This window comes from Oryzias latipes, chromosome 8, assembly GCF_002234675.1.
Source record: "Oryzias latipes chromosome 8, ASM223467v1".
NCBI classification, from domain to species: domain Eukaryota; kingdom Metazoa; phylum Chordata; class Actinopteri; order Beloniformes; family Adrianichthyidae; genus Oryzias; species Oryzias latipes.
In genome coordinates this window covers 12,464,717-12,536,805 of record NC_019866.2, presented here as the reverse complement: position 1 = coordinate 12,536,805, position 72,089 = coordinate 12,464,717, and the positions used below count along the sequence as shown (strand labels likewise).

The window sequence follows — 72,089 nt, the reverse complement described above, 5'->3', positions numbered from 1 at the left end:
GAGAATCCTAAAGACAGACTAAAGACGACTTATGCTGTGTTACTGGACTAACTGTTAACACGTCAGCACAAAAACAGATATTCTGGCTCTCTAAAAGTTTATTGAAAAGTTTCTATATACTGTACATGAAGGTAAAGGTAGATATTGACGATAACTATAGCCATGTTGGCCTGATTTCAAATTTACACCATGTAGATTGTCATTTAAAACTCTATACTGCAATAATTAACTTGTTTAAACGAAAAAGATTAAGCTTCATTGTTCCATGAGAGAACTGGCAACTTGAAATAACCATTGAAGCCCAAAGAAATGCAGAGATAAATATCAACTATAAAAATATTTTCCATAAATACAGTCCCCTTATATTCCACAAACCACAAGTAAAATGCATATTTGAGTTGTTTTTGCTGTGGGTGATTCTGTGCCCACTTCAGATATATCTTTTAAATCTCCAACTTGAATTGCAGATGATTTTATTTTATTAGTGTTTTAGACCAGGTGGTACTTTGGTTTTATCTAGATTTGTTTCATATATGTTTAAAAGCATAAGCCTTTAATGCCACAACATTGTTATAGTTTGGGTTTCTTTCTATTGGTTTTTGCTTTCTGTCTTGTTTCAGTCATGTTTGAATTCTGTTTCCTGTTTTGTCATGCTCTTGAGTTTTACTTCCTTGGTCGCAATCTCTCCTGATCATGTTCACCTATGTCTTGTCTGTCCTGTCTGTATTTAAGTCTTGTCTCTGCCTTCCTCTTGTGCTGTTCCATAAACGTCTCTTCCCTGGCTGTCATGTCCATGTCTGTCTTCTGCCATGTTTTCAAGTTTTGCCCACAGTGAGTTTTGTTTTGCTACCCTGCTCTGCAGCGCCTTTGTTAAATAAACCCCTTGCCCTGGAACCTTGTGCCTCCGTCTCTGCATTTTGGGTCCTTCACATTCACCAGCCCTCCCTACCTGACAAACATATTTATTATCATTATTTTGTGAAAATGTTTTCATTTCAACTTGTTTTCACTGATTCTTGTCTGGGATGTGATATTCCTCGTGTATACATGACTCCCCACCATCTTACCTTTTCATTATCATCATCTAATTTGCTGATGTCAACACAGTCAGGCAGATCTTGGGGTGTGGAATGAGTCAGGAGACCAGAACATTTGCTAAAGGAACTCGCTCTGAACACCATGAACCCCCAGCTGGATTGACCTTTGTAAGTCCGCCTCCCAAACAAATCCCTCTATAAACTCTCACTGATTCAAAATTCAGCCACCTGGGTCTTTACCGGAACTCCTCTTCACCACCACCAGATCTTGCCTATTCTGCAGCAGCTTCACTGGCTCCTGGTACATAACAGACTCAGGTTCAAAATCTTTCTGTATACCTTTAAAGCCATCTACATCCTCGCCCCTCGCTACCTCGAGATTGCCACACCCTCTCGCCACCTTTAAGTCTTTACCATCTCTCCACATGGCAGCTCCCTCACCCCTCCTCAGCACCACGGGGGCCAGGGCTTTCAGCTGCTATTTATTTTCATAGGAATAAAAAAGCTTAAAAAACAATTTTCTTGCTTACCGTGTGGAAAACACGTGTCCTCACGTTTGTTGTCATGACAGCCTGATGGCTTCACTGTGGCAGACAAAAATACTGCACAGTCATTAAAAAACAGCTAGAAAGATCGCTGGATGCCCTTTGCCTCTGGATGATCTGGCAGTATCACTTTACGTTAACTGAGCCCAAGTTATAATGAGAGACCCTTCCAAGCCTACCCACCACCTTTTCAAACTGCTGCCTTGTGTCAGACTTATACGCTAAACAATTTCTTTCCCACAATTCCTGCCATGCAGCTTTTTGTATTTGTGCAAAAACTCTGATTTGATTTTATGGACATTTGATGTATTTTTTTTCAATCATCAATCCTGATTGATTATTCAGTTTATGTTCTGATTAAGTTACTAAAAAGGTTCTGTAACTGTTGCAGCAGGAAGGCATTTGCATGATAAGAAAAAGTCGTATCAAGATTTACTTTGTGTTTTTTTTTCTTTGTTGACAATAAGACACCAGAGAAAGAGATATTCATAAATCAAATGCATCCTTTATTCAAAAATGTTGGGGGGAAAAAACACGTTTCATTTCTTTTCTCCACCTCATTTAACAATTCAAACAAATAGCCCATTATTGTCAAGTGACAAAGTTCTTGCAGGCCTCTGAATACAACACAGCTTGGGTGGTGACAGAATTAGTGCAGCTAAGTGTTTCACACTCTGAGGATCAGAAGCTGGCTGTGATTGAATATTAGCTTGTGTAATGTAAAATGAAATCAATTACATTTATGCTTCCACGCTTCACCAGAAGAGATCAGAGAGGCAGAGAAAGATGAGTGAATGTGATGGAAAGAGACATGTACTGTAAAAGCCCCGTGGACTGCCTGCTCCAGTTCACAACCGCATAATTCACTGTCACATTTGCCTGCTGGTCATTTTATCTTCTCTCAATAAAAACGCATTCTACATTCTTGCATTGCTTTGAGTCTCTTTTGTTTCACATCATCCACTTGTTTCAGATTTTAAAGGTTACACGGTCATGGTTCATTTCATGGTTGAAATAATTCATCTGATTGGTCAGTTTGACAGATTTGAAGCTAATATCACATATTCACCAATTTAAAGTTTATAATCTATAACTCAATTTTTTTTATTGAGAGTGACATGCATAACTGGATCATTGACATCCAAAAATATTCCAACTATTCCACTTTTTAGCTCCATCCATATTATGAGAATGATTCTTTACATTTCACTTATTTTGGCTAAAGCTTTGTTCATTTTTACACAGCATTATGTTCAGGATTCCCAAGATACCGGAGCCAGCTGTCAGCAGCTAAAAGGCAGAGTAAATCTTTGCACAGATCACCCGCTTAGTGCAAGACCACTCGACCATAGACGCTCACAGCCACTCCGTTTAGAACAGCCAATCACCCCATTATGCATGCTTTTAAACTGAAGGGACACGAAATGTACAGCTGCTCTGGCAGAGAATGCACACTCCACTTAGAAGCATGATCTTCACTGTGAGCTGACAGAGGTAACCACTATAATAATACTCTGCAGCCGTGGTGCAGAATCCATGCAAGTCATTATTAGGGTCATTATTAGGATCCTATCGAGTGCAAACGGCCAAAAAAAATTTTTCCGGCAGTGAGTCAAGAAAAAGTGAAAAGGGATGATCTTCCTGAAGGACAACATCTTGAGTCAAATTGGAATTTTGCAGGAAAATGTCCTTTTTTTTACTTCAGTAATCTGCAAAATGTTCCATTAAGTGTAAGATAAAAAGTCTGATTAAACTCTGTTGTCACATAATCCAGCATTTAGGATTTGTTCACAATTTCGGCATTTTGTTTACTGTTTGTTGTACTATGTGTACTATTTGTTTACTAAATAATAATCATAAGAAATATGCACTATTTTAGTTTGCTTATTTCTTGTTCATAGTTATTTAATGCTATTATTTAATAACTCAATTGTTACGGACCAATAGATTTAATAAAAGAAAATGCAGGATTTTGTAAATGTTTGCATAAACTGTGCCAAAAAGATAATCTTTTGGTTATTTCTTTGCTAAAATGTGCCCTATTAATTCATTTACTTTTTAAAAATGTGTTATTTTAAGGAAGTTTTGAACAATTTTCAATATAAAATTCCATTGGGATTAACATGTCAATTCTTAGCTGCACAGCTACAGCTAAAAGGATCAGGGAGACTGGGAATCAGTTCTGGAATAAAAAAAGCTGATAAAGAGACTTGGAGTTGGAATGAAGAAGTTCGGGAGTGTTTTAAGAGGAAAAGGTAAGCTAAGAAAAAGTGGGACACTGAGATGACACAAGAGAGCAGAGGGAGATGCAACACAAGGTGAAGATGAATTTAGTAAAGGCCAAACAAAGGGCACATGGAGAGTATAGGATGACAGGCTGGACACAAAGAAGGGAGAGGTAGATCAGTGCAGGTTAGCAAGGAAGAGTGACAAAGATGGGAAGGATGTGCAGCGTGCGTGATAAAGGACAGGAATGGAAATGTTTTGACAGGTTCCTCGAGTGGGATGGACAGATGGAAGGAGGACTTATGTTAAGTTCTTATGGTCAACAGAGCAACAGAGTGTGGGAAAGAGGGGAAGAAGTGTCAATAAAGTGTCAGCAGGATGAAAGGAAAGGTGTGGAAGACTGTTGTGAGAGCAGTTGTTGGTTTAGAGACTCAGAAAAAGATGGAAAGAAGAGCTGAAGTTCTCTTTGGGAGTGACGAGGATGGATAAGATCAAGAATAAATCCATCAGACAAACAGATCATGATAGATGTTTTGGAGATAAATGCAGAAAAGCCAGATTTAGATGGCCTACAAGGAAAGAGGTCTAGAGTAGGACCAAAGAGGAGGTTCATGGATGTAGTGAAGGAGGACATGAGGGTGGTTGGTGTGAGCAGGGAGGACGCAGAGAATGGGATTAAATAGAGGCAATCAACCGAAAGACAAATAAGAAAAAGAACGGCGATTTATAACTTTTATAATATATAGATAAAAATACAAATAGATACATCTCAAGCTTTAAGAGTCCAGTCGCCCTGAAGAGCAGAACCATCTCTTTATGTGAGGGAGGGGTAACGTATAAATACATCACATGGAGTGTTATTGTTTCTAGAGGAATCAGACTGACTGAAGCTTCAACAGGAAGGTGCTGAGATCGCCAAATACAGCCTTTCCACGGGAGCTCTTGTTCTCTGCTTTTCCTGCAGTTTCAAAACCGCTAACCTGGTCCTAATTAAATTTGTTTTTTGAACTTTTGTTAGACGGTGACTACAAGTAATAATGAAAATTTACATGCATGTAACTTCTGAAGAATAAAATCATTGGAGGTACCACTGTTCCATAATTAAGGAAGTAGAAATCCCTAGTCACAGAGTTTCAACAGAAACACTAAAGAATAAGGTTCAAATGATCTTGCTGCATAAAAGCATCATTTTAAAAATGTATTTGGAAATCAAATAGTTACCCAAATTCTAAATTAGCTATTTTATTACTTAAGACCTTAAAAAATGTAGGGCAAAATCCAGAGATAGACACATGTGACAAATGTGAGAAACAAATGTGCAAAGGATATTGACAGAGGTTACAAATTTGGGTCAGTTGCTGCTTGGAGTGAAAGCCAAAAAAAAAAAAATCAAAATCAGCTGAAAGATGGAGGTTGTGGATAAATCAGGAAGATATTTAGGGTCACTTAAAGGAGGCTTCACCTTTAATGCTTTACATCTGTCCACTTGAGGGGAAAGGGGTGAGTAGTTCATAATGTGTAGAGTTCCTCATCATGTGTGCCTGATCCTGCATCTACTCATTTAAATAAGTTACTTCACTATGAAACCTCTCTGTGTTTGAAAATGCTCCTGGTTTTTTTAGGAACCAGCAGCAGAACAGTTTCAGTATCTTAAAAACTAAGTTAGAACAATTTTTGATGTGTGTGCTGGAGCCTGAAAGACTAAAAATCAATGAAAGCTGCTTTTTTTGTTTTATCTAACAATAAACCAACTAAAACAATATTTTAAGCAATATCTATAAAAGGTCAATGTATTTAACTAAATGGGTGGAATCTTTCCTGCTTTAGTCACATCATTTTGCACTCCTCTTCCTTTTACCCTGGTGAGTTAACTCTCTGCACTCTCGGGATGGAGAAGCAGCAAGTGTTGATTGTCTGACAGATCTGATTTGTCAAGCCATTACCCTGGATATGTGCTACAGTGGCTCTGCCAAGCACCTCTAGTCAATGAAATAAATGTGCATTTGCCCCCTGTCTCTGCTGACTTTTGTCTCACCGTTCATTGCACTCCTTGTACATGTGCAGCGTAAATTACTCACAGTTGCATTGGCATCGGGGAAGATTCAGTTCAAACTGTTGGATGGGGGATTGAAGTCATGGAGGTTGCAGAAAGGAGGCATCTGTGAAAAACATTTCAACTGTGTTAAAAATGTTAGCTTGTTTAATGTGGTGGGGGGGGAAAGAAGCATGCGCATGTGGGGAAACATGGACGAGGAAGCAGAAAATCTGGTTTAAGTTGAGTCAAAGAAAGAGCTCAAAAGAGGATGAAAGTGGTTCCTCTACGGCACAGGTGTCAAAACTCCAGGCCTCAAGGGCTGGTGTCCTGCATGTTTTCTAACCAACCTGCTATTGAAGCTCCTTATTGGCTAAACACACCTGATCCAGGTAATCAACAGCAGATGAGGCAGGATTTCTGAAAAACCAGCAGGAGGTCGGCCCTCGAGGCCTGGAGTTTGACACCCCTGCACGGGCTCACAAAACAGTCCATGACCTATGTTGTGCGTGTCACCTGGTGCCTCATTCAGACTATCCCATTTTTCACCTGCATACAGCCTATATTCACCCATGTGACTGTAGGGATACAGGTATAGAACCAACAAAAACAACTGTAGACACAGAGAACTGCGAACCCCACAAAATATTAGAATAAAAGTGGGTTTTCAGATCTAAACACTCAGAACACTCCAGTGTGGGGGCTGTTATGACATGTTCGGGCAGAATGGTTTATAGTTTTTGTCCAGCTACAAAAGGCCTCTGCCTTGTCAGGAGCCACTAGCTGTAGCTGCCCCTTAGAGCTCAGAGTGTACAGACAGTGAGGTCTGTAATATTCTATGGGGCCAGTCCATTAAAAGCCTCAAAAACAAGTAATAAAACTTTCAATTAAATCCTAAAATTAGACTGAAGCAACTGCAATGATACATAAGGGTTATGTGGACATGCTCAGGTTTTGACATAGGGCTTAATGAGAATTGTTGAAATAAATATAAGATGTATGAAAACCAAGGGCTTTAACACAGGGACAAAAAAAACTTGCTTTGAATGTTGACTTTAAACACAGCTTTCATGGATGTATATAAGGACACACAGTCAAAACACAAGCGATTGTATGTTTAGAGTTTTACGAGACCCAATGAAAACCCTAAATATCCACAGTCGTGTGGGTGGAAATACAGCTGTTTGTGTGCATCTGCAGGACCGGCTGTCACAAGTCTGTGTTGACTTGTTTGAGGTCAAGCTATGGAATCCAGACAAGTGGGTGTGTGCGGTCAGCTGTGGGAAAACGTGGATTTCCCCACACTGGAACAACTGGGCTCGACAGAAACCGCAGTGACCAGTCATTCTTGGAAGCTGTCCACTATAAAATGAGAGGAAAATGTTCTTTCAGTGAACGTAGCTTCAATTCCTGTTCAGCTTGGATAGGCACAATAATTAAAACCTCGTTAAAATTGAGTACATCTTATTTTTTGATCATTTCTGTTTTCCACTGCCAATGTGCACATTGAGAAAACACTTTTTGGATTTGTTTGCATCGTGAGTGTAACTCCATGTACAGTGTATTTTTTTCCTCATATCCCCCAAACACAATCTTGCTAAGTTTGTGAAGTTGTTGGTGTCCTTTGTCTCCATATGGAGAGTGAAACCAGCATCCTGACAGATGGCGATCAGCTCCCCCACGATCATATTCATAATGACACTATAACAGGATATAAATCATCACACGCATGAAGCAATGCGTCTCAAGCTCTGTGTCCCGCTAGTTGTACTTTGGAGTTATTGACTGCTGTAAAATTGAACTTTAGTTATCAAGTTTACCCAATAATTAAAAACAATTTAAAAATTGGTGCTTTATTTTGAAAAGTAGTTAAATGTAATTTATGTCTTCCTGTGTCCATTGTTTCTTTGTTTAATAGATTTTTGGGGATGAAAACTTTTCATGTTTAGCTAAATAGATCTATCTTTAACAATTGTTAACCTCTTAGCCCTAAGAAGTCACTTTTCTCACCAGTGGATTTGTCGATCACTTTGGTTGTTTATGATGATGTAGAAATGACACCAACCTGCCATTAACATAGCTTGCATTCTATATTTAGGTAAAAGTTCAAAAAGGATATTAACTTTGAAATTTTACATTTTAAACAAAATTAACCAGAGTTATGATACTTAATTGTGATAATACCCCTTTGTAATAAATCCATGGAACACATAACTTAAGGTTCGCCTGGTTTTTCTATAGTTTTTTCACACCTTTTAAACATTTTATTCCCTTTATTTTTGGATTTAAATATTTTAATTTCATCTATACACATTTCATCCTAAAACAATCACAGTTTTATCACAATTTCTGTGAATTTTGCAACAACAAAAAAGAAAAAAGATCAAATATACCTCCTAGAACTAAGTTTTTTGTCCAGTTTTAAGTTTATCGTGGAATTATTGTGTAATATATTGAAAAAGATCAATGAAAAAAGGACTCTGGGGTTGACCCTAAAAAGATGGTTGCTACAAAAATTGTTTTAAAGGTAAATTATTAGAGCAAATTGTAAAGTAGTGAGGAAAAATTGATATAAAAAGATAGAAAACAAAAATCTACTGAGGTTTGACTTTGCCTTATAAACCTTTTTTGTATTCGGCCTGAGTCTTTAAGAACTTTGAGTTTTCTTAAGTGTAAATAAACCTTGAAAAAAATGTAAAAAACTATAGAATTTCTTTTTTTGCAGTAAAAAAACAAACTGTATTGTTAAGTTTGATGGCTGAGCCATCACTCTTTCCATGTGACAATAAAACGGGGAAATTCCAACACAGCATCTCAATGATTGCTGGCATTTCGATCCTCCGTTAAAGTCTCCCTGGTTGGCTTTCACAGCTGGCCCCAGACCTGCAGAACACGCAGGCCTAAATGTCATAGCGCCTTCTTCTCTGCAGAGGTGAGACAGCGGGGCACCCTAAGTGCTGATGTACCCACTCAACATCAACATTAAATGCTTTTAGTGGAGCAAATGGGAGGTGAAATTACATGAATAGAAGTATTTAAAATGTGAAACTTTGACAGTGACATGGTGTATAAAAGCATTTTACCTAAACATGATGACATCAAGGGTCGGACAGCCTTTCTTGCTCTCACCTTTACAGAAAAAGACAGTGAATTGCTCTTCCCTGTGTTCTTGTTTTGCATAACAGGTGTTTTCTGTGCAGCCGATTGACTAAGGAAGAAGCCGGTTGACAGATAGTGGCATCTACTCTTTTTATTCATCTGACAGTCAGGAGTTTGAACAGTTAAAAAAAACTTTTAAGAGAAAAAGCACTTTATGGTCACAAAAACAAGAGCCAACATTCATACTGATTTTTGGCAATGGTGCCCTCCTCCTTTTTTTTCCTTCTTTTGCACTGAAGTTGTGAAAATATAATTTTATAATAGCCTAATTTTCTCTGCTGCATACTTCCATTGATTCTGTGTTCTCAAAGTAGGTTTGCAGAAATGCTCAGTGAGAGAAAAAATGCTTCCTCACTGGAGTGGACTGAACGTCGTTTTTAAGCTGACATGCTGCAATGAACATAAAATCAATGAAGAGTTGGAAATTCGATGAGGTGTAAAATGTTAATAAGTTCCCATCTAGAGGTATTCTTCATGTGGCTGTTTGCTGACTAATACGCGGAAACTCCAAGGCTCAGGCTGCTGTAATACAAACCCGAACATGGTGCCATTGATCTGCTGATGATGATTTCTCATAGTGAGCTGTGGGTTAGCTCCGTTAGTCACACAAACTTAGTGCAGCAGCAGAATCCTTAAAACACAGAGCTACACTCACTTTTTCACTATTTAATACACCCTCAGTCCTTTAACACTGGAGATGTTGCAGGTCGTACCCAATTAACACGCTCTTTGACATACCATAACTCTTTGACCAGTTATGGGATCAATGTGAATCGGCTGATTTTGATGCAGAGAGAAGTGCATTTTCATGTGTGCACCGTTAGCCACACTGGACATTATGCACTGATATGCAACACTTTACGACATGCACCAATATATATGCACCAATATGCAACACTTAACTGTGTGCACTGATATGCAACACTTTGCGAAATTTACTAATATGTAATACTTTACGGTGTGCATGGATATGAAACATTTAATGTTATGCACAGATATGCAGCACAACAACGCAAAGCTTCTTTTTCCCATGACAGAATCATCTTATTTTCCTTGATTGCATAAACACTTCACAGATGGAAAATGTTGCATTTTAGGCAAAAGGCATCTTTTTTCCGCTTTAGAACCTACTGAAATAACGTTAACTGAACAAACAGTTGGAGAATATCAACACTGGAGCTAAAGCTCAGATGTTGAAAGGTGACATATAAAAATTTTAAAAACTTTTTTTTTTTAAGAAATAGATTATTTTTATATGCATCATATTTTTCTATAAATGTAAAATGACGCGTTTCATATCTCTGGGATTTAAAACTATTAGTATGAACAGGAAAATCACTGTGTCCATAACAATATTGTTAAGATTCTCACACATTTTTGCAATCGCAAATGCAATTACAAAGTCAAAAAATTTCAAAAAATTTCAAAAAAATTACATTTCTCTCTCAAGGAAGGCTTAAAAAACACGTTGTTAGGATAACAACAGATTGTATTGAGCCGAACAGAAAAGTTGAACTTGACAGATTGTTGTAGGACTACAAAAAGTTCAATTTAAAGTTTTTTTTTTTTTTTTGTTTAACTTGTTCTGTCCAACAGCTGACAACAGGTTAGAGCTGAAGGCTTTTTGTGTTGGACAGGTTTTACTATCACAAAAAGAGGTTATATAGCTTCAAGAAACTAGAGTGTAGATTTGTATAAACCCCTTTTTGTCGTATTATTTTTTATTTATTTGTTACATTTAGTGTGTGTGGGGAGGGAGAGGGGAAGAATGTGAGGGGAGGGTGGAAGAGAGTAAAAGGAAGAAAGGTGAAAAGGTGGGGGATACAAGCACTGATTTGAATAAGTTATTATTTTAAGCTGTAACAATTATACCAGATCTGCTGGAAAGACGAATGTTACATAAAAGGTGAAAATCTGACACTAAGATGAGCGAGAAAAAAAAACTGTCCATCAATACACTGTAGGTAAGGAGGAGGGATGAAGCAGACAGGGAGCAGTGTGGCAGTGTGCACGTGCACGTGGGGGTGGAGATACATGCATGCTGCCGACATGAACCGTGTGTTCATAAAGGGAGCCAGATCCTACCCAGCCAGACCAGCCAGACCAGGAGAGGGGAGGAGAGCCCCCCAGGCCAGAAGCCCCCCCAGCATCCGTACCCAGGGAGCCCGGGAGGGGAGGAGGAGGGGACCGCCCACCCCACCAGCCAGGCACAGAGAGGGCCCCCCTACAGGGGCCCCCCCAATGCCCAGAGGCACAAGCGAACCCAGTGTCCGGCCCCCAGGCCACAAGACAGGAGCGCTTAGCCGTACCAGGCGGCAGCCATGGGGGCCACCGGGCGCCGGACACCGAGACAAAGGCCAGGGACGAAGCCAGGGCCCCCGGAACCCATGAGCCGGCCACCACCCGACCGGCGCCCCGTCTCCGCAAGCCAGCCCAGGCACGCGACCTTAGCAACCCAGGGATCGCCACGCACCCACAGCCACCCCCCATAACCCTAAAACCCTACGCACTACAACCCCCCCCCCCCCCCCCCCCCCCCGCCGCCATAATATCTGAGCCCCCCTCCCCAACCAGCCCCCAGGTCCGTCCTACCCATGCACTCACACAAACATTCTCACAATCATCTGGTTACCCTCCCTACCCCCGCCGCCACGCAGTAACCCCCCCCCCAGCCGGCCCCCCCCCCAGCGCCGTATGCCCGACCTTTCCCGCAGCCGACAGGATACCGGGAAGGGTCGGGCATTTTAAAGGCAATTTAAAGTTTTTTAAATGGCATGACAATCAAAACAATTGCAAAGAAATAGCCCTTATGGGGAAGGCTTTTACTGTCAGAAGACCAAAAAGAATGGATTATCAGCCAGAAAGGCCCACATCCCCAACAACAAATTTTTATCTTTAAATTCTAAACACTTGATCCCCAAATCCCAGTGTGCTGTCTTTGTTTGAAGATGTAGCGACAATTTACAAAGAAAGAATTTCCATGTTGTCATCTTTTGAGTCAAAATGAAGGATAACTTTATGGTTTGTTAGCTTTTCAATCAATATTCCTGTTTGATTTTGTGTTGATGCCTTTGTCATGTCCCCCACTGCAGCTGCTGTTTCAATGGTGACAACAGAAAATTAAATTAATAAATCCATCCATGTGGTTTTGGATTGTGATGTAAGAGTAATTATTTTTCCTTTTTTCGATCATCCAAACACCACATGAATGCAGCATTTCTCTAAGTTTGCGTTTTATACTATCAAATGGTGCAAATGGCTCTAAAATGAGAACACAAGCCACAGTTTTAAAATAAAAACTCAAAAATGTTCTGTTTTAAAATACAGATATTAATTTTAAGTAAAAAATTAAAACATCTTTTTGTCCAGATTCCATGCTATTTCCTTCTCCTATAAAGTGGATTACCAAAACACTCCACACATCAGCTCCTGGTCCGGCCTTTCTATCAAATTTTAGAACCCTTTGTGGCCCTACGAGTCGAAAGGTTTGCCCTGGTAAAGACTGTATTTAAGGCTTAAAGTATAGAATTTCGTCTAGCTTAAACAGGACAAAATAGAAGTTTTAGCTATTAGTTCTAAAGACAAGAGGAAGCTGAAAATATTTTAATGTGCTAAACGGCCGTTCTTGAACGGGCATTTAGCCCATAGTGCTAAATACACCATACTGTCACTACTTGATACTGGCACATGTTTGGCTTGGAGCGAAACGTCAAAGTGGTGGAACTCTTGCTCCAGGCTTTTCTTTATCAGATCTATTCCAACATATGAAAAACTTGGTGTCATCTAATTCCGGCTGATCATAAACCACTATTATGAATTTCTCTTCCATGATCAATGTGCAACCGGTTGGCACTTCAGTGTATTTGATTTGATTTGAAATGGTTTATTTCAAGCAATCAAATAAGAATAATACACAAAAACAATACAATCATCAGTTATACATTCATACAATGACGAATCAAAATTAGACATATTAATAAATATTGCTTGAAAGTGAGTGGAAGGAAGCGAAATTATGTAATCCCACCCCTGTTCTACCGTAACCATTTTATTTCATTATTTATCATCATCATAACTTTTATCAGACAGAATTAAGAATCCTGAAGTATCAATAAAGCACATGAAAAAGATGAATTTCTTAAATTATGGAAAAAATAACTATTTTAGAAATCATGGCAAATGCAGATTGTTGTTGTTTCTCTTTCAGCTTTTCACAACAGGGGTCACCACAGCGAACGAGTCGCATGGTAAACTTGGCAATGTTTTACGCCGGATGCCCTTCCTGACACAACCCTCTCAGAGCAACTGGGCTTGGGACCGGCACAGAAGGGAACAGGGACCAGCCCGGAGTTGAACCCTGGTTTCACGGACGGAAGGCGCTGCAAACCAGCACGAGCTAAACCGGCTCCCAACATGGCAAATGCAGATAATTTATCCAAAATATATGCAGATTATTTTACTTATAAAAGTCATTTATATGATTAAAAAAATAATACTATATCAGTAAAATAGACATAACACTCTTTCAAAAATATTCATAGCAATAATTGCTCAAGTATCAAAAGTAAAAAAATGTACAAAATTATGTTACAAGAGGAAAAATCATGAATCAATTTTTGGAGCAAGTGAAGTAATATCATTAGAAGGGACGCCATCCAAACATCAGTACCAATACCAAATCTTTGATAAGTCAAAGTTTGAGCTGGTGTGACTTTCCACGCGCTATGAAGGGCTATGCGTTTTGTACGTAGAGTCAAAAATGTCTGCAAAATGTACATAGCTACACGTGAACATGGGTTCTGAAAGTGGAAGCCCAAAATGCATATTTACATGCATTTGCATTGACTTTTCATTGAAGGTGGTCACTTGAATGCACTTTGCCGATGGTGCGAATGTAGCTTGTAGTTCAGGCTGGATTTTCTTCAAAACAAACAAGGATTTTATCATTTTAAAATCACTGCCAGATTTTCCCTCCGTTGCTAGCACAGAGGAGCTAACGCTTTTACAGTGTATCCAGCAGAATACATTATTGTAATGTCGTGCTCCCTGGTCTTCCCATAAAAACCATCTAAATCCTTCAGTTGCTCCAGAACACACGTGCTGATGAGGAGAAGAGGGCGGGAACACAGTGAACCTACTCTCAAATGGATCCAGTTAATCATTTTTTATTCAAATTTAAGTTTTAAGGTTCTTTAAATCATATAGTCGTTTATCTTTAATGGTCTTGGGCCTTCTTATTTATGTGGTCTGATTTTACACTTTGAGCTCTCATGGACCCTCAGGTCCTCTGCTACAGGTGATTTTGTTAATCTAGCAAGTTATGGCGAGGCCTCATTCCTCATCTATGGAACAGTCTGCCACATAACCTCCAGGCTGCAGAGACTCTCTAGCTTGTAAAAGGAGGTTCAGGACTTACCTTTTTAGCCAGACATTGACCAGAATTACAAGTGAAATAAAACAGATGAACAAAATATAAGGGCTGCTTTTACATTGAAAGGGTTGTGTGGCTAATTACATAAATAGAGCTTTGATTTAAAAAAAAATATATATATATATATATATAAAATATTCATCATTCATTCATATATTTAAAATATACATCTTAAACAGCCTACAATAAGAATGTGTTACACAGTAAAACAACTTGAAGTATTTTTGCATCATGTTTTAGTAAAAACTGATATTCAACCAAAGAATGATTGTGTCAAAATTGATGTCATCCCTAAATCAGTTTAAAGACACACAGACACACAGAATACAGAATACAGAATACATTCACCCCCCAATGTAACACAACTGATACAAAACTTCTGTTGCCTTCTGTTTTTGTGTGTAAGCTCCTTTCTTTAACTACAAAAGAAATTTTCAAATGTCTTTTACCTACCATTGTTCATTTTGATCAAATTTAACTTTAACTTTATAGAAAAACAGATTTTCAGCAAAAGTGTGAACTTAAAAAATCTTTGAACTTTTCTATCAAATTGATGTGTGGAGTTTGACTCAAATGTACGAGTTTGGAAAAAAAGACCGAATAGACAGAAAGAGACAAGCGTTGGCCAAACAGTATTTTCAGCAATTTTTGCTCCACTCCTAACCCACACTGCAGACATGTTTCATGTCAGTTTTTTTTTTTTTTTTTTTTTAGTATCAGCCTATCAGCTAAAGTCAGCTTCACTAAAACCATTTTTTGTTCTTATACTGACTTTCCCCTTCAGTTTCATCAGTTGGCCTGTCAGTCAATAATGCAGGACAATATTTTTTTGAGTTCACAGCCTGCTGGTGCTATAAAAACCGCCTCTGCCTCAGTTTTTGCCGTGAAATTGGAATGCCCGACAGGCATTAACCTGGCTGGATCTGCACATATTAATACGCTCATTATCTCCACCGTGGATGCACGTGCTTGGTGGCACCCATGGTGACGTTCAAGGGCACACATTTCGAAGGCACAACATCCAACTTTCGCATCAGGAAGACGCTGTACATGTATTAACTCCCATGACACACAAAGCACGCCTGACCCAATCCACTTCTGAACACCCACACTAATTTTTACCGCTTTTGGTTAATTCCCTCTTGTGAAGGTGTTGGACAGCGTCATTAATCATGTGCAGCTCTGCACACAAAGCCTGCTGAACACCCCCAGGAAGTAACTTGTTTGTGCTGAAAGTGAGCTCTCTGTCATGCACAGCTTGTTTAAGAATTAAGGAAATTAGCCGGAAGTGAGGACGTACCTGCACTGCCTGTTTCACCTTGTTCTCTGCCGGCCATGCACGGCTAATAGGCTTGATTTAAAAAAAAGACCAGCGATCAAAGAAATGTCTGGTTTCATCTCAAGACAAAAATCTCTTTGGAAATTGGACAGACTGAAATCATGACAGTATATTTCTTCCAAAATAGCACACATTTATAAATTTGATTTTCTTTTTCCAAAGTTAATAATTGTTTTTCATTGCTTTTGAAAATGATCTAACCATGTTGTTTATGTATAAGGGCTTTTATTTTTAGTCTGTGCTAATATGTTACACTTTATTAGTTTCTGACGGTCATTTTAGCTGCAACCTTGACCTTAGCATTAAAGATTAACTTCTGACCCGTAGCTTGTCTGATTATTAGACAAAAAAGAATTTAATTCATTCACGCATTAACTAAAGGGGTCCGGATTAGTATATTCTAGAAGCAGATATTAAGTTCTTGGCCTTTTATTTAGCTTTAATGAATAACATTATAAAAAAAGGAAAAAATGTCATTTATAGCACCAAAAAGATGTGAATTTAAGAGGGCTGTGCCTGTGTGAAGATAATGTTACAAAATGGAATGCCCATTTAAAGATTTTCTGTTCCTGGGTGGACAAAAAGCTGCTTTCTCATAGTTTGGCTAATGTCTCATCTATCAGATTTGCACTCAGTGGACGGAAACATTAGCACAGCTCACTCAGCTTTTTCCCATGGGAGGGCGTATGCGACACAGGTCACCAAAGTTAGCCCACAGTGGTGGCAAATGAAGGAATTTAGGGCTAAAATTGTGTAAAATGACATCAGGAATAGGGTCGAGTTAAGGGTATTTCATTTTTCCAGCAGGTTTTCCATTTTAAAAAGCTTTTCTGTGTATCGGTGATGGTTCATCTTTAAATAATGATGTAAACTGTTTAAAACAAATAAGACAATGATAGTGTGAGCTGTTGTCAGAAATTCATTCTACTGTAACTTCCTTTTAATCAATGACATTACCAGGAGCCAAGCTGATTTTGGGAGGTTCCTCTGCTCTCCTGTCAAGAAACATGGGTTAATTGGTAACTTTAAATTCCCCTGAAGCTGAAAGAGTTTTTATCCCCTCAAGTTAGACAAACAGGGGGAAAAAGTGCCTTCCTCTTATTCTAAAGTTTAAACAACCTGTAGACATCAATTTATTGAAAATAAGGTAAAAAAATTTGGGGGGAAAAAGATTGAAAGAAAAAAGAGCTCTACAACGATCATGTGTCTGCAGCCTGTACTTCACATAAGTTATGGATGCACAAATAACATTAAAATGAAAACAGCAATTATATTATTAGTGTAAAAATAATATTTAGTTACAACAGAAACATTAGTGGCTTATTATTGGTATGACTGAGAACAATCACACATTTCAGGATTGGACAATGTTGAACTGAAACCATGGATTTAAATATAGCAAGAGACTAAGGACTTAGCGGCAGTTGAAGTGACTGTGATTACCACAAACTGAGGGAATGTGTGATCATGACAATGGGAATAGCAAGTAACACAGTAATATGTCACTTCTAAAAACACTAAAAAGCTTTAAGTGCAGCAGAATGAGCTTCATGCAAGAGCGCCATAAATAAAAATCCTGCTAACGTCTTTTATATTATTTTACATATTTAAAACAATCTCAGACAATACTGAATCATTTCAAATTAAAAACTACTTTGTTGTCATTTTTGAGGCAAAATAAATATAAGACAAAATCCGTCTCTGCTTGTCTTAATTCGATGATTAATCTAATTTTTCCTGTTGCCAACATTGATTAGACACACAAATATAACACTTTAATACAGTTATGTCTTCTGACAGCAACCATGAATTACGGTGGAAAAACTGGAAAATATTAATGATGAGACGGGCTGGAACATCCGGAAAATTCAAAAAAGTACCCAAGAAGCACTAGTTCTGAGACACCAAGCATTTCCGGCAGAGCTCAAGGAAACGGCACGCTACGCTAACATCCAGATTTTGAGGACGTCTGCACATGTGGACAACCATGCAAACACAGATCCTACTGTTGGCTTCCCAGAGCTACCCCACCACCACCACCTCTTCTGACTACATCCACTTGTTTACTCTGTGATCTCATGTTGGCTTGGAGACCGCAGTGACCTGAGAGCAGGCCGGGGCAACTTTTTGCAGCAATTTCTGCTTAGCAGCCACTGTCCTTGGATATGGATCAAAGCGGCACGGTCTCAAAACACATCCGCTGCATGATGAGGACCCAAAAATACTGACTGTCTGAAGGCGGTTGAAGAGGCACACCAAATGTGGTTTTGTCAACTTTATTGATTCAAATGTTCTGGGAGTTTTTTTTCCCCCCCCAGGAATAAACTAATTTAGTAGTTTGGTACACATAGTGAGAAATCAACACATCACACATCGTATGCGATAGCACAACGTTTTGTTTACACTTTCAAAGAAGAGGGTGAAAGATCGATGAACTTTTAATTCGGCTGATACTGCGGAGCCACCCGTAACATCCACAAATAACTATTGACGACGGTACAAGGTGACCCAGCTGTTACCAGGAATGATCAATTCATTAGCATTTTTACAAATTCAAGCACATTTCTGACAAAACTTGACACCAAGCAGAAATGTTGATGCATGACTGACATAGTTTTATCTATCCTTGGGGTTAAAGCAGTTATGCAGTTGATAATTAGGTTATTTAACCAACATCTGAGCTTTCTGGGATAAATAAGTTTCGCACCTGACAGCCTCGTTGTTAGTGACATAGCTCGCCCTGGCCATCAATATGTAATTATACTAATGCAATTAAACATGACTCTGCCTCCCCTCTTCCCATCAATAGTGATCATTTCCTATAATCACAGGAAATGTGTCATCAAGGTCCAGTGGGGGCACCTGTCGAGTAATTAAACCTCCTTGTTGTCAAAGTCACCAAGAAAAAGCAGCTGATTGCTCCCACTGCTTAACCTCATCCTTCCTTGGAAGAATTTTGTGCCAATTATGGGCTTTCAGGATGCAAAGTCATGCCCAAACACAGCTAAAGAAATGCCATGCACATGCAGTGAGTGAAGCCTGTGCTTTGTGTGTATTTTTCCTTATATGTCTGCAGCAAAGCAAATACCCTGCAATGATCTCTGTGTCAACAAACGAGTGGGAGTGCAGCCATGGAAGGATGTGGCCGTGAGGGACATGATTGTAGGGTTAGAGTTAAACTCTTGTGTAATGAGCAACCAGAACCAGGAGGAGGAGGAGGAAGCAAGAGAAAGTAAGCAGCTACCCTGAAGTGAGATCACACGTCAGTCAGTAGGGGGATGCCACATCATCACATGAGCTGTTTCCTGCTTGGTGGGATGACCCTCAGAATGTCATCCCAACCCAGGAAAGTAGCTAAAACCATTTTTGATTATCTCAGCCCAGTTAGAGCCAGAACACAGAGTCCCTAAGTCTGGAAGATACAGAAAATCACATGATAGTACATACAGAATAGTGTTTGTTGGCACATAAAGTTGTACTTTGTGGTTCAGGATGGCAATTGAATACATTCTGCAGAACAAATTGGCAACATTTCACTGCCTAAATTTGTTTTTTACAATTCTCAACTGAACAGTTTTGGAGGTTAAAGTTCAAAGTTAGCTTTGTTGGAATGGTGTCAAAGCAGGATCTATCCCCATTCTTAAAAATAAGGAGGAGTGAGCGGTTTTTATCCAGCTGCCATTGTAGTCTACATGTCTGGATGGTGGTATTTTTAAAGTCTTTCTTGCAATGTTAGAAATGCACCAAGAATAAACCTTTGAGATTGCCCACGATAGCAATCAGTTCATCTTAATATGGAAAAACGTATTTTCCTTCTTTGAAACATCACAAAAATATGTCAGTAAATGTATAATTTAAAACTGCATTAATAATTTAAGACGTCAATAATATTTAACCTCCTGTGGGGGCCGGTTTAGCTTGTGCTGGTTCTATTCCAGGCTGCTCCCTATTCCCTTCTCTGCTGCTGTGCCGGTCCCAAGCCCGGTTGGACTGAGAGGGTTGCGTCAGGAAGGGCATCCGGCGTAAAACATTGCCAAGTTAACCATGCGACTCATCTTCGAGGAAGGGTTGTTTCGCTGTGGCGACCCCTGATGGGAGAAGCCGAAAGTGAAAGAAGAATAATATTTAACCTCCTAAAACCTAAGCTAACATTTCTCCTAGTAGTGATAGGGCTTAGTAGCTAAACCCAAATGTGATGTATTAAGAGGTTGATTAAAATTAACACCAAATACCATTAATATGTACAGAGAACTATGCTTTTAAAAAAAAAGTAAGATTTGTATCCAATTTTGTTGTTTAACTCAAATTATCCTTTTGTTCTGGCAAAGTCTAACCTTTAGACGGCATTAGAATTGTTCCAACCTCTTGTTCTGATTGATCTAATGCGTTTTAACCAACAATTTTCAATCTTTCTTAAAAATAACACGTACAGTTATAGAAATACTTGATCTTTTTTGTTTGGTCGGGGACGGGTTTACATTAAGAATTCCTAGTAGAGCAGTGATGGCACTGCTCTGTAACCTCAGCTAGGAATTCTTAATTCTTAAACAGCAGCCTCAGATGTTAAAGTCCAAACACCTTAGCCGAAGACCCAACTTTCTTTAGACTTCCTGTACAGGTCAGTCACACAACGATAAACTTTAGTGCCTTGAAGGTTCCACCTCATCATCTTTTTGGAGTAGATAAGAGCTATGCTCTCTTATCAAAACAACGGGATGTCCTGCAGAAAACAAGTCAAAAACTCAATTTGACGCCTGAATTCTGCATGACGGCTAAAGACATTCTCCAAAAACCAGTGTTACGGCAAGTGAATATTTACTTGTGTGTGTTATATTTGTTTGGTTGAGCAGAGCTCAGGCTGCAGCTCTGCTGCTGGAGATATGGCCTAAGATCTCGCTTCCAGGCATGACATTGTGACATCCACAGAGCTGGTATAACAGCAAATTGCCACTGCAACTTAGCTCATAATAACTCAGTGGAAATATAGGACACTGCTCTGCAAAGACGCCGCGCTGCACCCGTATCCTTTCAGCGCTTGGATATTGTTGTTATTGCTTTTGACAAGGTGTTAATTTGACCTTTCAAACCACTGAGTTCGATTTTCAGCTGTTGTTATTTTCATGTTAACGATATGCATTGTGAGGGAGAAGCAGAGCTCAGCAACAATCAACGGTCTTCTCCCGTTTCCTTGAGTGCAAATACATTTAAAGACATTTTTTATAAGAAAGGCACAAACAACCAGCAAGCTACTGACAGTAACATATTCATCGCGCCCTGTTCATCATTCCATTGTTAGTGGCTTTAAACTGAAGGCAAGGCTGTCTGCTCTGCCTAAATCCACCAAATCTTTGTCAAAGGAGACCATTCCCACAGAAAAGCACATCCAAGTTATCCAAAATATTACTTTATATATTTTTGAGGAAGAATTTGCATCATCTTTTTTAATTTTGTAATCTCATTTAAGTCGAAATTTATTTTATAATTTCCTCCCATCAGATAAAATCGAGTTCTTGACAAGAAATCATGGAGCAAAAACTATAGTCATGCGCAAATAAAGTTTAACCATCCAAAAATCATACACACCATTAAAAAACAACATAAAAAATACAATTAAAAACATAAATTATTGCATAGGTATTATGAAAATAATCTCTGAAAGAAAAAAATGCCCAGAAAACAAATTTAAAAAGAAAAAAGTAATAATATTTTAAGTAAAGCAAAACTTACCATTGAATTAACTACTGTATTTTCCACACTATAAGACGTACTTAAAAGCCTTCAGTTGTTTTTTAAAATTACAGTTGTTTTTTTAAATAATAATACAGACCTTGTGGATCAATTCTCGTTAGGCTTACTGATGTTATATTAATAATAATAATAATAATGAATTGGATTTATCTGCGCTTTTCAAGTCACTCAAAGCGCTTACAGTGTGTCCATTATTCATTCACTCCTCGTTCATACTTGGTGACAGTAAGCTACTGTTGTAACCACAGCTGCCCTGGGGCAGACTGACAGAGGCATGGCTGCCAGTTCGCGCCTACGACCCCTCTGACCATCACCGGGACATTCATACACATTCACACACCAGTGGAGCCACACTGGAGGCAAGGAGGGTTAAGTGTCTTGCCCAAAGACACAACGACAGTTGGCTGGGGGGAGCAGGGATCGAACCGCCGACCCTTTGATCATTGGACGACGCGCTCAACCGCCTGAGCCACTGCCGTTATAATGATCTTAGGATTTTGAGAGGTACATAGTGTCAAAATGTCAGGTTTTATGTGTTCCAAACACATTTCGGTGTTACTGTAAATACGCTATAGGGCTAACGGGTAGCTGTGCCAGACTGTGGCCATGTCCGAATTCCCACCCTAACCCTTAACTACTAAAAAACTTGATAGTGCAGGACTATGTAGTGACCTGAATTTTAAAAGCAATTCTGACACCATACTCACTACTTTTTTTTTTTAAAAGGCGAATGTCACGTCATTGATTTCACAAAGTTAAAATCGGATTGATATGAGCGTTTTGCGACAATAATTTACGAGTCTATTGTCTTGTAAAGATAAAAACGTTGATGGTTTATTAAAAATACATTTGAATAAATTTTTTTGGCAAAGATTGTTCCAATGCATTGTGGTCTATACACGCCGATCTAGTGAGCATTGATGCACATTGAGAAATTTCTAAGGAACTCGCTTTTGGAATTGTTGATTCGGACAACACAACAAAATGGCAAATGAACTACTTAGTGCACAAAAAGTAGTGTTAGTGTTTGTTTTTTGTTTGTTTTCATTTTAACGTTCATTCAACCAGGATGTTTATCATTCTTTCTTTTCTTTCGGTGCCAAACTGTGTTTGACGAGATTGGGATTTAGCGTTCACATTAAAGTTTCTTGTAGTGGAATCAGTCTGTTTTACACGTTTTCCTAACAAGGTTGGGATTCACAGATATTGGTAATACACTAATGAGGATAACACGGCTAACACTTCTAACATGGAGCCATGTAGCTTGTTAGAAACAAGTTCTAGAGTTACTTTGACTTATAAATGACAAAAGTTCAAAAATAGATCTTTCATTACTCTTTTAATCATTAGAAGCCTTATAATCCAGTATGGCAAATACATTACTTAATGAGAAAGCAAAACTGTTTTCCCATTAAGTAATGTATAATTAGTGAGATAAAGCTTATAAATAGTATTAACTAATGACAACTATTACTGTGATATGAGCCCCCCATCCCATCTTTGATCAACATTTTGTCATTTTTTTAGAGATCATGTCTTTTTGCAGTCACTTTCTGCCCCTGTGGTCTTTGTCACTTTTTCCCATCGGCAAATTCTGGAGTTACTCACTGTGGAAAACTGTCCTCAGCAGTCATTTTGCGTCTGTTTCAGTTGACTTCAATAAAAATAGTTGTCAGTCTTTTTTCTGTAAGTAATAAATCCAAAGCAACAGCCGAGGGACACTTTGCAGTCTTGTAAAATGTCAACATGAACTGAAACTGAAAATATGGGGAAAATGCTTCCATTATGCTTTTTTTCCTGTAGTACTTTGGCTCAAAGACTTTGACTCAAAGTGTGATCCTATTTCTAAGCGGATTGATGCAAAAATGTGTGAAGATAAGGAAAAAAGGTGTGTTATCACGCTGTACATATGCTTTTGGAGTGTATTGTGGGGAGTGTGCTGCCCTAATTTCTTCATTCCGACTGAATTTGTTGAAAAAGAGAAGTGGTAAAAATCCTATTTCATGTTTTTGAAGATGTATCTTTTGTATGTTCTTCACAGGAGGGGTGGTAAACATGAGTGTGATTTGCAAAGTTGGCTTTTTGTCATTTCATATCAACTGGAGTTACCTTTTTGCCACTTGGGCACTCCAAAGGACTTCATTGTTGTTCTGTGAAAGCAGAGGAACAAAGAAGAGACATTATCCGTCCATCACAATCCCAGTAAATGAACATAGAAGAAGAACAAAGGGGATCGGTTTAGGAGAAACAGTCACACACAATTTATTTTTTTTTTTTTTAAACGGCAAAAAACAAAAAAGGCTTTTTTAAAAATGATGGCAAAGAAGTAATTCATATCCATCTCCTTGTACCTTATGGTAGTTTGAAGTGTGACCTTGAGGAACAGCAAAGTGTCAGTAACTGCTTCTGTCCATGAGTGAGTGATGGACAGATAAGAGTTCAGCCCTCACACCCTTCTGATGACAGATGGACGAGTGGTTGCCATGACACCCGTGTCTCTTTTAGCCATGGCCACACACCCCAAACTACACAGACCACACAGATCCATCTCTTTTTTGTTCTTTTTTTTTTTCCAGTTTTCACTTCAAGGTCAGAGCAAGCTGTCCCCTCATTTCCATGAGCTCACATTTACTGTGTGTGTTCTGTCTCATTTATCTCACTTTGCATTGTTCTGCCACTGGGTCACCGTCTAAATCTTTGATTTGCCTTTTTATTTTGATATTCACATCATTCATTAAACGCAAACTTTTAGTTGAAATGCATTTTTGATACCTTATTTCACATTTTTAAACAGAACTATAAACATCTGACGCTGGAACAAACAAAAAAACATGAAACCTCTTGGCAAAAGCAGCAATTTTAACACCACAGTTCCAACACCTTTTTATATACCCGACTTGACACAACACACAATAATGGCTCCTTTTCACACATTGTCCCTCACATGTCCCCAAAGAAGCCCATATTCCAGCTTGTTCTCAGTCAAGTGAATAAACATGTCTTTATTCAGCAGCAAGCCTCACACTCTGTCCCCATTTTTCCATTTCTGTTAATGTTTCAAACCCACTCAGCAGCTGCCTCCATTCTTTTTTCCACCCAGCGATGCACAGTGACAAGCCATCTTTCAAAACCTTTTCAGTGCCATTACTCAGCCACATTATCCCCCAATTATAACTTCCATACATTAGATGTTTCCACATCCATTTCTGTTGTATTTTGCTGTTAAAAATCCTCAATGAATGAAGTAAAGACAAAACATCCACACCTTTTTTGTGGATCTCCATGGAGATTTTAAGTGATTTATATTAACAGAGACTTTCTTTGCTCTCATCTAGAGCAAGAGTTAGTGGTTAAGGAAATTTGCAAACCTCTGTTCCTGCAGACTATATTTTGTTGTGTGAATATTGGAGCCCAAGTTGATGCTTCCATCCTGAGGAACAGACGAGCCCTCAGGTCAAACTTTCAGACAGACACTGCAGCATTCTTCAGAAAATCCCAGACTAAAATGACTACTGGCACACCTGCGTCTGCTTCCTCGCCTTCACAGTAAACTTGAAACTATAAAGGGATTTTTATGCCGATTCCCCCAAAGTCTTTACTGTTATGTAATCTTTCTCTGGGGTCAATAACCTCAATAAGTTTGAGAAATAAGCAAAGCTAAATTTGCGTCACTTGGACTTTATTTGATTTCCAATTACCAGCTATTAAAAAGATTATCTGAGGGTATGGATTTTTACTGATTTTGACGTTAATATTAAAGGAAAAATAGATGAAAGCATTTAAAAAAGGGATTTGCTTTTCTCAAATACAAAGTTTTAGGAAGTTTCCAAAATTGTTATCATAAAATTAAAAGCTTAACACCTTATTTTTGGGTAATTCCTCCGATTTATATTCCAAATGCAATTTGTAGGTCTGAGTAAAGCCTTTAAATATTCCCTTAACACAAAGCAATGAAGGCCTTTTGCTCTGACTGTTGCGAGAAGATGCTGGTCAAGTCCTTATCTATGCAGCTAACGCGGTTGATAAGAAAAAAAAAAAAAAGATCCCTAAAGTGGCTGCAACAAATAATCTGAGTCATTTAAAGTCACTTTAATTTACAAAAAAATGTATTAAACTGCTAACAAATTTTGTACAAGCTCCACTTAGCATCCTGTAATGTAATTTAGGAAGAAAACAAACCATGTAACCCTTGTGCTATCCTAGGCACTTTGACATTGGGAATTGGGTCATCTAGACCAGTGTTTTTCAACCAGTGTGCCGCGGCACACTAGTGTGCCGTGGGAGATGGTCAAGTGTGCCGTGGGAAATAGGCTATATGCACACGGAGGTGATGACGTACTTCCGCTAAAATCTCAGCCTGCTAAGCCATTTCCGCTCGCGCTGAGGCGATTGTTTACAAAGCGATATAACAGCAACTACAATATGACTAGTAAGAAAACGTTCAAATTTCAGCGAACCATCTATAGTACAGCCGAGCATTGCTGTGTGCCTCTGTGTCAAGCTTCGAGCAAGTACAACAGTTTACTTAGTTTTCATACATTTCCATCTGACGCGGAAATCAGGCGAAAATGGCTTGTAGCTATCCGGAGGGACAAATTCACAGTTACTCCCCATACCCGAGTATGTAGCCGACATTTTAACAAGGATGATGTTCGTGAGCCCTTATCAGAGACGGGGAGGCGGCTATTAAACAAGGGAGCTGTCCCAGCACTGTTTGAGTGGAACAATTTCACCCTTCCCACTTCACGACCGGGGGTGTGGGAGAGGAGAGAGCGTCCGCCTCCGATGACGGAGGATGACGGCGACGCAGGCGAGAAAGCTGATATCCCTATGGACCACGACTACGCTTCAGCTTCAGATCCTGCAGTTGTTGATTTAGCCCTTGATGACAACATGTCTCTCAGAGATGAGATTCTCAAGCTGAGGGAACACGTCGAGAAGCTGACAATGAATCAGCGCTTTGGAATTCATCGTTTTGCTGCCTCAGACAAGGACATACGTTTTTTCACAAGGTAAGATATCAGATTGTTCTGTAGTAACGTTACTTTTGCAACAACAGATATAGTTGTGTGTGTGTGAGAGAGAGAGGGAGAGAGGAAGGCTAACAGAGTTGTATATTTGAAATGCTTCCAAGTAATATCATAGTATACACTGATATAATATTTAAATGATTATATCTGAATTGTATTTATTTAGATTTGCATCCTATGACCTGCTGATGAGATTCTGGGCCTTAATAGAGCCATCACTGCCAAATATGGTCAGTGTGACACAAGCACAGAGAGGCACCTTTACAGAGCCAAGTTCCACTGTAGTAAGTAGTTATTTACATGGCCCATACAATAAAACTTAAAGGGATAGTTCACTTCAAAATTAAAATTCTGTCATCATATACTCACCCTCAAGTTGTTTCAAACCTGTATGAATTTCTTTCTTCTGCTGAACACAAAGGAAGATATTTTGAAGAAAGAAAGAAATTCACTGTGTATATGATTTTCATTTTGAAGTGAACTATCCCTTTAACAAAGATCAGGGCTAATGGAGGTTGAGAGAAACATAACGCAAATTGTTTTTCTTTTGAACAGACTCGTTTCCTGCAGCCCATGGATGAGATGTTCATGTTTCTCAATTACCTGGCACTGGGTTCAAAACAGCGTGATCTTGCTGACCGGTATGGAGTCCACCAGTCCACAGTCAGTCGGATCATTACAACATGGAGCAACTTTCTATACACTGTGCTAGGGTCTGTGAGGATCTGGATACCAGAGGAGAAAATAAGGGCACATCTGCCAGCTGAGTTTAAGGACTATGCAGACACTACAGTCATCCTGGACTGCACAGAGCTAAGGTGCCAGTGCCCTTCATCACCTCTTCTCCAAAGTGAAATGTTCTCAGCATACAAGTCCCACTGTACTCTCAAAGGGCTGCTTGGAGTGGCTCCTCATGGGGCGGTCACATTTATTTCTCAACTGTACGCTGGTTCCATCAGTGACAAACAGATCACGCGTGAGTCTGGAATTCTCTCCCTTTTGAGACCTGGAATGGCCATCATGGTCGACCGAGGTTTTCTGGTTGATGACCTTGTACCTTGCAAGATTTATAGGCCAGCATTTCTCTCTGGAAGATCCCAGATGTCTGCCTGTGAGGTCAGGGAGACCCAAGCAATTGCACGCCTCAGGGTGCATGTTGAGCGCCTCATACGGCGTGTTAAGGAACACAAGTTCTTTGACACAGAGATTCCACTTCGGCTTTTTGGCAACATTAATCAGCTGTATACTGTTGCATGTCTTCTGACGAACTATGAAAACGGGCCTCTTGTAAAGGCTTGGGCAAAGAAGCCAGAGTAGCAGCAGTAGAAAAAAATAAAAATTAATAACCTATGACCATTTGTATAACTACTTTCTTTAAATGTACCTTTGTAAATTACTTTGTATAAATTGAATTTTATAATTAATGTTATGTATGCACTGCTGTACATTGCACATACTCTTTGAATAAAGAACTACTGAATTATTTGCATGTTATATGTACTTTACCTCACCAATGCTTTTAAGCCATCTGTAATATAAGAATAATACTTTCATGCACAGTGAATTATTTACTGAATAACATTTATTTAGGGCTCCCAATTTACAAACAACAGTTATAAAATAATATTTTTAGGTAACCAATTATCAAAAAAATTAATCGGAAGAACATGTAACATGTAATTTAATAATAGATTAGTATTAATACAACAAGAAACATAGTAATACAATTAAGAAAAAATATAAAAACTTGAATCAATATATATGTACAAATATTTTGAAATGGATTGAACTAATAAGAGTTACTGCCAGTAAGAGAAATGGAGAAAAGAGAAATTAACAGCACTCTATAAAGAAGTGTGACAGGCAATCAGAATCTAATTATTTAGGGAAGCAAAGAGGTAACAATAAAAATAAAAAAAATCAATTTTTACTTTCATTGTTTTGGTGATTTCATTGTCTCTGGGAATCCTCTGAATAAACATGTCCTCCTGTGTGTAGACAACAAAGTCACACCAGTCTAAACCAGAAATCAACATCTGGCCCTGGATTTGCCAAAAGTAGGAATGAGATTTCCTTAATGTGTGTGTGCCCTCACTGATCTTAATATATGGGCAGTCAACATAGCTTGCAACATTGGGGCATTTAATTTCAACAAGGCCAAACACTGTCTGCCCCTTTGGATCGTACACAAAGTACCCTGTTAAAAACATTAGTTACCATGGATCTTGGCTTATGCCACTTCTGTTCAGTCTCTGTGCAGCTGTGTGTTGGGGGAACAGAGGTGATGCTAAGCTGGCAATAATGTGCAGTCTGGTACAACAGTGCTGCCACATGATTACACACAGCTGTACCTGCCACACAGGTACACTGGCAGCTTTGTAGATGCACAGGACGGGCATCCCCAAGCACAATCTGAAAATACACAAATCTGTTATAATAGAATAAAAGTGCAGTTTTTTAAAAAGAGAATACATGAGTACAGTGAGAATGTTTAACAAAACAAACAAATTTGAACCATCGACATATAATTATTAACTACTAAAACAATTAATAACTACTAAACAATTTGTATGAGCTAAAATTGTAGCCACAATATTATTTATATTATTATTTATCTCACTTTACTCATCATCCCCAACAGTGGACACAGAACGTGTGTCAATGCAGTGACAAAACGGAACTCAGTTTCTGTGAATCCCAGTGATTAGCGTACATATTTAAATATCGATAAATATTCCAACACACCAGTGTTATTTATGGTATGGTAAATGAAATTTGTCTTTAAAATAACCTTTAGCATTATTAGATGCAATGATTCACAGAAACTTTGATCTGCCAAACGTAACCTGTCTCATGAACCATGAACCAATCTGCGCTGAACCTGCAGTATAACTTTCTCTTACGCTTAAGCTGTGAGGCTTTTGGCTTTTCCTCATAGATCTGTAGCACTCAGCCCTAATCGTTACCTCTCCTGTGCTTGAATCCTTGTTTGAAACTGACATTGACAAAGGCGTTAGGAAAATTGGCTGTGATTGACACATAATAGTAAACATAGCCTACGCTGCACCTGCTGCGCTAGCGCTAGATAGCATGCATGCTATGGGCATGTAACACTGTCAGAACACGTCCAGATCTTACCTTCAAAATTGTGGATGTAGCTTGACACATACAATTTGAAGCCCTTCTCTTTCTTGGTTGTCGAAGTGTGACATAACTTTTGTATGATTCGACTCACGTCGTTGACCGTTACCTTTGGGACATCTTGAAGGGACCGAGTGAAAAATGCCATAGTTGTTATTGACGCTATGTGCGCCGTCGACGCCGGATGTAACCTGGCTGGCCGACTTGGAATGCGGAAGTGAGTGTGCATATAGCCTATTGCCCTCATTCACTGATCTAAAAACATTTTCCATCTCCAGGATATCAGCTCTGTGTTCATCCAAACAGGCCCTGATAAAACACTGAGGAGTTAGGAATATAAAAGATCGTAAAATACTTTTTCTTTCCGTTTATTTTATTTTATTAAAGACATTTTGATAAGAATGACGGCAGCGCGATTCAGCTGCAGCTCCGGCTGTATTTAGGAAAAGTCCCGCCCCTTTAACTGTCTCCACCAATCATTCTTGAAGGCTTAATCACATGTCATCAGTCTGCCCAATCAGAAGTGGTTAAAGTCTTCACTTCCTTGTCTCGATTTAGCTCGTAAAGTCGCTCAGTTCTAACAAAAATACCAGCTAAAGCTCATCTTTAGCGGTGTAGCTTTCCACAGAATCCGGTATCAGACCGTGGAACAAGTGAACAAAACCATGAAGCTCCGAAAAGCGATCTCCGCCGGCCGTTTTTATGCACTACATCTCCCATGATGCATTGGGTTGTGAGAGTGACAGCGTAAAAGGAGTTCTGTTGTTAAATGTCTTGAAAACAACGAACACACTTCAAACTTTTTTTAAATCTTCTAACTTAACTTTTATTGCATCTTTTAGAAAAACAGCTGCAGCTTCCAGCTTTTTCTGCAATAATTATCACAAAAATGCATGTGAGATTGCGGAGGGGCTGTAGATCAATACAGACTATGAGTTTCTCCTTTTTTTTTCATTTTTGGATGCTGGTGTGCCGCGGGATTTTTTTTAAGCTTAAAGTGTGCCGCGGCTCATACAAGGTTGAAAAACACTGATCTAGACCCACTAGACAGTGCTCTGAACCTGTTTTCTTCAATGATTTGTGATCTTCAATGGTGTCCATGGATTACATGAAATCTTTCCACCTTTATCCACCTTTTTCTTGGTAGGGAGAACACGTCAATGTAAGGGTGGGGTCATCTAAGATAGCACAAGGGTTAAACTGCTGAAATTGCCATTTCTCTAACCACTGCTGGAGTGTCAGCTGATCTGTTCTTGTCTAACAGCCTTTAAAGTTAATATTTTTGTGCATGCATCTTTGCCTTGCAAATCTAGTTTAATTCTTCTTTTTACGTTTTGGATATACAGATTTATTTTGCTTTGTAGTGCAATAAATGAAAAAAAATAATGAGGGGTTGTCAAAAGTACACTCACTTTAGCAAAACTATTTGTTTGTGAATTACTGCAATAATTTTACAAAAGCCTATTTGAATTTCTAAGCAAGTGCAAAACCAAATTGAATTCCTTTTTAAGCTTCAGCCGTTGTTTTCAAATCATTATAAACTGTGTCATTAGTCGAAAATGCAGCACGGCCTGAATTTTTCTTCCTAATTTCTTTTCTGCTAAAAGCAGTACTTTTACCCTAATCATTGTAACCCCCCCCCCACACACACACACACACTTATTTTTCCCACCCTATCTGAATACTTACCAGAAAAGTCAAGTTTTTTTGTAGTTATTGTCACATAACTAAGAAAAAAGAGCTGCTGTTGCTTTCATCAGCGAAATATGTTTCCTCATATTCTGGATCAAGTCAAGCAGCACGAAATGATCATTGATGCCAAAATCCCCTCTTTTGCACTTCCATGTTATGCTAAAGTCAAATGTATCCTTCACATGTGGTTCACATTGTACTTTTACTTTCTAAACTACCCCACAGTTGTATATTTTAATAAAACTCTTTTTTGACGTTTGCTGGATTCTGTCATTTCTAATGAGTTGGACTTGATTTAGAAAGGCAGGCCTTCCGCTGGGAGGACAGTTTTTACGCTTGTTAGCGTTAAGATCCTGTTTTAGTTAGACAAACAAATCTGGCTCTGGCATGAACTTCAGCTCTTTTGGGAAGAGGAGGAGCAGGAGCCAAGAAAAGCTCATCCAAGGAAGCCCAAGTTTGTACAGCAGGCATGTGCACGAGCCAAAGAAATATGCATAATTTATTCATTTCACTGATTTGCCTTTTTCATCTGGGCCTAAACAAAGGCAGGCAGAAAGAGTTTAATCATAATTTTCTGCTAAGCAAAATTTGTCCCAAAAAAAAAAAAAACATTCCTGCATCCCTTCAAAAATGTTTTATTATTAACATTATCAGACTCATTGATGTGTGATAAATGTGCTAGAATGACAGCCGTGGACACAATGTTGAAGACTCAATTCAATGAAAATTGGATTTTTGGTGACTTTAACATGTTCCTGTAGCATTTTTCTCGTCATGGAGGACATAAACAAAGGAAATGAAGCTTTAACTGCATTTCTGAGAGTTTCTATAATTAAATCATTGTGAATCAGGAGTGGATGAAACATGCAGTTGGAAAAAGCTTGTAGATGTGACAAAGGTGCTACAGTCAGCAGGTCATAAGCTTCCTGCTCCGCTCTGTTCTGATGCATCCACTTGCAGACAAATAAATGAATCTTTATTTTTGTTTTCCTAGTCCAGTCTGGCATTTGGCTATAAACTATACGGTTGGATAGCTACAATATTTTGTTGCACCAGTAATGTTAGGTTAGGGCTTTGAGGGGCTGTAAACTTGAAGGAAAGAGTATAGACAAAGGGATGATGGGAAATAAAGGCAGGTTTACTCCACAGCAGCACCCACAACTCCCGGGTAAATTTCTCATGAACTCCTGCAGATCTGCAGAAACTATGTCCTAGAAAACAACACAGGTTTTTTTTTAATTTTGCCTAAAAACATCATGTTCATAATAAAAAGACCACTGGGAACACTTTTGCAATAGATCAAAAGATGATCGAAGTAGGACTTTAAATGTTTTGAATCCTAATGTGTTTTTTAGGAGAAAAAAAAAGTCTGTTTAAACACATAAAAAAAGAATAATAAAAAAATGCCTAAAGCTTCTGTTGTCAAAATCTTGCAGGTTAGCAGCCTTTTAATTAAAAATATTTCCTATTGAAGTTTTTAAAGTGTTTCTGTGTCTAAAATAGATCCGATATGAAATTGAAGCACACACAAAGATGTTTCTCTGGGGATTTAAAAAAAAAAAGTCTGGAAAATTACTAAGTTAAAAGCTTTTCTCACACACTGCAGCTACTGTTTCATAACTCCATAAATGGCCTGTTTATAGTTCTGGCTCAACTTCAATGATCTTATCTGATGTTTCATTACAAAGACCTATGCAAGGTATTCTCAGGTTTTGTACTGCTGCATTGACGTAGTCTTGTTTCTTTTATAATCCTTTCGGGTCTTGAATTTGCCATTTTCCACTCGATCACATCCAATATCACCTTTCAGTTGTCACCCATATGCTCTCTCTCTGACGTGTTAGCAGATGGCCTTCTGCATACCTCGCCTATAACCACAGGTCATTCAAGTCCCTGTTTTTGCCGACTCAAATCAGCGTTTTCCTATATATATATATATATATATATTTTTTTTTTTTGACCTCTGACATCAGCCTCTGCATTCAAAACCCGATTTTACATTTCAGAGGAAAATACTCTATTTCTTTAAAGGTTATATAAAACGCATAGAAATGAGTGGAGGAAACCCGCAACCACTTTTTGATTTGGTAACTGCAGCAGCATGATTGTTTCATACATGACAGTTTGAGGCGAGATAAAGAATGCTTTTTTTTTTTTTTTTTTTTTTTAGAAATAAATCAGAAAAAAGGCCCCTTTAAGGAAATATATCAGCATGTAAAAAGAAAATAGAGGGACGTGCATCTGTCTCACTGGTGTGGACTCACTTTTGAACAGTTTAAGGAGGTGTCACATGCAGAGACAACTTTAAGAAATATGCTTGTATGCTAAAGATTTCAGCACAAATTATACCAATATTGACTTAGTAATTGCCAATACCCCCCCCCCCCCACCACCACCACCACAACCACCACCACCACTGTAGCCACGCCCCTTTTTAATATTAATTCGATGATTTGAAGGTAAACTGTGCACTGTTGTTAAAAGTCATAATATAATTTGATCCAACTATAATAGAAATTGTGCCCAACTTTTCTGTCTTTTAATACACATTTTAATATTTTTTCATGTGAAAATATTCTTATCTTTTTGTTCGTGATTGACTAACAATCCCTAATGAATTCAGTGAAACATATTTTCCTCACTTTGAGAAACGTCATGCTTTATTGATGATGGGCGTGTCGTGGGAACACCTTCCCATTGTTCTGGATTCAGTGCCGCGTGGGCCGCGTTCAGGGTTGCGCCACCGCCCCCTGGCGGCGCGCAGGGGATCGCTCAGCCTCGGCCGCTTTTAAAGTCCCACTTCCCCGGAGCTCGCCTTTCATGTCGCTGGTGCAGACTTCTATGTTCAGACGCAGCCAATCTCTTCCTCATGACGCCACCGAGGCTGGGCTCAGATGGCTTCGATCATAATATTTAACAGAGCCACGCCGGATGAACGTTTGGAAGGAGGACGGAGCACAAATCACGAGCAGGAGCCAAACACCTGCCAGTCCGATCGGGGCTCCGCGAGACGCGCAGACAGCAACAGCTTTGTCCTGGAGGAAAGCATCCAAACATCTTCCAGATGACCTGATGGATATATTTTTTTTAAATATGTAATAATAATTGGCATCTAAGGTGACTTTTCTTTACCAGAAAGACGTCTCACTCCGCGCTGGCAGCAACTCAAGGAAGCACGTTTTCTGCGGACTATTGATGCTTTTACCGGGACCTGCGCTCCTCTCTTTTTTACTTCTTTTTTTTTTCTGAGTTTAGATTATTCGGATTAAAAATGTTATTAGCAAGTGAAGAATCCGGACATTTATGAATTTTAGAGACTGTCCAAGATGATGGATCATTCTGTTAGACATGCTTTTAGGAAATAAAGGTTGAAATATTGCAGAAAAACACTTGTGCAGCTTCAAAAGATTGTTACAAAGACGGGAAATATTAAAGGCACCATGATATTGTTTCGTAAATTCCGGGTTTTGTTGCTGATGGTGTTTTTAATTGCGTGCACCATGCACATCATGATAGACTTGCTCCCCAAGCTGGAGAAGCGGGCGGCCGGGGCGGACAGCGCGGGCAGCGGCTGTCAGTGTGCTCACCACCCGGGCAGCGAGGCTCAGGGCTGGGGAAAGCAGCGCGGCAGGGCGGCCGACGCGGGCTGGCCTAACAAGCACACACTGCGGATTCTGCAGGACTTCAGCAACGAGCCCGGATCCAACCTCACGTCGCACTCCCTGGAAAAGAGCGCAGCCAACGGCGACAAGGAGTCCGGTAGAGGGAGCAGACCGGCGGCGGGGACGGAGGAGCAGCGGAGGAGGACCCTGATCGGGGAGGCGAGCGGGGCTCGAACCGTGACTGCTCGCGGCGTCTCTAGACTGTCTGCCTTGTTTGAGCATCCTCTGTACAAGACTGACCTTCCAGCGCTCACGGACGACGACACTTTGTTTAACGTCAACAGTGACATCAGGCTTTACCCCAAAACAACCGCCAACCAGGGATGGTAAGAGTTCAACATCCATCCATCTGTTTCTATCAATTCATCCAGCATCCATCTGTTTCTATCATTCAACTATCCATGTGTTTCTATCCACCCATCCCTCAGTTTCCATCCATCCAACCATCCATTCTTCCATCCTTTCAAACATCCATTTGTTTATTATATCCATCCATCCCTCAGTTTCTATCCATCCAACCAACCATCAATCTGTTTTATCCATTGATCTCTTTCTACTATCCATCCATCCACCCACCCATCCATTCTTCCATCAATTCAACCATCCATTTTTTCTATCACCATCCACCCATTTAACCATCCAATTGTTTCTATCCATCCATTCCCCATCCATCCATCCATCAATCAGTTTCTGTCAATCTATATGTTTCTATCACCCATCCATATAGTCAACCATCCATCAATTTATTTCTATTCATCCATACATCTGTTTTTATCTATTCATCCATTAGTTTCAATCCCTCCATCCAGCAATCCATCAATTTCTATTCATCAATCCAACTTTCTATCGGTTTCTACCTACAGATCTATGTTTATCATTCATCCATCCATCCATTTACCTGTTTCTTTCTGTCTTTCTATTTAACTATCTGTCTGTCTGTCTGTCTGTCTGTATCTATTCATCCATAACACGTGGTGAATAGTGCCTAACAGACATTTATTGCTTTGTTTCCTTCAGGCATAACGAGGACGGTAATGAGGATGACTCTTCCCCAATGACAGAGTCAACACCAGAATCTTATCCTAACTGGCTCCGCTTCCACATCGGGATCAATCGTTACGAGCTGTACCCCAGACACGGGCATGTGTTGGACGCTCTTCTTAAGGACCTGGCCACACAGAGAATCACCAGCGTTGGTGAGTCGCTTGGGCATGATCATATTGTAAAGGGTTATCATTTTGGCAACAAAAAGATAATTTCCATGTAGATAAAAAAATACACAAGATTTTAAAAATTGACTGATCAAAGATTCCCCTAAAATAATAGTTGTGAGGCTCAAACAATGCACATTTCTATTACAATTCCTTGTACATTAAATCAAAAATCTCAGTCTTCCTACTCACTTTGATTTGGCAGAGAATTGCAAGAAGTTGAGAATCACCCAAGAAAATCTGCTACTGTAATGCTGAGCCTCATAACGCAAGATTACAAAGAAAATCCTGACTCACATCACTAAATGTTCAGGTTCCAGTTGTTGTTTTTTTCCGAATTCCTACTCTATTACATGTTTGCGATTCTTGAAGATTCCACTCTTCCCATTGAATGATAGGACCTTTCATGTTTAGTGTGTAGGCCTGATCTTCTGGCTGGCTTGGTCTTCTCTCTAAGCAGACACTTCTCAATCATTCATGCTGCTCATTTCATCATTCACTTAAGTAGTTTGTCTGGTTTTTGCCCTGTCTGCTCATAATTTATGAAGGAGGAGCCGGAAGTGTGAGTGAGGCCAGACCGTGCAGTGAAGATGCAAGAAATCCCTGCAGTTGTACAGTTCTCACTTAGAGAACAAAACATCTTCCATTTGCTGGGGCATACTTTACCCTTTCCTGTTGTGTATGGCATTATTCAAACTGTATGTTGGATGGGTGCAATTGTAGGGATGAGAGCAAATAAAAAAGTTGTACCTGAGTGGAAAAGCTCAAAAACAGATTTGATTCTAATGTCAAAATTTTCAGATGCATGGCTTTTCACTGTAAGATTACCTTTTAAGAATTTTCCAATAAATTCACTAAGGCTGGCATGTAAAAGCGCATTAAGGTCAACTGTTTGGAAAGATTGTCTCCATATTCAGGGCTTTAAAACTCTTTCCAATCTCTAAAAAGGCTGGTGCCTCTGAGTTTGAAGATTACCTTTACAGAGTACTTATGTCTACCTTTAATAAATCAGTAGCATGTACAGGTTTAGTACCGGTACTCCCTGTGCTCTTTGATTTTGATTGTTTGCATCTTTAGTCAGAAAGAAAAGGCACTGCACCTGCAGAAGTATGTGAAAAGGACACACAGTAAAAGGAGAGGCACAAGAACAGAGAAAACGTGGTCATGAGGCCAACAAACATAAAGGGGAGAAAAAAAAACCCTGACAGCTCTTGGATGAGTAAACAGCAAATACACCCCTATGGAGTGGGTGTAGCCCTGCCAGATGCTCTCGCCATAATCCAGCCAGTAAGTGGGGAAGCTTATTTTGATATTAGGGTTTATGTTGTGTAATATGCTCAAGTCAATGTGCTGTAATAAACGGACATAACCCCCCACCCACCCCAAAACCCCCTCGTTGTGACAGAAACACAAGGCAGTTCAACGAGGCCTGGCGGTCTCTTTGTTTGAGTCAGACGAAGGCAGGAAGCTCACAGCCGGTCACCATCACCCTCTGGGAGACGCCGCGGACATGACAGATAGCCAGAGACATACATCCATGCCTCGCTCCCCGGGTACAGGAGGTCAGCTCATGTGAGCGGCAGAGGATGTGACTTATGTGCACAAGACGTCATGGCTGTGCGATCAATGGTAGATAACCAAGCACATGCATTTTCTGTCCCTGGTGAAGCAAACTGTGCCGTTGTGAGGACGGCCAATTCTCCATAACCTCAAATAGGCATGACTGTCGGAGGCTTTGCACAACCTCTTGTTATCTTCTCTTTGATTGTGTTTTATAGTTTGACCTGAACATCTCGCTTGTTTCTTCTCACAGCCATGAAATCGGGAGGCACCCAGCTGAAGCTGATCATGACTTTTCAGAATTATGGGCAGGCACTGTTCAAGCCGATGAAGTAAGTAAACTGACAACATTTCAGTTTGGGTTTCTATTTGGTGATTGTGGGCATAATCAGCTGATGACAGGCGCTGTTCCTTGTTAAATATTTGTGAGGGGGTTTGTGTGAAAAGGTGCCAAACAGGGCCACTGAATCTCACCGTGTTCAAATACCCACCCCTCCCTTCTGTGCAATCTCAGAATAATCTGTCTCCTTTTTAATTAACATCAACAGGCTTTTCTGTTAATTAAAATGAGTATTGAGTCATCGTGAAGGTGTCTTTAGGGAGGAGCAGATGCTAGGAGAGGCCCCTTTGCTATCAGCTCTCTGAGTCTATTTTTCAGATGAATTCCCCTGTCAGCATGGATGAATAAGTGTCCGAGCCAACTGGTCTACCATCAGAAGTAATTGCTCATGAGCTTGGTTTGATTGCTAGGAAATGCAGACAGGTTTTCTACATGTGAGCCCCGTGGAAAGCATTTGATCCTGGTGAAGAATGAAAGAGGTAAAAACAGAAGGTGCCCCCTTTTGTGTTTGCAAAATTGGTAAGTGATTCTTCCTTTGAAGCCTTTGATTGTCGTTGTCTGATGATCTGCAGACACATTTTGCTCTGGCACACCTTATTTCTAGCAGAAAAGGCCCATTTCCACACCAAAAAGATTCACATCAGTGCGCAGAGCAGTGAGAAGTTCAGGCGTATGAGTTCTATATCAGCTTAAAAACTAGCGCAGGATTGCTGCCAGGGTTTGATTTATTGCAGAGCTGCAAAAGCTGTTTTTTTCAAGGTTTATTAACCAAGGGGGTGCTCTGTGTTCGTGTTTCTAATCCAGCTGCTCTTTATCTAAATCCACTGACCTTGTATTCCTTAACGCGTGTGCAAAACAACCATATAACACTCATTTCAAGGTCAATCAGCCGCTGATTTTTAGATCGTGAGGTATTGTTTTGCTCAATAAAAAAGGGTTCAGAGTGTGGCAATCTAAGCATCCCCTTTAGCTTTTGAGGACGCAAACTTTTCCAAGTCAACAACAACAACAGCCAGCAGGCGCTGTCAACATGGTCACATCTGACAAGAATCCAGATGAAGCTGTGTTTTTGTGCGTCTGTGGGAGTGATTCACGAGCCGCCTTTCAGCCACATGAACAGTCCTAGTGCATGCGCAAGGAGTGCTGGACTACAACTGTGCCAGAACACTGGCATAAGAAAAAGGTGCATATTCTGAATATTACTCAGATCGGGGGTCTGCCACCTGGGGCCACATGTGGCTCTTTGACCGCTCCTTTGTGGCTCTTTGGTTGAAAACTAATAAAATCCTTTTAATCTTAAAAAGTCAAATATTTTTCGGACAAGTGAAACAAAACAGATAAGTCACATTTTATTCAACTTATTCAGTTGAAGTAGTACAAATCACTCCACGAGACTCCTGACTACTGTACCCATAATGCTCCTATAATCCATCACACAGTGCAGCTTTGTAGTTTACCAAAGTCGAACATTTTGACAGATTCTTGTGCACCGTTTGCAACAGAAAATAAGATAAGATGATCCTTTGTTTGTCCCGCAATGGGGAAAATTCCAGTGTTTTAGCATTACAGGTCAAAGTAGAGCAGGGTAAGTATATACAAATTAAATGTGTTTCGTGTTTACAAAGGCTTACAGAAAGAGAAAAATAAAAGGGAATTGCACCAAAACGCTATTGAGGTCAGTCAGTAAGCACAACCAGAATTCATGCTTGAAGGCCATGTCACACACCCACTATGTACATTTTGCAAATATTGCACAGAGGAAAATTTGTCATACATGAATATATGTGGAAATAGTGAGAAATTTGTGGTCCTTACAATAAATATTCAGAGATGTATCACGAATGAACCATGTTAAAACCACGTAAGAAGTACGAATAAACCCCGCAAAGAACACATAAATCAACGTAAAAGCCAACTCTGGCCCAAAATTCACGTGTTTCATGTGAATTTGAGCGTAATATGTACATGCGTGAAAAGTCCATTAGACATACGTGGAACGGTCGTGGAAAGCAAAGAATTTGCATATGCATCTAGCAAAATTCACGCCCAATTGTGTAAACTTTACATAATAATTGTGTATAGACTATGTAAAATACAAATAAATTGCATAATGACCAAAAACTGACCAAAAATTTTGAACAGCTCAAACCAATTTCACGTAAAAGACTCGTCGGCCGAAACCCTTGATGGACATCTGCGCACATCGACGAATGACGAACCCAAGAAACACTTATGAATTATGTATATCACGCATGAATCACAAAAGACCAAAATTTAATACATGGAAAATACGCAACATGTGGCTGTGTGACATAGTCTTTAGGTGCCGAATTATATAATAAATCTGTGGATTTTTGGTCCAAAAAGTACAGTACCCTTACTTATAGTTCTAATAATTTTTAATTTTAGTTCATTAGATTTATGAATTTCTGGCTGAGATGCACAAACAGCAATAAAATAAACTGCGTATAGTACGTTTTTTTAATCACTACTGACATTACCTTTCCTACTATTACATCTGTAAAATTTGGGGGATCCAATGTGGTACAGGGTATCTTTTATTTTGAAAGGAAGTCATTAAGTGCATCAGAACATAACAGACACACATCATCATCATCTCTCAAGTGTGAGCTATCCAAAAAGGTATACTTGACCTGCATGAAAGTGGGCACGGTGTGCATCAGGGATGAGCTTTGAGCCTCTTCTTGTCTGCTTTAGTCATGGACTGACGCAAATGGCAGGGAGCAGGTGGGGGAAAGTCTGTAGAGGTGAAGGTTAGCTGTAGCAAGACAGAGAACATGTGGGTGAATGAGAGGGACCCAGGTGGAACTGTGAGGTTCCAGAGAGCAGAGGCTGGAATCCACTTAGAGAAAAGGAAGACAGATAAAGAGACACCTGCACACCAGTTGGAATGACTGGAAAGGTGTGTTGTTTGATAAGTTTGGTCAAGAGAGACTTAACAAGATGAAAGGTGCTGCTTGAATTTATTGCAAATGCAAACTTTTTGGCACTTCGACTACAGGGAAATAAAACACTGCACGATGAATGTTTTTGGGTGAGCTGGAGGATCCCCCAGAGTCTACACCAGTGGTGATAAGGAGGAGTTGAGACATCTGAATGAAAAGTTGAAAATGGAGAAAAGGAGAAGCAGAAGAGCCTTATGGATCCTCACATATCTATTAGAAACTCGGAAATAGAAAGACATAGATGGGATTGGGAGGTTTGGTGAACAATTGAAGATAAAACGGGATGTGGGATAGTTTTCTTAACTGAGCTTTCATTAAAATTTATAGGAATAAAATGCAAAGTGTAAAACATGGTTGAGAGACTGTGCTATTGTAAGCCTGGAGGCAGAGCTGAGGATGTTCAATTTCTTTTTGGAAATGATCAGAATTTCTGCACTAGAAGTCGCTCCGGAGTATAAGACGGAGCAGCAAAAACAAGCATAATAAAGAAGAACAAAAATCATATATAAGTCGCGCTGGAGTATATGTAATACACGTTCAAGAGCGTGCTGAACACGCTTTTAGCAGACGGTGTTCACACTGGACTGTTGTTACCTTATACTAGCCCATGTACTCACAGCTGGAAGAGGCTTGGGGCAAAATGTCGAAGCGGTACAAATCTTGAATATTTTGCTCCAGGTTATTTCTTTCACAGCTCTATTCCGATATATGAAAGAAAGACTTGGTGTCAAATAATTTTGTCCATATCTCACTATCAAATCTGAGTGTCTGATTGGTCAAAGTTCAACTAGTGTAACTTTCAACATGCAGTCAATGCCCAAGCGTTGTGTACTAAGAACCCAAAAACGGTTGTAGAAACTTGCATAGTGTCAACGCAAGACTATTGTACATACAGTACATCAATTGACATCAACTTTTCACTTGAAGTGGTCGCTTGAACGCGCGATACCAAGGCTGGTATGAACGTAGCATCAGTCGCACTTTTGGGAGAAATTTGTTTAACAAAATACTGGAAAAAGAACAGACCGTTCATCCTAAAAGGCAAATCTTAGTGACTGAATAGATAACGTTGCTAGACACGTTTAACCACCGTGACACATTGATGCTTGTTTAGCTTCATGAAACATAGGAGGAATCTTGGATATCAGCACAACATATGAACAATCAAACAGATAACAATAGCATAAAGAACATGCTAACAAGTCAGCTAAACTCTTTATATCACTTCAAATCACTAAATCCATTGAATTCTTCATCCTCTGTGTCGCTTTGGCACAGCTCCACTAAGCCTGGCTTCTTCTTCTGTGTTACTGTCAGTGGAAAATACTGATACTCACGCCCACAGTGCCCTCTAGCAGTTGTTGCTTTTTATTTTTTATTTTTTTTAAGATCACATATAAGTCGTATCTGAGTATAAGTCTCACTCCTGGCCACACTATGCAAAAAGACAGGGCTTTTACTCAAAAATATTTGGTATATTGGCAGGAAAGATACTTCTAGGAACGGTTGAGATGAGATTTATGTAAATGGTATATGTGAGAGAAAAGGATATTGAAACCAGCGTTAACAGGCGGCGAATGAATTTCTAATGTGAGTGCGAGAAGGAAGAAGAGAAAGATCAATTTTTAAAAGAAAAATGAATTTATTTGTTTTGTGTATCTATGCATCAAGTTATTGTTTAAATTTTTTTTAAACTTCATAAGTGGCTGTTTGACAGACAGGTAAAAGAGTTAAAGTGTACCCCACCTCGGCCCAACAGCAGCTGGGATAGACTCCAGCAAATCCCTGACCCCAAGACTGACTAACTGTGTTTAGAAAATGGATGAATGGACGGAATTATAAGTTTTTTTTCATAGAATTCTCAACAGCGTAGGCTCTATAATACAGTGAATAAAGCAAAACTCTGCGTTCTTACTTCTGATAGGAGTGGAGGGATCTTTTAGACTGACTTTGACAGTGATTACATGTCAGCCTCTGTATCACAGGCTTCACATTTCTGCAGCTCTTTGTTTCAGCTGTCATATTTTATTCAAGCTCGCTGCTTTGTCTGTCACAATCATCCATCCGCTTTGTTTACAGATATCATACAAAATTCTTCAGAGCTGAATTACAGCAATGCAAAAGGGCGACAGTGAAAAAAAAGAAAACCCTGTTCTGCTCGTGTTGAAGCACATGAAGAGCTTTTGTCGGGTCTGTCACTGTGATCAGTTCCACTTTTATTTTAGGAACTGAGGTGCACCCTGGGTACAGTAGTTCAGAAGCTTGAGTTCCATCACTTCAGCGTTATTCATTTATTTATTTATTTTATCTCTACTGGATCAAGTGTTGCTACAGAGAGGCTTTGAGGGTTCCAAGCCTCTTTTGAGGTAGATGAAAATAGAAAACTGCACAAGCTGACAACCTGTCACGCAACTCAACAGGATCTTGAATCGGTGCAGCTTCGGAAAAGTGGTTGTTTTATCTCCCTAACTTTGTGATTCAAGTGTGAGCCCTAAAAAAAAAATACAGAAACAATTCTACAATTTTTTTCTTTGAATTTGCTCTCGTCACCTGAAAATTGATCCTCTATCAATTTACCTCCGAAAACGTATATGGATTATTCTGAAAGGACATTAAACTGTTAACAATTTCCTAAAGCTTCATCTGTAAAAGTTCAGGTTTCTAAGGGGCTCTGGGGATTAAAGTGAGTGAATGAATAATGTAGGACTCTTCACTAAGAAAACCTTTCCTTCTAAAATGAGATCAAAATAGATGAGAGCTGAAGTTAGGTGAGGAACGTGTTGGAAAACTGATCAAAGATGGTTGAGGAGGAAGAAGCGAAGGGGTGTGTTAGCAGAGCATGCGCTGATTCAGGAAGGGGGGGGGGGGGGTGAGATTAGAAGCATCAAAAGTCCAGAGGGTTGGGCAGAATCACCGCTGCCAACCTGTCAGGGAACCGGGTCCTCCAGCTGGAGCCAAGATCCAGGCCAAGTGGAAATCCTCCATGCCAGAGCTCCGTGTCTGTCTGGCCCTCATCTCTGGTGTCCATACATGCTTGCCAAGTTCCTAGATGTGGTGTGTGCTCCATGCTTAATGTTCATGTCCCACTAAATAGACTTGTCAGATGAGAGGCTGAGTTATAAATCACAATTTTGATACTATACTGTTTTTTTCCTCTTTTTTATATAAAAAAAGTCCTGGTTTCACTGCCTTCAACATAATATAAAACAGCAGCAACAACACAGATTATTTTTGTTTGTTTTTGTCTTTAAATGTTGTGTTTTTATAGAGTTTTTAATTCTAAAACATTGTTTTGTAAGAAAAAGTCATATTGTAGCCCTGTTAAAGCGCTACCATTCCAAAAAATTTAAAATTTTACTATCTCATCTTAATTTTTTTATCTTGTTTTAGACTTTTTATTTCTTTCTACCCTAAAAATCTCTTTATTGTTTCTTCTTTTTATTTGCCCTTATGTGGTAATGATTTTTTTCTAAGTGGGGTACTTTTATCATTTTTTAGTGAAACAATCTGTGCTTTTCTAACTTGTATAAATATGTTTTTGCACAGGAAGTGAGATTTTTTTACAGAAACTAGATTTTATCCAAATGAATAATTCTTTTGCTGGACGTTTCTGGCTCTTTGTGAACCATTTCCTGCTGAAAGTGACTCAGACGACACCTGTGGAACCAGAGCAGAGTAATTTGTTGGAGATATGGTCTCGACTGCCATAAATACACAATCCAAACATGAACAAAATCCACAAAAATCCACTTTGTCTTACTGAAAGTTACTATCCAAACCCATTTTGTTCCTGACATCCCAGCCTCCACCCCTGTTAAAGTTTAAAAAAACAACACATGCGCATCTGTTAAACCCAAAAGACCATCATGAATTAATCGCCCAAACTGCATTTCATACCTGAAAGGCGGAAAAAAATTGTTGTCTCAGTTTCTTTTTTTTTTTGACAGTCTTTTCTTTTAACAGCGTTTCGCTAAAGATTTCCCACAAGCCCCATTCTAATGCCGTCGGCTGTCAGTTGGAAGCACTTTTTAGAAATGCTGTCTGAACTCATCTCTGAATGCATGCAAAAACACAAATGAGTCATATTACTATAGACAGCTGCACGCACAGCTGCAGCACACACGCACACACCCAAACGCCTGTGTGCGAGCACACAGAAAAGAGGGATTCTGTGGGGGGGGGGGGGGCTATGGAGTTTATGCATCCTGCAAGAAGAGCATTGGGCCAAGCTGCAGCTGAATCAACTCCCTCAGAGCACTGCGAGCGCACACTTTGCCTACAGAACAGAGGATTTGCTACCCGGACATTTAGCACAACCTTAATGATTTTTACAAGTCAAAGCGAGCACAAACTGACGCAGGATTATGACCTTGTTCGGGCAAATTAGGAACACGTCCGGCTACATTTTTTATGCCCTTCAATTCCACTTTACCAACCAAGATTTTATGGCTCAACCAGTCTTTGTAAAGATGGAGTCTCAGCTGTTCAGCCGTCCCGGTTTGGTTGCCAGTGGACAAAGCAGCGTTTCGGCGTACCGAAATTGTCTGACCTGGCTGCTCAAATCAAAGGCAATCTGCAGAGAGCAGGTGTGGTGTGTTCCTAAGTGGGGCAGATAGAACGGGGCACGTGAACAGTTGCCCTGCTTTGTAATTTTTCTTTGCCTTTATAGTATTTCTTGACCGCCGTTTGGTGACTTTGCAAGATTAATGGGGAAATCTGTTCACAGTGAAACAGTCAAATGTTTCCTAACAGGCTTCCACCGCAAAAAAGTCTGACACCGCCGAGTGTTCTGACGCCTGAGCACGAGCTAGTCACTTTTTTTGCCCGTCTTTCCCTTTGGTGATGTTGCTAAATTAGTCATGATTCGCCAAAGGTTACACATAAAAACATTACAACATAAGAGTGCTTAAAAAAAGGTTTTAAATATTGATTTTGCTGTCTTGCAGTGAGTGAGTGTGCTTTAGGAGTGGGATTAGCTTTTGAAATCATTACAAGCAACACCTCATTACTGGAAACACTGAGGATGATGAAAGCCGTGGGATCAGCAATGCAAATCAGCTCTTGATTTACAATGTATTTATTGCTGCACAAGATAAATGAGGCTGTGTATTTATGGAGCAGTGGCACAGGGTGTGAGGCAGAGCCAGTTAAAGACACTGGACTGAAATTATCATGTATATCGTATTTTTCAGAGTATAAGTCGCTCTGGAGTATATAAGTCACAGCAGAAAAAACATGCATAATGAAGAAGAAAAAATCGTATTTAAGTTGCACTTTGGGGAGAAATGTACTTAACAAAATTCGGGAACAAGAACAGACATTTTATCTTGAAAGGTAAATCTTAATAATAGAGTAGATATCAATAATAAACTGAACATATGCACACTTCACTACCATAGCTGTATTTAGCTTCATGAAACATAAAAGGAATTGAATAAGTTTGTAATATATTAGCATAACATATGAACAATTATTCAGATAACCATAAAGAACATGCTAACAAGTTAACTGAACTCTTTATATCGCTTTAAATCACTAAATCTATTGAATTCTATAACTTCTGGGTAGGTTTAGAAATAGTGATGGGAGCATTGATACCAATAAAGACCCATACATCACCAATTTGGGTATTGACTACTCTATTAAAGTATCGATTAATAATTAAAATCGAAGTGCATCTGTCATTTCTAATGTTTTTTGGATATTAGGTGAGTTACACCAGTGTTTTGTACTGAAACACCCCCCAGCCCACAGCATATTGAGCTGCTTCATCAGTCATGTGACCATAGGAGTTGTGCATGTTAGAGTAGGTGGTTTTAGAAAGAACAGTTTTGTATTTTAACTTCGCAAATTAAAGTTATGACCTCTGTTTCTGATTGTATTTGTTTTTAGGATGACAACCAATATGCAAAAAAATCATTGATTAAATAACTTTTGCAGAAAAGTAATTGGGATAGTCTAAAATCTTAAAAGTGTGGTATCGCCCCTCACTATTCTGAACAACTCCGCTGAGGCAAAAGCTTTTTCTTCTCCGTTAAAAATACTGATACACACACCTACAGTGCCCTCTAGTGGTATTTAGTGGGAAAATAATAAACACATTAACCAATTATTATTTTTAAAAAGCACATATAAGTCGCACAACTGGCCAAACTATATAAAAATAAAATACAACTTAAACTCAGAAAAATATAGTAGTAAAGCATTTCATGTCATGCTTTGGAAAAAAAATGTCACTTTACTGACCATAACTGGTCTCTTAGGAATAATTTTCCCTATTTAATTATAAGCAGAAAGAAAAGAAAGTTTGGTTACATTGTAAAACTGTCCTATAAAACACAGTTTTATTGGAAATAAGTATACGCTAATTATATTATAGTATTATATTTTTTTGTTGAAAAATCCCATTACAACCCACAATATTGCTCTGGAGAGCATTTTAAAAACTGCTAAAAGTACCGTGTTGAGTAATATCTTCTTTGTTTTTCTTGTCAACAGTGGGTAATCTCAGTCACACACACACACACACACCCACTGTGCTCATCAACATCTGTTTCTCATGCAGCTTTTGCATGTGCATCCATGCAGCCAGAGCCAGCGGGCTCCAGCAGCTCCTCCTAAGGCACTGAGCCCCACCAACTCCCTCCGAAGGTCTTTAAGATTAATTTGTGCTTAAGCTGCTCTAATGTGGAGGAGGATTGCTCAATTTACACCGCCTCTTTTCCTTCTTCTTCTTCTTCATCCCTCTCTTTCATCCCCTTCCTCTCTGTTGCTTTCATCAAAGATACAGTGCAGTCCAGCTTCAGGCTGATAGAATTCTTAACACAGCTTCTCGATCTCACTTTTTTTTTCCTTTTGTCTCACTTCCTCTCAACTGAGAGTGTCGGTGTGAGCACCCTATTGCTCGTTGCACAAGTTTGGTTCAGACTGCAAAGCTTCGTCTTCCTGTGTTCATATTTTCCACGCGTGTGTGTGGGCGCCGTGACCTCTTGTGGGCTGCAACATGAGCCAGTTAATTAGTGCTTTGATAACAGTCGCAGAACCCGCCTCATTCAGGGGCTTGTCATATCTGCGCATTCATCAATGCGCGGCTCGAGCTGCGACTCGGAGTCGGCTCAGTGAAATATCTGCGAGATCGACGGCAGAATTTGAGCGTAAAATTTTTTAATTGAAGTGTCAATCATTGATCTGTGTTCTGCTAGTTATCTAATTATGCCTTATTACTGCACTGTGCCCCGGGGGTGGAGGGTGTGTGTGTGTAGGCCGGATCAGTTGTTTGGCGTCACTCAAATCTGTCATTATTATCACCTTTTGTTTCTTCGTCTTTGTGATTGCTTCAGCATCTATTTCAAATTCGGAGGGTCAGGGAGCGCACCTGCGAGTCATCTTTAATCTGAAATAACATTTTTACTTTTTTTGACAGCTGCACTCGCACAGACACACCGAGGGATGTCTTATTACAGACTCCCCTCACATCCCTCCCTGCTCTCACAGACTTCACATCAATGTTTTACTAGGTCATCTTCAGAGGAAGCACTGTTTTTTTTTCCTCTACCACCTCCCCACACTCCCCGAGTCTGTCCATCCTCTCAGTCTCCACCTTCCATCCTCATTTTGGACTCGTTTGTTTGATTCGCTGAGGCGGTACTAATCCTCAGCCTGTCACTCTGCTCTGTATTTTTAGGCCCTCTCCGTTTCCTCTATCCATTTAACAAGTATTCATGCGCTCTCAGGGAAACATGGCTGAGCCGCGTCGTAATGTGATTACACGCCAGCTGAGTTGGAGGGAGGGGGAGCCGGGTTCTGGGAGGGATGTCTGATTGTCTGGATGCTCATGTTGCTGCAGAATGACCGTAATCACAGAACTCTCCAATTAACTCTGGGAATGCAGGACCCTCGTTGCCAAAATGAAGTGTCAGATTGTTTCTGATTATTATCCGCCACTTTATTCAATATTTTCGTGTATTAATCAGTCATGCAGTCAAATATACCTGTGCATAATACCACCATTGGTGATATGAACAAGTTGCAAAAGTCATAGCATTTTTAAAATTTTAACCGTCTGAATATTTACACTAGATTGGTAAATGAAAATGAAGCAAAATTTTGGAAAATGCGGCAAATTCTGAAGCTAAAAGTTTATTCTAAAACTTTTGCCCTTCTATTAGGCGTTACCATGTAAACATACTTTTGATTGACTGAAAACTATAAATTAAGCCATGATATGATGTTTTCCCTTCTCAGCTTTAATGACACAATGTTATATTCTGACTGCTTCCTTAATATTTCCAAATTAAAATTTTAATATTTATTGTTGCAGTTGGAAAAGGTTATCCCAACACTCCCGGGACATGTGGATACAAAAGACGAACACGTCTGATGTCGCCACTTAAAGACGATTAAGCTCAAAGTTGCATTTCTCAGTATTTCTGTTTGCAGACAAAAAAAAAATGCAGTTTAAATAAAGATTGTATTAAAATCGGCGGGCCAAAGCTCCCTTCTCTGTTTCATTCTGATGCATCCACTTGTAGACGAATACATCCACGTACGTCTGTGTTTTCCTTGTCTGAGCTGGAATCTGGATTAAAACTGTACGTCTTGAATGCTCCAGTACAGCTTGCCTTTTTAGTTGCACCGCTAAGGTTAGGTTGGGGGGGTGAGGGGCTGTAAGCTAGCGGGAGAGCGTGTAAACAGGGAGCTCTCAGCAATGGGGGGGCAGGGATATAAATTCCACAGAGAAAAAATGTTTAATTTTGTTGAAAAATGGCATAATCATAACTAACCCTGCAACGCTTAAAAGATGATCGGAGTAGGTCTTAAAGAGATAGAATTAGTAAACTGTAAAGTGAAAAAGCTAAAAAAAATGTCACATGGTTGATTAATTATTTGAATTGCTTTTTGTGCTTATATGTACAAACTTATGAAGATAATTCCACAATGATGATTCATTCAGGTTTTATGTTCTTTTTTCTTTATTTAAATATAGCCAATGTTTTTGGTTAAAACCCCCAGTTTTTGGTGAAATATAATTTTGACCGTTAGTTTTGCTTTCTGTCAAATTAGGTTAAAACTTGATTCGACAATCTTACATTGAAACAGTTTTATTTTTTTAAAACAGACAAAAAAAATGTTTTTTTTCTCAAATACACTGATGAGAACCTCTGACCAAAGCAAACTAACAAGCCTTCAGTGTGTGCCCGGGAGTCAGCATGAAGCCACATGCTTTCACACTTTGGTGTCAGTGCCCGTTCCTGTGAACCTGAACACTGCTCTGTACTGCCTGCGAGTTTCTCATGTTTTTTTTTTTGTTTTTTTTCGTTTGTTGTGACTGCTGACATTCTGTGTGCCAAAGCATTGCTTGGTTTTTGTTTTACCGCTCTCCAACTGTACCATATCATTAGAGACTGGCGAGGGGGAATTCCTCCGCTTCCCTCAAGGAATGTTGATGCCATACTTGTCTGGAATGCTGAAACTTCTGCTCGGCAAAAAATAAATAAAGATCAGGTATTGACTTGTGGTGAGGGCCTGCAGTGCTTACAAAGCAGCTTCTGAGGCTACACAGAAATGCCCAGCTGTTTATCTGAAATGAGCACGCAGCAGGGATGGTACTTGATCCCAAGGGCTCGTAAAGGTTAATTGCCGTTTCAATTTTTATGGCCAAACATGCTTGTGCTTCTGATTTAGCTGATTTTAGAAATAAAAAAACAAGAGTTAAAATAGGTCTCAATATTTTACAAAAACGGCTGGACCACTCAACCCATAGAGTGCTGCTCTGTCATTAACCCATGACCTTTCCCAGGTTGATCTGTCACAGTGCATCTCCACGTGTGATGAAAGAAACAACAGTCCCAGCACAGAGGGAAGAGAGGCTGCTTTGTAGCTCTTTACCACGGGCCTTTTGTGATTGTAACACAGAGGTTAATACAGCCATTGTGGACCAAGCCTGAACTTGTCCAAGCTTGTCCATGGCGGCCATTTCGGCTGTGTGTGGCTCCACTGTCCTTGTGACAGTCCAGGAGAGGCGGAGGGAGAATGCAATCATTGTTTATCAATTAAACCAGAGGATAGGAGAACGGTTCCCCCACCATTTCCACATTGGCACAGCATTATGTGGGAGGGCCTGGTGTGGCTGATTCTGGTGTCAGCAGGGATGAAGATGCGGGAACACGATCCCGGCGTTCGCCTCAGTCGCCACCTTCGTACGGTGGCCCAGAAGGGTCACAACACAACACATTAACTTTATACACAACACACTAACTTTACACACAACACATTAACTTTACACAACTCTGTCGCTGCACGCGCGCTCCTCTCCTCTCCTTTTTTCCGCTCCGTCCTGTGGCTGCGTCCTGTGTGTGCGTGTGTGTTGGGGACTGCACGTGCCTGTGTGAAAGTTAGTGTGTTGTGTGTAAAGTTAGTGTGTTGTGTGTAAAGTTAGTGTGTTGTGTTGTAAAGTTAGTGTGTTGTGTATAAAGTTAATGTGTTGTGTTGTGACCCTTCTGGGCCACCGTACCTTCCTACCCCGCAGAAATGCAAACAGAGTCATCTCTGTGCTGGAGAGGTGAAAGCTGCTTCCAGATGGAGCAAATTCCTGTATTGTGGAGATATTTGTGTTTGTAGAAACATTATTTTAAGCAGAGAGATGCTAAATGTTTTGTATTAGTGTGGCTAACAGCACTGATCAATAGAACGCCTATCCATTAACCCTTTAACACTAGAGCTGTCGCCAGTGACATCTAATTAACACACGCTTTTTGACATGCCATATATTTTCAACCGTTCCCGCCAGGAGTCTGTTTCTTACAGACCAAAGCCCCAGAAAATCCCAATTCAACATTAAAAAAAAACATTTAGTTATAAAATCTGTTTTTTTTAATATTTACAATAATTAAGTTATAATTTTTAAATAAAAACAATTTTAACTTTACCAACTTTTGACAGCAATACACACAAGTTCCTTTCAAAATAAAATGCATCTACATAAGATCTTCCTGCTTTACTTTCAATTATACTCATTATGTAATTAAGAGTGTTGCCTCTGAACAGCAGCTATGCTCTGTTCTGCAGCCGAAGAGAAAAAGGATTTATGTTAAACTTATTCTAATAATAAGCTTTTTACTATCATTTTGCTCAGTTATCGAACGTGCATTGCAGAGGAATCGTTAATGCCTTTCGATTTCGTCTAATGTCAGCACTGGTTCAAAAAAACTGTTTATTTTACTCATATAAGATCACTTCAGTCTTAAAAAATATGTAACTCACAAATCCATTATTTGTTTGAATTGTTTGCATTTTTTCCTCAAAGCCAAAGAGCCACAATGGTAGGAGACAAGAGGCGCATGTGGCTCCAGAGCCTCAGGTTGCAGTGCAGACCCCTGGTTTACGCGAACCTTGAAACAGCTGAAAGTGATGGCTTTGCTCCGATGGATCAGTTTACAGACGTAAAGTCGCTTTTCTCTACCAGAGAGTCAGCTGGAATTGCGTAAACAGGTAAACACCTAGGAGTCACACTGGGGCTGAAGCTCAGGTGTTAAAGAGTTAAAAACGAATCACTTTAGGTCGTTTTTTTTATTCGCCCTTCTTTCAACACCATGAAAAAAATACAACTTGAAGATCTCAATTTCTCAATTAATGAGTCAACACAGTTTGCCCTTTCACAACAGTTTCAAAATAATCTCTAGTAGAAAGAGTTTTGAGAATAATCGTAATTTTTGCAACACAACCCCCCTCTTGTGATGAAACTGCATCTCTCAGTCTACCCAGGAAGAGTGTTAAAGTACCGTTAAGAGCGGCATCTCAGCCTCTGAACGTCCAGAGATTTGTCAGAAATTATTTGTTGGTTCTAGCGGGACGTCTCTCGCTTGGTCACTTCACATACTCGTTAAGTCTTTTTTATCCTCAAGTGCTCTGGACCGGCTCCACGTCTCTTGGCTCTTACACAAACATAAACGAAAGCCCTCGGAATTGTTTTCCCGCTCATGTCACCACTTCCCCCTGTGCTGCTGTCACCCACTCGTGGCCACAATGACATCCCTCAGCCACCACTTAGCCCCTGATAGATGGTTTCTATTTAGGAAACGGCATCTGAGCACAAACCACAAAACACAACAAGACTTCTGACCAGTCTAAATAGAAAAGTTCAGCTCTGGAGTGAACAAAGCTAAAAAAAAAAACTTCTGAGACTTTTTTATTTTCAATTTTTAGAAAAAGTGCACCGTTCCTATATTTTTACATGTTGGATTTGAGTTTTTGCAGCCATTTTTTGCATGAAACACAGAAAATTAGTGTGTTTAGTTTGAGCTAAAACCTAGTATTTGTTCACATTCTGTTGTCTTAGCTGTTCAAACTTCTGCATTTTGTGAGAAAGAAGAGTTGCATCAATGGCTTAGAAGGATACAGAGGTTCCCACTTTTTAGAATGTAGTTTTTACTTGGAAACTCATTTTTTCATAGATAACAAATGATCTCATAAATAATAACTCAAAATGGAAGTGTTTGAGTTTTGACATCAATATTTTTAGGTCAAACTGCACAGAAGACTAAAAAACTTCAATCAGGGATTACTACATTTTCTTTTTGTATTTACTGAAAGCATTTTCAATTGTGTTCCCTTTTTTGGAGCATTTTGTTTCCTGAGATACATACAGAAAATTAATGAAATGACACATGAAGCCAGACAGCCTGTAAGGAGCTCAAGGTGATGAGAGGAAAGAAAGAACCTTCTTCTTATCTTTGGATAATGAGATTGTTTTGGATTACCCATTTACAGATATTTACCCCACCAGATGGACAGAGATCATGGACATCTAAAGTTCTTACACTATCAAGTTGATGTCTCCTTTTCCAGGAAGAAGAAGTGCTTTCTGGGTTTAATTATCTTTTTTTTGTTTTTTGTGATTGGGTATCACTGTTCAGCAGCTAGTTAGCACCAATGAAATGAATTCTTGATGATTTGCACCATAAGAGGATAAACTTTTTGAGCAGCATCTCCAAAAAGGTTCTGCTTTTTTGTTTTTTTGTTTTAAAGTATGAAATTTGCACAGTTTTCTTTTCCTCTCAACTCGTCCTTTTTAACCTTTTTCCTGTAACCTTGGATTAATCTGTTTTTTTTTCTTTGAGAACTACCTAAAACTTTGTTGCTCAGTGGGGGAAAGAAAAATCTCTAGAGCTTTTCTCTGTATCGTACACAGTTGGTGATCTGAGTGAAATTTCTGCAAGCCTTGTTAGTTTTCTGCCTATGAGGGAGATGCTCATTGAAATTCAGCTGCTGTAATAAAGAGAGACAAAAATGAAGTTCTTTGCATCGCCTTCGTCTTAGATCCAAACTGTTATTTTTCCTTACGGATGGAGTATTTATCTTCATGACAGTTCATCATTTTAAAACTCATAAACAGCTACAGAATGCAAACATTTTTTCCATCTAAATGAAATGGGAGCTTTGAGGAAAGCAGTCTTTGATCAGATCAAAAATGTTCATTTGGTCTTTTCTGGTGGTTGGCTTTGATAAGTGCACTACAACGTTTTCCCAGTCAAGCTTTACATAAGTTATTTCATGGTTTACTGCCGGCTGCATATCAGGTTTGCAATAGGTGTCAACATGATATTTAAAAGCACTTTTTTTTGACTAAACCGAAAGACAGGAACTGTTCAGTACTTTTTTAAGCGGTGCAAAGCAGCTATATTTTAATTCTTCTATATTTTTGACCCAAGAATGACCTCGATGTCTGTGTATCCTCTGCATAGTTCATAGTTTCGCCTGCCTCAGATGTGTGTTTTTGTATTCAAAAAAAGAAACGTGGAATCCACTGTCGATGGATGATTATAATGAGGAGTTCCTGGAACGTTTAAGATTGTTGATATAAACACGTTGTTGTGGGTTGAGGCTGTGTGAGGACGCCCAAAAAAGGAAAAGATAGCTATAAATGTGAAGAGCTGTCGTATTCTTTGATATAATCCCTTTAGGGGAATCCTCACAGGGTTTATTTACTGCATAAGTCGTGTTATTGTGGTATATGAACCTACAGTAAAATAATATCGCCATCAAAGCACATATTTGCATGGCTTTTTTCCGGTTCCACACTGTGCTTTGATGGATTTTTAAAGAAACTAATTCCTTTGAATCTATTTTGAGTCTGTTATCGATGATGCACATTCACTGTGCACGCCCATTTTTCTTTAGCAGACATTCTGTTGTGCAGAAAAGAAGAAAAATGTAAAGCAAATGTAATAGTTAGAGAGCTCTACATTATGTCTGTAATTGACACTTCCAGAAATAGAATTACAAAATGTGTTTTTATTATTTACTGCATTTTTGTCCGTGCACTCTTGATTTCTGCATTGTTGCCTGAGCGCTGACAGGCTCCCGAACCCGAAACCAGCCTATGTGCTTGTGTAAGTGGGCTGCAACGTCTCACAACAAAATAGGAACTACAATTGTGAGGGAGTTTTTAGAAATGTCTTGTATGGTTTTGAGGGGTTTTTTTTCAAACGGCACTGCTATTCAAGCACTCTGAAGTTTTTTCTTTTCCTTCAAAATGTTTAAATTATGCAAATAAAAACTAATTTGGCAAATTAGAAGTCTCAGAATAAAAGGGAAGTTTTCTAAGATTATCAGGAAGTGGGTCAAACAGGAAACAAAAGTAAATGGGGTATGTACGTGTACCAAAGACAAACTTTTACCATAAATTGTCCCGAATGATCTTTTCTCACAGACCAAAGTATAGCTAGAGCCACAAAATTTGACTTTATATCAAGAAAAATACCGTTTAGTTATGTTGTTGTGAACATTAAACCATTCATTTAGCTTTTAAATAGTTACAATTATTGAATGATAACAGGGTTATGTCTTTTGTCGGCAGCACTTCCAAGTTCCCTTCAAAATAAAATACACCCTGTCGAACAAGTTAAAAAGCCAGAAAGTCAAACAGGATATTTTCTAACAATATTAATGATGGATGGAAACTAGATTAAACCATTTACCATATTTCTTTTAGTTATCTGACTTGTTAAAAATCCAAACATAAAAAAACAAAACTGAAGCCAACCCTAATGTATTACTTAGTCATATTTGTTGCATTTTTTTCAAAGACCAAAGAGCTACATTGGACAGATGAAAGAGCTGGATGCAGCTCTAGAGCCTTAGGTTGCAGACCTCTGGTCTGAATCCATACCGCTCTGATTTCTGCATTGGGTGACATGAACAAAGGTTCTGTCTGAATTCTATCCTTCAATACTCAGTGCTCTGTAAAGTGGCCTTTACATTTTGTAAAACTTTCTGTATCTCCGATTGCAAAATCTAGTGCTCTAGAAACTTCCCAGAAGTCTCTGGGAAAAACAGGTGTGCATTTATGGTCACTAGATTGGCAGATATAGACCACAATGCATTGCCTGTGAACTATTTTTCATGTAAAAAAAAAAAGTATTTTAATTTAATTTTTTATCCAAGTTTTCATCTTTCGAACACAATGTATTGATAAAATTATTTTGTAAAATATTCACATTTATTATGTTTATACTTCCAGAAATTGGTGACGTGGTATTTGCAGTTTTTAAAAAAAAAGGATTTGCGGTGTCTACATTGTTTTTAAAATCCAATATAGGGTTTTTTTATATAGAGTGAATTTTAGCCTAAAATTAAAGAAACATTGAACCTGAAAATCATGTAAAGTTCATGGACTTTTTATGATTATTATTTCTTTTTTTACATGTCTTATTTTGTTTATCCAGCTGACAAATCCCTACAGGGAATTTTTGCCCTGTAATCTAAAAGCCCCTAGGTCCTGTTTATGTATAAACACCAATTACATTTTAAGGCTCGTGTAGTCTTTAGTACCACAGCTAGGGCTCTGGAGAATGTTTTCAATGAATGAGATGCAATTGAAAGCTGTTTAGTCACCAAAAACATTCATTTGATTGATGTCAGAAAGCTGCCAGCTGGTAGCACTTCCAACGTTAAGCCACTGATGAACTCACTTACCAAATAACAAACACATCTTTTTAATATGAAAGCAAGCTAGCGCAAAGAAGGAAAAAAAAAACAGCTTTGTGAAAATGAAAATAGCTCAGTGATACTAATAAGATTTCCTGTTTCCTCACTGCCGACTACTTGAATCCTTTTTAGATGATTGTTGGAACAGGATCCCGAAATCTACAGATAAAATTCAGCAGCTCTGCTTTGGTTTGTCACACTGATTCAGGGCTTTTTGTGCGATGTGGAGCGGTGGGCCCAGGGGAATGGGGCTGGATCCGTCATGCCACTCAATTAAAGCCAACAAAAAGCAAAACATGTCATTGTCAGAGATAGTTTAAACATGCAGAAGAGAAGATGCTCAAAAAACGAAACTGAGATTCACCTTGGTGCAGCGTGGATAAATTATGTCATAAACACCACAAAGCCAAGAAATGCTGTTTTTAACGACCTTGGAATGTAGAAGTGAGCTTTGTTGGACTCTGTACTTTCACAATAAAATCCTCATAGACACAGATAAAATATTAACTATACAACCATATCAAATCAGTAAAGGACAACTGTAGTGCTTCACTTTCACTGTTTCTGAACACAACCTTTTGTGTGGATGAAAGAAGGAGTTCATGTGCAGTCCGGGGAGGGGGAAGCCGCTAATCTCATCAGAAAATGTGTCAAGTTCTGACCCAATCTAATCTAAAATGTCTATCCATCCATTTTTAATCTAATCTTAACCTCTAAACTTAAAGTTAAAAAAATAGGTGAAATAGAAGTAGATGGTGTTTGTGTGGGATGTTGTATGCAGCATGTGAGTCAGAGGTTTAGCACCTCTGGTCCTCTCTTCTTCCCCCATGTGAACGCTTACACTTATACTAACAATGTTAGCTACCTAACAGCAATTTTTAAGTCTCACCATATTGAGTGAAATGATTTTAAATTTTGATAAATGAGCAAGGATAGTGTAGTTGATCAACTTTTTTGTAGCTTTTATTGGTGAAATATACACAAAAATTGACATTTGACACTAAATCGTAAGGTTAATTTCGAAAACTGGAAAATAACAGCGAGCACCTCAGTCAGAAAATCAAAAATGTTTTTTTTACTGCTGTACAACCTTTGGGGTCATGTATTCAATTGTTCGATTCATATAAAATAGTAAGTTTGAATTGGTATCGATTTTATTCATCTAACAATTCAATAAGTGACTGTGTTTATAGGCACATCTCTTGTTTAATTGGCTTGTTGTGTCTTCTATCTCCCTATAAACAAAAACGGGTCATGAGCAAAATGTTATCATTATTATTTTATCATTCTTATTATATTTTTAGTCAATTTTAGTCAAATTGACTAGATCATTGAAAACTCGTCTAAATAATATGGGCCGTTGACTATGACTTAAACGAGTACAGGTAGAAAGGCTTTCTAAACAGGGTTCATAGGTCAAATCAAACGGAGGCTTGTAAACGAGCCTATCTCTGTCCCTAAGTTTTAAACTCTGAAATAAAGTAAAAATGTGATAAACCTACTGTATTTAATAAAGAAGAGCGTCTTACAACAGGTGATAATCTGCTGGCTTGATGCACTTCTGTATGTGTTTGTTTTGATGTCAATGGAAGCAAACTTTAAGCAGTCTCACTAGTGTCACATACAACTAAGTTTACTTTTCTTTATTAAAAATGTGCACAAATTTGAAATAAACTTTTCATATCTTTTGTTAAACCTGTTACGAATAGAAATAAATAAATTGTAGAGTCAATTTAAATTCTATCTTTATAGTTTTGATTATTTTTCATGGATTTTGTGTTTCAGTCGTCGAGTGAATTAAAAATGATGCATTTTTTTAGACAACATACTGATGTTTGGACAAAAAAAGTTTGACCTTTTATTTTTCCACTGCATTTCTGAAAGTCAGAAGCAAAAAATGTTGATTTACTTTACTTTAGTAAAGGCGTTAGAAAAAAAAAAGATCGCCTCTTGACAAAGAAAATCCCCAACCAAAATGAGAGAAACTGTCAAAAAGGATTGGCAAAAAAAAAGTGTATTCATTCAAAAATCCTCATTATAGTTGAGCTTTTATTTTTACTTTTTAAACTATTGACCTTTTTAATCTTATAAATAACCTTTCAGTTTTGACGTATTGTATAGTTATAGTTTTTCAGAGGTTTTTTGTGTTTGCCTCGTCAAATAGAGCTGTCGGAAAGCAGCGCGGTTTTTCTGATCTGTAAGCCTTTCTCTGATCCCCCACACATACAGAAAGAGATTTACAGCCATCTGGCCAGATGAGGCAGTTGTACAGGCACTTTCCCCTTCGCTCTGCTTCTCCTTCAACCTCAGACACACACACATAATTATTGTTACTGGTTCTGAGGGGTTCTGTCATCTATCTTGAGGGCTGCCAGGGAGTTCTGCTGGTCACAGATAAGTGACCTAGCCCACAGCTGTGCTCCTTTGTTCGGAGCAACATGTTTTGGCCCCAGCATTTGCTTAAAGCGTTTAATATGAACACAACAACCAGGGAAGAGAAAAAAAACGTAAATAATTGGGGGGGAGAATAGGGGAAATTGAATACGATTTATAAAAATCGATAGTTTGAATCTTGAAACGAGAAACTTTAATACATTTATTTAATGTTAGTGTGGACATAAGATGGCATTTAGAGGAAAAAGAAAGTGGTTGATTTGTCTCTAAAGTATGCCTATTTTAAGTTGCAGTAGTTAATCAAATAGCAAATTAAAATTTTAGAATAAAATCCTTTAGAAAGACTAAAAAATATTAAGAAATTACTTTTTCCCAGCTGATTTTTGTTGTTTTGATTACAAATCATGAACCAACATGTAAAACCACAAACATTCTCCCCATTATTGTGATGTTTACACAATTTTCACACCTTTAACATGTGTATTTTAATGCATTTAAGTTTTTTATTCAATATCTGCAAAGTATCTTACTTCAGTATCCTTTTTGATGTGCCTTTGTTTTCCATTATTTTAGTTGTTTAAGTGGGGCTAACCTTAACTTTTGAAAGAATTAGTTTTTTATTTATGCTTTTAAACCCCTTTTTATCATTAAAAATGTGACGCTTTTTTGTAAAGCTTATCATGCTTTTATATTGTTGAAGAAAACCCGGATAAAAAGAAATTATTGGTAAATTCACTAAATAAAAGATGTACTGTATATGTACTGTATATTAGCAAATGTTCTACCATTAAATGCAGAAACTTTATGGTTTTTTTGAAAGACAAAGATCTGTTAAAAGTAAATGTGGTCAGAAATTTCCCTTCAGTTGCATTTTACTGAATGCTGAATGTATGTTTTTATAAATATTTTTTTATTTTTTAACGGATAATAAAACCTTAACAAGTTATGTCATACTTTTTCAACACATTACCATAAAAATATATTTTGCAAAAATATACGGTTAAGCCTGAAACTATAGGCAAAAACAAAAAATGCAAATTTTCTAAAACATAAGACTATTAACTAACAACATCACTTCTTAAAAAAAAATCTCAGCTTTTATTTTTTAAGAACAAAAGGTTCTATGTCTAAAACATGTGAGTTATGAATAATTTGTGGACTCTACTAAACATAGAAGTATTAAAGCGGTGTGTTAATTTTTTGTGCAAACTAAAAATATGACATTGATATAGTAAGGTAATGTAGATATTTTCAGTTCTAAATATGTAAAATCATGCATCTTTGTATTCTTCTGTTTAACAAAGAGACCAATAGAAAGTTTCAGTGAAGCTCTAAAGCAGCAAACTCACTTTGTGCAGCAAACAGATAATAAGCATTGGTTTCTGCTCCATCTTCAGATTAATTCTCCCACACCTCATGAGTGTCAAATTACTTTGAAACCGAAGTCTTAAGCCTTCACCCATCCTCCTCGTGTCAGATCTTCCTCCTTTCATTCTTATGATTATATCAGCCGCACATCTTCCCACACATGCAGATGACTTGCCTTTCCCTCCTGGCAGTATTTCACCCTGCGTGTTGAAAATAGCTGAGGCTGGAACACAACTTGTGTAACACTGATTTAAAATTCAATCTCGACGGCTACCTTGAGGCCCCAAGCCGACTCGCAGATTTCTCTGCCGTGCCGGAGTTGGCGAATACAAGCAGATGTGCAGACACTGAGTGGGAAATGCAGCAAGGTTCACACTGTGAGCTCCTGTTTGCGGATGTAAACTTGGCACACGCAGAGTCCTGACAGTCTTACGTCAGGTAGTCCTGTGTGCAGCGCTGCCTGCTGACATCCTGACAAAAATCAACATACTGTAGAGGCTTTATCTCCAAGTCTTTCACTGCAGCTCTTCACCTGTCTGTCACCTAGAGAGCCGCTGATAGGCCTCCATGGGGTGTTCCCTCCAAAAGAGTAAAAGGCACAAGACAGGAAATTGACTAAAAAAGTCACCATGAGAGAAATTATGTTTACTAAATTTAAAAAAATTAATTTCCCTTTACAACAGTTGTCACGTGGTCTTTTCAGGCATTTTTAAAAGTAAAAATCCATGATTTTGTAATAAATGTTTCACTTAAGATCCTTTTAAATCAACTTTTAGGCAAAATGAGTTCTTCATTACTAAACAAAATTTGTTAATGGAGGCTAAATAATTTCAGTGGTTGGGCACACCGTAAATAAAGTGTGATGCCCTCAGTAATTTCTTTTTCTAAATAAAAAGCTTTTTTGAAGGGAAAATTATAGTAAGTTAGAAGAAATCAAGTGTTAATTTTAAACATGAAGTAAAATTTTATAGATGGTTGTTTTTTCTCAGCCACTTATAGTATAGGACGAAGGGTCAGACGGAGTAGGCGACTGTCAAAGATGGGGATCTTAAATCTCTGGTGGATCAGAGTTTCCAAATGCTCTCTTGCTCTGCCTATTTGTCTGTACAGCATTAAAATGTCATTCCAGCTCTAAATCTGTGGCAACACGACACAGTGACATTCAGATTAATTTATCTGTTCTTTTTAATCTTCCACAGAGTTTTATGGAGGTTGCAGATATCAAACATATAACATTATGTCCTGCTCTTTTGCACGATAATGAATCGCATACTTCTTATGTCAGTCTTTTCCCAGAACTGACACGTGCACGTCCCTTCAAACAAAACAGTTTTCTTAGCTGCTGAAGTCAAACATTTGACTCACCTTTGAGAAATATGATTTTATTTAATACAGCGGTCTAAAATCTGATTTGTTAAAATGGGAATTTTACTTGTGAATAAATATTTTTACAGCACAATTTAGAAAAAGCTGTTATGTTTCTATTACGGACAATAAGGAAAGAATTTGTACGGTGGCCCTGAAGTCCAAATCCCATTAACAAATCACTCAATGCAAAGCCATATTGAAGATCACAAAAAGAATTTGAAAAAAACAGAACAATAATTAAAAAAAACATTGCATTTTAGAAATCATAACAAAATTCTAAAAATCAAATGTTTTAAAAAAAAAAAAAGCATTTTGGGAAACAAAGGTAATTTCCAGAAATCAAAATGAAATATAAAGTTTAAAAAAGGAAACCAGAAAAAGGTATGGAACATGACTGATTGGTGACGTTTGAGTTTTGAAGATGAGGGAAAGTGGAATTGTATTAAAGTGTTGATTGAGTAATCACCAAACATTTGCAGTAGCTTTGGCCAAAAGCTTCAACATATATGTTCTATTGGAAGATATCACCAAATAACTTCTGGTTGAAAAGGTGAACAAACGTAGTCATCCAATCAGCAATGTTCTATAATACCTACCTCTCCCGGTTTCTTATTTTGTTTCATTCTTTTTTTTATTTTTTTATTTTGGTTTCTGGAATTTTGTTTTGATTTCTGAAATATAATGTTGCTTTTTTATTGTTTTGCTTTTGTACTTCTCATTGTGTTCTTTAATGTGCTTTTCTATTGAATGATTTGTTGATGGAATTTGTGAGCCTTGATAAAAAATGTATAAACAAATTTCTGCTATCTTGCAATCTGCAAACTTGTTTCAGCCTCTGTCAGAGCTTTCACTGTATCACCACAAAGTCCCTGAGGACTAACAGTCTTCTCAAAACAATACATCCAAAAATTATACTTGTATGTTGAGAGTTCTGTGGTTTTGTAGTAAAAATACCAGTTGACAGTCAAAACAGCCATGGCCTTTCTTTATTTCTTTATTTCACAACACAGAAAGCAGATACATGTGCTAAAGTTAGACCTAGCAGAGTCTGTTTATTTAGAAAGAAGTTCCTAAACCATCCCTTCTTTGCATATTTGTATATTTAAAATGCTTTCAATTATGTTCTGCTTTCAGTGGTTAATTTATTTGCTTTGTTTACCAGTATTCAAACAAGGGTAGACATTCCCACACTTTGGTTATTTAATGTAGCATTTAGGAACAGTATTAGCATTATTCAATGTATTGTCATATATTTAATTTTATTTTTATTTATATATTATTTTCTAATAGCTTGTTCAGCTAAATTAGCATTTAGCTCTTATGTTAGCATTTTTAATTGTTTTTCTAATTTTGCTCACCTACATTTTCTCTTTTCATTTATTTAACATTTAGCCTTTTTCATAGCAAAGTTCTAACGTTTGGTTGTTTGTTGTTGTTTTTTTTCAAAAACCTATATGTCCTTGCTTTTATTTATTTTTTTCAGCTTAATTAGCATTTAGGTCCAGTTCTTCAACATTCATTAGCAAATTTCAGCAATACTGTGTTTTAAAAATGTTAGTAAACTTTATAAAATAAATTACCATCAAGAACCTCACAGAATTTAAAACTGTTTTCTTGTTTGTGTTCACATGTGGGAAGAAATGTTTATTTTCTTCCAATATTTTTAATCAAAAGGTCACCATGGAAGAAGTTGCCTCAGAGATTTTCTCAAAGGGTTTGTCTCTGCTGCCCTCTGTTGACAAAAGTGTAAATTGCCATTTTCTTTGGAAGATTTTAAGATTTTCTTTGATTTTTTTTCACTAGAAAATGTCATAAAAACAGATTTTTTTTATGTTTGGGGTAATATAACAAAGCTTTTGATCAAACTTATTTTGACATGAGCAGGAAACTGTTAAGCGTAGGGTTAAGGACGCAGTGCAAATCCACAAGAGTCTGTGATGTCCTAATCCTGTGTGTGAGAGAGTGTGCATGAAGTCGGCGCCACAGCTGTTCAGAGGCTCCTCCCCTCCCTCCCTGATCGCTCTCTAATATATCCCTCAATGCAGGTCTGAGCTCATGAAAGAGCAAAGAAACTGCAAAGTCAGCAAGAACCAAGTCCTCGCAGGCAGGCGGTTCAGCTTCACACAGATTCTGCTGTAGCACCAACAGCGCCTCTGCTGCAGCATAATCCCTCCTTAAGATAAAAACCGTGTATGGTGTCATAACATTATTATCAAAGACTCTTTAAAAAATGTGGGTTTTAGAGGATATGGAGTAAGATTTCACATTTCATCCCTGACATATTCAAAATTCTGCTAAACTTCTATGAAACTACATTTTACATCTTGGTGACCATGGCAACCAACTCTGCAGTGTCCCTCATTCAGATTCACCAGACACGCTTTCTATCAGCCAAAGTGGGTCATCGAATCATTTAAGTAGACTTGGAAGGTGATATGTTGTCACTGCAAAAGACATACAAAAACTCTGGAATTTGATAATGCGCTTTTATTATGGGGTGAAAGGCAACATGCGTCAAAGGAAAAGAATATACTTTAAAACGTCACGACTCTCTGTCTGCACATAATTATTTGTTTCCACTTTTCTATGAAACAGAAACAGGAGGTAAAGGTTCATCTGATCTTCATCTCCTGAACTTTAACTTAAAGCAGAAGGCCAAGAGGAACAAAAAAAAGTGTTGACGTGTGCATGTCATTGTGTAGTTTATTCTCAGGTCTGATTACATGTGCCTTGGTAGGATTAAGAAACAAAAGTTTGTGCTGTTGTCAGACCTCGATTTTCCTGAAGCAGATCTATGGGTCAGCTGGCGCTAATCCACGTCTCCCACATGAGAGTAAAGGTTTCTTGTGTGCTTACCTCGCAAAAACAGTTTTCACTGATTGTCGCCTTGAACTGTCTTTCAGGCAGACGCGGGAGCAGGAAACACCTCCAGACTTCTTCTACTTCTCTGACTTTGAAAGACACAATGCAGAGGTTGCTGCATTTCACCTGGACAGGTGAAATGTCTTTTTTTTATTTTTTTTATTAAAAAAACAAACACAATTCAGTCATTTCAATGTTTCTGTTTTCTATGCACCCTTTGTTCATTCCAGGAAGAAAGTCAATTCAAGTGTATGTTTGGAAAAATTACAGTTTTAACCCCAAAGAGATGGAGGTTACTTATGGATTGGAGCTGTGAAAATTTGAATGGGATTAAAAGCATGAGGGATTAGACAGAGTTCGGATCATCTTGGCTGCTGGGAGTTTTGATTTCATGCTGATCTTGTGACTTTGGGGATTTCATTAGACGTAAACAGACAAAAACCGTCACGTCTCTGCTCTGTGTTTGTGTGGGCAGAACTTTCTTATCACCGCCTAAACATCGTGTTAATACGATAAGGAGTCTTTAATATCACACCTACAGTAGAAGTTGTTTGTTTCCAGTCTCTTACTTCCCCTTTGGACGTCATACTGAATCATTCTATTTTGTTATTTGATATAAACTTCTGTTGAACACCCTTTTTTTAGCTTTTACAGAAACCGCGTCTCCATTTCTGACAGGGTTTTGTGCGCTTTATTCTCTTGTGATCTCCAAAAAGTCACAGGTGTACAAAAAAAACAATCCAAGTGTGTCAGTGCTGCAAATCTCTGCACATATCATCATGTACACACCCATGCAAACGCACAGGTGAGCCATTGTGAGGAGGACCTAGGGTGACGCTGTAGCTTGCTCCCCCTCAATGCCGTCCTCTGTAGGATAAGGTTTCACAAAGTGGACCTTTTGTTTTTTGTTTTTGTCTCTACCGGCTCCCAGGAGGCTCAGTTTTAGTCACAAATAGGTGAAGGTCATTTGAACAACTGCAAAGTGAAGCAAAATAAGCAGTGGATGAATAGATACAGTGGAAAAAAGAAAAGAGGTGGAGAGAGGAGACATTCCTGTAACAAACTGTAATCTTTTCGGTCAAATTAGTCCTTCCACCTAAAAACCTTCAACTCTGTCCAGGATCCTTGACTTTCGGAGAGTGCCCCCAGTGGCGGGACGACTCGTCAACATGACAAGAGAGATCAGGGATGTGACGCGGGATAAGAAACTGTGGAGGACCTTCTTCATCTCACCAGGTAGAGACTCTGCTCGCTTCTGAAATACTCTGAGGAGAAACTTTGAAAGCAGACTCCTTACAGCCAGCAGTTAGACCGTGTCCTTTATGTGATAAAAATAAATACCGGTAAATAAATAAATAAAAAGACACAATAAAAAAGAAAAAAACCTAACTAAATAGATTGGAATCATTGCGTAATTTCTTTTTAATAACATCAAAACCAAACATAAGAGGGATTTCGTTACAAAATGTGTGCAATGTGGCACAGAACCATCTAGAAGAAACTAATAATTTTGAAAAAATAATATATTTTTAATAGAAATTTACAAACTTACTTTACCTTTTTTTTAATCCTTATCCAAGTCAAATAATCTGACAAACACTGTTAAACAACCGTAAAAAGAGGTAGCTTAAACATTGATAAAACAACACTAATCTGATAACATCGAAAAATCGATCTGAATCAATCCAAGTTTAATATATCAATAATCGATCCATAAAAGAAGAGATCCATCTTTTCTGCATTTCCTTTTCCAGTGACCTAATGCATAACAGCAGTAAAGCCAAAGGCCGCTAGCTTCATGCTAACATATAATAGAATTTCTTATAGGACAAATAATACTAGCGTTCGTTCGACCTAAACATACATTGCTGACTCACGGCCAGGAATAAATATTATTATATAGCCCATTAATAAGTATTTTTTGCTAGTACTAAGCAAACATGTTTTTTGTATGTTTTTCTTTTTAAGTACGTTATTGTTCATTTTGATTACAGTGACAAAAAGATTTTTGGAAATGACTTCTTTAGAACAAAATGTGAACAAATTGAAAACACGATCTTAGTACAAATTTGCCCGTCTTAATAGACCCTTATAAAATCTAAAACTAGAAATTATTCTTGGAACATAAATCTAGATTTTTTTTTTCCTAAATAATAAAAATTAATGCCAGTCTAGTTTGCATCTTCTCCCCATACATGCGCAGGTTTTCCCTGAGGATTCCTGCTTTCTTCAACCTTCCAAAAACATGCTTCATTGGACGAATTGTTGCTCTAAATTGTCCCATGAATCTGAGTGTGCATGGGTGTGTGATTGTGGCCCTGCAACAGACTGGCGTCCTGTCCAGGATGTCCTTGGTTTTCGTCCACGAGTGGCTGGGATAGGCTCCAGCAGCCCCGTGACCCAGAAAGGGACAAAATGGCTTAGAAGATGAACGAATGAATGCCAGTCTAACTTTTGTTGAAATTTAAAATAGCATCCTTAAAATTAAACCAAATATTACAGTAAAAAAGTTAGGTTTTTTGTGCGTCTTAAATTAAGTTTTTTTCTATTGTGAAGTATATGGAGCAAAATAATTTTGGCTCATTTTAATGATAATTTATTTATATCTCCATCTAAGCTCTTAATGAGACACAAAAATACACAACTGTGCTGATTTTGAGAAAAGCTTGGAAAGGTGTAGAGCAAAGAAAACAACTTCAAATCTGGGAAAATATCTAAAAACAAGGATTTTGCAAGGATCAAATACTTTGCTTTGCAGTTAAAGCTCTCAGTCATGTGTAAAAAAAATAAACTCTTTTTAATCCAACAAAAATCCTTAGGATGAACAGGATCCTAAACTATGAAAGAAACTTTAATATCCCAGAGGCACCTAAAGCAAACCTATACAGATTTGCAAAGAGGCTGGGATTACACGACCTTTATCAGGTTCCAAAGGTTATGCGCTGCTTTATGAATGGAAACTGGTGGCCAATAAGACCCAGTGTGGGTCCTTTGAGGAAAGCTATTGTCCTGCACGACAATGAGAACATTCAGCTTAGTTTCCAAAAGGCTTTCAGTGCAGCACTGAAATCTGAAGCCAAAAAAATATGGAAGATGTGCAATACAATACAAAAAGAAAAGTATACTTTATTGTCATCTCTCTTATACATCTGGGTTTTCAGGTTGCATGCATAAGCAGCTGCACAGGGGATTCATGTTTGGTATTTAAGTCTCCTTTCTAGGAATGATAACATTAGAAGTCATTCCTTTCTATGACTACTCCTGTTATCATTTTCTAGAAATGATGGAGATTCTCACATGAAATGTTTTTTATATTTTTCAACACTTTCATGGATTACGCTAGGGTCACCTCATTTCTAAATCGGTGTTTACTTTCTCCAGCCAATAACGTCTGCTTCTACGGTGAATGCTCCTACTACTGCTCCACTGAGCATGCTCTGTGCGGTAAACCAGACCAGATTGAAGGCTCGGTTGCAGCTTTTCTACCAGACCTCAACCTGGCGAAGCGCAAGACCTGGAGAAACCCCTGGAGGCGTTCCTACCACAAGCGCAAGAAAGCAGAGTGAGCAAATATGTCCTCACTTCCTAAATCTGAAAGCATAACGGTTTCACTTTTTTTTTCAACTATTGTCTGCCTTCAATTCTCTTAGATGGGAGGTGGATCCAGATTACTGCGATGAGGTGAAACAGACTCCTCCATATGACCGCGGCTCTCGACTGCTGGACGTCATGGACATGACCATCTTTGACTTCCTAATGGGTAAGAGGGAAAAATGATGAGGGAAAACATCGAAGCTGCTAAAGAAGGTTTAAAAAACATTCCTCAAATGCTTACATTTATATTAAAAAAAAAAACAAGATAAAAAATATATTTTTGTCTAAAATCCTTTAAAATCCAAATTGTAAAAATAAATATTTTTTTTCCTTAGAATTTGAGAATAAATATAAACTATTTATAGAATTAAAAGGGTTTTTTTGGCCTAAAAGTGTTTTTGTTTTTTCTTTTTGAATGAATCAAACCAAGAAGGCTGAGTTCACACTCGTTTCTATGAAACTGAAATACAAGTTGTAAAAACTTCTCTACTGATTCATGATTAGCTAATTTTTTTTCATACCCAGAATGATTGATTAGCTGATTGTTTTATATCAAGGAATTAAAAAAAAAACTTAGATATACCAAATCTTTTTGAGATATAAATTAATAAATTGACTAGAAAAGAAGTCACAGAAAATGATGCGACCTTCTTGACATTATTATTGCTGCAAATCTTAGACATACTTATATATGCTGTCCACACATATTGAATCCATTGACCTCTTTTCTTCTTCAGGTAATATGGACCGCCACCATTATGAAACATTTGAGAAGTTCGGAAATGACACGTTCATCATTCACCTGGACAACGGAAGGGGGTAAAGACTTTTAGCTTGTTTTTATGCTTCATGTTTGCTAACTGTTGCTGCACACATAAAAAGAAAGCAGTCTCCATTGCGGTTTAGCTTCATACTTTGTGAATTCATGAGAAAATAGCAAAATCTGAATATAGAATTCATATAACAAAAATATCATTTTCCTCAGTTGGATCTTCGTCTGTCTTTTGCAGGTTTGGAAAACACTCTCATGATGAGCTGTCCATCCTGGTGCCCCTCAGTCAATGCTGCAGGTGATTTGGGTAGAATGTTTCACTCATACATGGTGCTTAAAGTCATCCTAAAGTCAGTTTTACTCAAATCTGGTTTCTGTTAGAAACTAATATTTTGATAATAATGTGTTCTCAAAAGCAGAGACATCAACTTATTCACTAGGCTTGTGTTTCCAGGGTAAAGAGGTCCACCTACCTGCGTCTTCAGCTGCTAGCCAAGGAGGAATACCAGCTGAGCTCCATAATGGAGGAATCTCTGCTCCGCGATCGCCTCTCCCCCCTCCTCATCCAGCCCCACCTGCAAGCCATGGACCGTAGACTCCAGCTGGTGCTGCAGGTCCTGGCCGGCTGCATCAAGAAAGAAGGCTATGCTAATGTTGTTGAGGAAGACCTGGCCGGAGACAAAGCCAGCCACAGGAGCACGGGCCACAGGTAGTGAGGAACAAAGAATCCACCCCCTAACTAATGGACCACAACTGTGGCTCTTAAACTAATGGGATTCAATCAAAAGTCCCACTTTTAATATCAAGCTGAATTCAGTGAATTCCAAGACTTGCCATCATTGCCTCTATGGAAACAGCTTTTAGGTGTGTTTAAATAGAAGAAACTATCCAAAAATACCACAAGAGACTTTAAATTGTCAGGTTGGAGATATACTCTTGTTTTTATTTGTATGAGAAATAAAGAACCTCAAGTTGTGTGCTGATTTTTTTCCAAAACCCAAGTTGTTATATTGATAACGATGATACCCAACACTACTGAATGGGCAACGTAAGGTCAGACTGGAAGCTTTATTACCCATCACAATGTGTCAAATGGGTTATTTTTTATTGTTATTATGTCATTTGTGTCAGAATAAAGCATTTTTATTAAATGTTACTGAGATTAGGTAAAGTCTGGAATGAACAGCCCATAACCAGGAAAATAATAATTGGAACAGAACAAGAAATCAAATATCTACATTCCTGAGGACCATAAATCTGAGAAGCAGAAAGATGGATGGATGAAACACGTTTAAGCCTTGTGCTATCCTAGGCACTGTAATGTAGGGAGTTGGGTCATTTAGACCCACTAGACAGGGCGCTGAACCTTTTTTCTTCAATGATTTGTGATCTTCACTGGTGTCCATGGATTACATGAAATCCTCTTCACCTTTATCCACCTTTGTCATGGTAGGGATAACATGGCAAGGGTGGGGTCATTGGATAGCACAAGGGTTATTTTGCCTTATCAAACCTTTTATCACTTTTTTTATTATTTTTGTTTTCAAATGAACATTTACCTTGCACAGTTGGCAGAAAAACAGCCTGACAGAAACAAAACAAAGCCTTTTTGTTAGTATGTCATTTTTATTTATGTAATAACTTCCAGAAGCAGATCTACAGCTTTACTTTGGTTTCTGGGATGTTTTTGTTCTTAAATACATGAATTCCAAAACATTAGTTTGTTGGTAGATTATTTTTGTGCCTAATTTTGTATTTATTGGGATGTCAAAAAGAGTTTCAATGCAAATTTTACTTTTACTCTTTGTTTTTTACTTAAAATCTATTTATGCATTACAAAAAATGGTTTCCTCACAAATTTGCCATTGAAAGAACGCTGGAGAGGACATTGACTCAGTGCAGTTTTTTTTTTTTTTTTTTTGTCCTATAAAGAATCCTGTCGCCCCCATACCTGTGACAGAAATACAGTACTTGAATGTGATTGGGTTGGCAGTATTGACAGGATTTCTAGAGCTGCAGAGGATTTTAAATTTAGTTTATGCAGAGTTTCAGGGTGACAGTTGAGGTTAAAAAGCCTAATTTCATGTCCACGGTTCCAGTTTTCCTATTTACAGTGTAAATACCCATAAAAATTTAGATGATCTGCCAAACTGCACTGCCCAGTGATTTGCTTCTGTCATCTGCTCTTGCATTGTTACTGTGAAGATCTGTTTACTAAATGATTAAAGTGTGCAATAAAAACAAATCCTGATGTAGTTGTCTTAATGCGTGTTTGAGACAGATTATTAGACTTTTCCATTTGTTTTTTGTTCTATATTTGTTATTAAAATTAGTACCAATTTACAATGCACACACGTGTAGATAGATTAATAACAACAAAGCTTTAATTATAATTTGTCTCTCTTTCATGTAATATTTTTCATAATCTGTCAACTGTGTCAAATTTTACTCCTTTATAATTTTACTACTTATGATAAAATAAAGAACCTATAACGCACACCATGAAAACTGATCATCAGCCTAATTGAAGCCAACATTTAGAAACTTATTTAAAATAAATCTCTGCCATTCATTCATTTTTGTGATGCTTTAACAGAATATGTGACAAAACATGTTTCTAGTCAG

The 72,089-nt window shown here is 38.4% G+C and overlaps 2 protein-coding genes and 1 long non-coding RNA gene across 5 annotated transcripts; 2 read left to right on the top strand and 1 right to left on the bottom strand.

The window, feature by feature from the left end:
• The first annotated feature begins 25,809 nt into the window (after window positions 1-25,809).
• Window positions 25,810-28,030, top strand: LOC111947752 (THAP domain-containing protein 1-like). Of its 3 annotated transcripts, XM_023957588.1 has the most exons (4): window positions 25,810-26,529; window positions 26,714-26,831; window positions 27,103-27,188; window positions 27,260-28,030. In XM_023957588.1, exons 1-4 carry the CDS (start codon window positions 25,940-25,942, stop codon window positions 27,312-27,314), a joined length of 849 nt encoding a protein of 282 aa, XP_023813356.1. In that variant the 5' UTR covers window positions 25,810-25,939; the 3' UTR covers window positions 27,315-28,030. The 3 variants fall into 3 exon arrangements, with proteins under 3 accessions (XP_023813356.1, XP_023813355.1, XP_023813354.1); XM_023957587.1 differs by lacking the exon at window positions 26,714-26,831 and having other exon boundaries at window positions 25,812-26,529; XM_023957586.1 differs by having other exon boundaries at window positions 25,813-26,529; window positions 27,103-28,030.
• A 180-nt stretch (window positions 28,031-28,210) lies between these two features.
• On the bottom strand, window positions 28,211-29,922 carry LOC111947753. The gene is made up of 2 exons (XR_002873685.1): window positions 29,686-29,922; window positions 28,211-28,959 (listed from the first exon to the last, which is right to left on the bottom strand). It is a non-coding gene; the product is annotated as an uncharacterized LOC111947753 (long non-coding RNA).
• Window positions 29,923-34,136: 4,214 nt separating this feature from the next.
• LOC101163577 (extracellular serine/threonine protein kinase FAM20C) lies at window positions 34,137-70,447 on the top strand. Its single transcript, XM_011478236.3, has 10 exons — window positions 34,137-35,368; window positions 36,060-36,238; window positions 38,067-38,145; window positions 65,140-65,232; window positions 66,219-66,334; window positions 68,480-68,660; window positions 68,749-68,858; window positions 69,430-69,511; window positions 69,703-69,762; window positions 69,919-70,447. The coding sequence occupies exons 1-10, from the start codon at window positions 34,821-34,823 to the stop codon at window positions 70,175-70,177; spliced, it is 1,707 nt and encodes a 568-aa protein (XP_011476538.1). The 5' UTR covers window positions 34,137-34,820; the 3' UTR covers window positions 70,178-70,447.
• Window positions 70,448-72,089: the final 1,642 nt, after the last annotated feature.

Bases quoted from the DNA above. Each gene is read 5' to 3' on its own strand.
- LOC111947752 (XM_023957586.1), top strand. From the start codon at position 25,940: ATGACTAGTAAGAAAACGTTCAAATTTCAGCGAACCATCTATAGTACA. The intron at 26,530-26,713 runs GTAAGATATCAG...GTATTTATTTAG, and splicing joins GACATACGTTTTTTCACAAG to ATTTGCATCCTATGACCTGC. The intron at 26,832-27,102 runs GTAAGTAGTTAT...TCTTTTGAACAG, and splicing joins CAGAGCCAAGTTCCACTGTA to ACTCGTTTCCTGCAGCCCAT.
- LOC101163577 (XM_011478236.3), top strand. From the start codon at position 34,821: ATGATATTGTTTCGTAAATTCCGGGTTTTGTTGCTGATGGTGTTTTTA. The intron at 66,335-68,479 runs GTAGAGACTCTG...TACTTTCTCCAG, and splicing joins GACCTTCTTCATCTCACCAG to CCAATAACGTCTGCTTCTAC. The intron at 69,512-69,702 runs GTAAAGACTTTT...TGTCTTTTGCAG, and splicing joins CACCTGGACAACGGAAGGGG to GTTTGGAAAACACTCTCATG.